This window comes from Homalodisca vitripennis, unplaced genomic scaffold (assembly GCF_021130785.1).
Source record: "Homalodisca vitripennis isolate AUS2020 unplaced genomic scaffold, UT_GWSS_2.1 ScUCBcl_3305;HRSCAF=8761, whole genome shotgun sequence".
Lineage (NCBI taxonomy): Eukaryota > Metazoa > Arthropoda > Insecta > Hemiptera > Cicadellidae > Homalodisca > Homalodisca vitripennis.
Genome location: NW_025779464.1, coordinates 30,707 through 90,857, shown reverse-complemented (window position 1 = coordinate 90,857; position 60,151 = coordinate 30,707). Strand labels below are relative to the sequence as shown.

Here is a 60,151-nt window from a genome sequence, read left to right as displayed (position 1 = left end):
AACTAACAGTTTTCTAGTATCTGGTGATATCCTGTCTTGCATGGATTACTTCCTGGAGCCTTCCCCTCATACCCCTTACTAGATAGATATTGGGGTATTATTCTAACTACATTATTCTAACTGATATGGGAAAATAGGGAAGAAGAGTTAGAACGAGAGTTAAACAAATGGGCAAAAGTGGCGAAGAAATATGGTTTAGAGATGAACATACAAAAATGTAAAGTAATGAAAGTAGAGAGAAGGGATGGAAATAACAAAGACGTGTTAGTTGAAGGAAAAAGACTTGAAAAGGTGAAGGAATTCTGTTATTTAGGAAAGTATCATAACAGATAGGGGCACAATAAGAGAAGAGATAGGAAACAGAATATGGAAGAGTGGAAAGTTTTTCAATATGGTGAAGAAGATTGTGTGGAGTTGGAACATTGGGAAAGAATCAAAAGTATTGATGTATAAATCTTATTTCCAACCAATTTTATTATATGGAGCAGAGACGTGGACATGGACTAAAAATGATTTAAGCAGATTGCAAGCTGCAGAAATGAGATTTTTAAGAGGGATAGAGAAGACTACAAGAAGAGATAGAATAAGGAACGAAATAACCAGAGAAAGATTGAAGGTAGTTTCACTGCAAGAGACAATGGAAGGAAGAAGAATACAGTGGATGGGGCATGTGAAGAGGATGGGAGATAATAGAATGCCTAGAATAGCACTGGAGAAGGAGGAAGAAGACCAAGAGGAAGATGGGAGGACCAAGTGTGGAAAGACATAGAGAGAAGGGGACTACCGAAAATACAGGTGGATGAAGAGGAGACCTGGAAGGATAGACTAAAGTGGAGGAGGCTGTGTACGACGACCCGTGAGAACGGAAACGTCTGACGATGATGATGATGATTCTAACTACAAATTATTTTATCACTCAAAAACTCGTCAGAATAGTCAGAAATTGTTTTGTTAAAGACTGGTGGAAGAACAAGATTGGGCGGTTAGACAACACATGAGAAAATATAAAGAGAGCAGATTATCACATTACTTTTATCTTTGTCTATTCATCTTCCAGGAATTCATTTAGTTTTTCAAGAGCTCTTATTTTTCACTGCACAGATCTTGAATTTTATGGCAAATAGAATAATTATTAATCAACAAAATAAAAAAAAATAAAAAATAGTTGAAGGGTCCCCAATAACTGCTGTAAGCCTTGAATGCAAAGTTTCCGTAGCTGTATATTAAAAGGGTGAAATTTTCAGTAAATGTCGCTAAGATTTTTACAGTTTACATACTTGTTACATAATTGTACAAAAATGACAAATTTCCATTTCCTATTAAAATATTTGTTCACATTAAAACTACTTAGCTTATTATAGTACAAAATATATTATTCGATTATGAGTAATCCTGCAAAAAATAAAAAATTTGAATGTGTCATAAATTCCAAGCAAAGCCAAAGGTCGTCATAGGCTCTCAACATTTTTAATGCTATCAGCCTTAAAAGAGTGATATTTAAGTGAAATTTTCAGCAAATGTTCACTAAGATTTTTACAGTGTACATACTTCAAATTTTGCAACAATGATCAATTTCCATTTCCTATTAAAATATTTGCTCATATTAAAAACTATTTATCTCATTACAGTAAAAAATATATTATTTGATTATGACTAATCCCATGTAAAAATTTGATGTCATAATTTCCAAGGAAGGCCAAAGGTCTTCAAGGTTCTCATAAGTTTTTGTAAAATATACAATCATATACTGACAATTTGAAAATAGTGACATCTATTGACTCTGTACAAGACGTGAGTGTGTGGAATGCACTTCTATGTACTTTACACGTGTTAGCCGCCAACAAGAGATGGCGTAAGAGGTACTCTGCACATTCACATCTTGTGCCAACGTCTGTCACTGTTTCGAAATTGTCAATAAATGATGTATAGTTTACGAAAACAACTCTAACTCATCTAGCTATCCTTAGAATTTTTATTACATCATCGGTAAGATGCATTCATAGACTCTTAATGAATTTAATAAAATCCCTGTTTTGTGTTTTATTTTGGACAGTAAAATACATACTATTAATTAATAAGATTATTAAGTTGTATGGCACAAAATCTTAATATTAACCACACTTCATATTAAAAGATAACCCATCTTAGTTTTAGTAGTCATCATTTTGTGATTCAATGTTGGATTGCAATGAACTTTTTTGACCCTAGTATTTATTTAATTAATTTTATTTAAATGACTGTTGTGATCAATGTTAGATATTCGCCATAGCAATCTGTGGTGCTATAACCAAGTTATATTCCTGCTTGTAATCTTAAAGAAATACTAAGCAATTTTCAGCCTTTTGATTTATAAATAGAACTCAGGAATAACATTCCTATATTGCCAGGTAAAAATGCAAATAATCACAAGGACAAGTAGGACAGGTGGAAGTTTGATCTGTTTTCAAATCTATATAACGTCAATGCACTCGGAATGTATTCAATTATGTGACCATGGTACAAGTATTGGGGCAGCAGGGAACTCCAGAAAGGTGTGAAGTTGTCAAATCTGTGGATGTAGATTATTAATATTTTTAACTGTTACACCCAAAGTAATTCTTGACCTGACTTTAATCAAGTAACTTTGAATTTGTGGAATAGATTTTATGGTAAGGAAAGTGTTTTGAACCTTATTATATAAGGGGTTCATTTGTAATTTTGATTTTATCATTAACATTTTTGAGAAAACAATTTAGTTAAAAAATTGAAGTTAGCTACAATTTAAAATTAAAAACATTTTTATTGCAGACCTACATAATATAATCTGGAAAGATTCAATTTATAAAACATATTTTTCTAGTAACTTAACAATATTTATTATTTAAACTTATTTGCTGGGTTTCAGCGAAGCCTGTCACTCGTGGGGCTGGAAAAATTAATTTCTGTCTTTCCGCACGATATATAAAAAACTAACTGATCTATATACTTGAAATTGTATATGAAGCTTCATTTCAAAACTGAGAAAACTGAGTTTGATGATTGTGTATGTCAGTTCATGGGGTTTGGCTGATAGTCAATAATTTTGCATTGGTTTTATGAGTGGACCATGATGGCAAGAATAATAAATAGTTGAATAAATCAATTTATAAACAAACTCAATACAAAAGGAAGAACATAATATGACATATTAACACATATAGCCTAACTATCCATACAACACCATTTTATAGTGACTTGGTGGGTAGACTTTTAATATTTTAAAACATTGATATAAAACATAATGTAATGAACAAAAATATGAATGTATCACGGGGCAAGATACGTTGAGACAGATTGTATATGTAGACTTTAAATTTTGCATGAAACTTAATTTCTACAAGAAATAGTTCTATGAGCATAATTTTTTTTCAACTTCTCTTTTGTGTTACTTTTATCTGTCCACAGGACATCTCAAGAATGAGCTATAGATTTGAAAATTTGCGTGCAACCTTAGCAAAAACTTTCACAAAACATGATACAGCGTACTTCTACCTTGTATACTTATGTTCACATATTTCACACGTAGCATTATATTAATTATTTTAGCACAAGCTTATACATTTCGTTTAGACTGTAGCAGTTTAATTTAGTATTGGAACTGTATCTGGACTGTAAATAATGTTATATTCCAAAATATGGTGGACTTATCTTTGATTATTATCTAGTATCAAACGTATTTCTAAAATGATTTGTTTTTAATCAAAACATTTGTTTTAAATCCAGCAGAAACCAAAACAATAGAACAAATATTCAATTATCAATTAACCTGTTTCCAAGGAAATTCTTGTTCCACAATAGGATTATTATTTAAATTTTAGTCCTACAGTATCTAGCAAGTAACATGCCGAGCACTCCGGTAGAAATATCGAACTCTGGAGAAGACCCAAGAAAGACAGAGTTAGACAAGTGGAACGAGAGTGCTACAAATCTGGCCGTGACTTATTCTTGGGCGGTTTAGCACTGGGCAGCTGTGCTTCAATCATTACCCTCACTCCCTTCCCCTTCCTCGTACTGAGTGGAATCGGCCTCTACAGTGCTGTGGAGAACTGTGACTACATCTTCAAGAAACAAATCAAATCTGGTTTACAAACCAATGAATGAAAGCAGTTTCCAACATTAACATCACGTAAAGCTTCAGATTTTAGTATCTTTTTGCTGCAGTTGACTACCTACTGTGTAGTAAAAAAGTTGTTTCTATCCAAAAATGTCAGTTTTTTAGTGCTTTAGTTAAGTTGGAAATTGTAATGCAAGATTCCTTTCAGTAGTAGTTTACCAGGTAACAAATAAAGTGTTTAAAACAAACAGTGATAGATATTTCTCTGTATTATAGTAAATTATGTGTATATTTATTTCTATCTATCTCTCCTGAGGTTACATGATGGATCCTCAAACCATATTATTTCTACTGGGCTTTCAACATACGTTATAGACCATAAGGAGCACTTCTTTAGTCCACACATTAAATAGTGCAATAGTTGTTAGGTTATTCTTTTAATAGAAAGATTCGCTTAATAATTTATTTATCTTTTAGTACACAAGTTACAATCAGCATAACATTCTTTATGATACCTTTATTCAAGACAAAAATTTAAGTCAGATAAAGTAGTACAACTTATTTGAGGGTATCTTGTAATTAGGTCTAGAGAAAAATTACTGAATATATAAGGAAATTTAATTTAAGTTCCCGGTATTTATTTACAATACCGTGACCATGAAAAATGGACTTTTTTTCATGGGTTGGGCATTTATAGCCAAGTGTTATTATCACAGGTGCATATAAACTGGGGGGAAAGTATATCATTGTATTATATTGATGCCTTTCGGGCATTATTGCATTAAAGATGGAAAATAACCGACAAAATTTTGTCGAAACAACACTTGGAGGGTTAAGGACCAGGGGCATCACGTGATCTGGGATTCGACTTTTGCAAGCTCGAGTTAATTTTTTTTCTTAAAAGAGCAAGCAGTGCGCAGCGGGCAGGCATCGTTGACAGGATTAACGTCATCATTTCAGTAAAATTGCCAGAGTTTTCAGAGGATTTAAAAAAATCGTAACTCCTTTGATTTTCGTTGCCGACGAATTTTTTCTTCACTATTGTTTTCAGGAAAAATTGTAGTTTTCAGGAAAAAAAATTGAACATACCTTTCCATGGTCACGATTTTGTAAATTGATACCAAGTTCCCTACTATATGTATTGAAAAATTGATGAAGAAAATAACTTGTTTTTTATTTATAGAAATTGTTATTTTCCTGTTTAACATGTTATTAAAACAATAGTAATGTTCTTTAATTCCTCAATGTAGGCTAATGTAAATGTAATTTTCTGAAGTACAATAATACACTAAAAATCACATCCCTATCTCCATCCAAATTTTCTTGGGTCTGATTAAAAATAGTTCAACATTTCTAATTTAAATGCATGAAACTCAGGCAGATACTTTTGTATGTACATTTTTCCTGTCTTCAGAAAATGTTACTTAATGACTGAAACTTTAATAATATTAACCCAACAAAAATAATTGCACATCCCTAAGTTGTATTGTATTCTCTATGCCTTTCTTTACCCTGTACTAGTGATTCTTTGAAGTCCTGTACTTATTAGTTGAGCTTATTTAATTTTGATTAACCTTACATTTTCAATACAATATTAGACTGAGTCTTAATTACACCCCATCTTCAGTCATATGAAATCTAAAATTAATTGTTGTCAAAAACACATATATACAACAATAAATAAAACACTCACTATATTTATAAGTTTACATTATAATTAATTTTTTAATGTTATTATAAATGTGGTACCATAAGACCCCATTAAATTGGATTGGATTGATAGTAGGATATAAAACCTATTATTTTAGCCATCATATTAAATAGCAGAATTAACACTGCAAATCTATGGATCAACACAACACAGATGTTTATCTACTCATCCCTTAATCTATTCCTCTCTATTATGTTAATGAACATGAGTTGTGATTAGTCTAAAACATATTTCAGTGAAGAATGCAAGATGCCTTCAAGACTAATACTGTTAATGGCACACAGCACACGCACGCACGCACGCACACACACTTATTATTATTGTCAACCTCACATAAGACAGCTTACCCCCTTGCCACATATTTTGGGCCTGAAAGTTTCTGTAACTCACCTTTATGTCTGTTAGATAGGTACGAATATTTCTATTATATTCTAACTTGGCGAAAAGTCAATGCCAAAGTTGAGCTTGGCTCCAGTTCACCTTCCTCTTATGTGCAACATCTGAAATCTTATGCTGTTGCAGACTTGATTTGGAGTCATATTCATATGAAGGGATCCAAAAGCAGTCAGTTTCAAAAAATGCACCATTTCAACATTAGAGATTCTGAAACTACAAAAAGTAGTTTAATCTTTCAAGAGCACAATTGCCAACGTCGTACTGTACTCAATATGAATACGAATAAATAATATATATATATATTATTTATATATTACGCGTGTGTGTGTGTGTATTATATATATATATATATATATATATATATATATATATATATATATATATATATATTTGGTATATTCAAAAATACACACAATATATGTTTAAATCTTCCATGAACACAGAAAAATTAAACATTAGAATTTTCTATATTTCGTCTAAAATACATTTTCAAGAGATATAAACCTTGAGAAACTTGTAAAATTATTTGATTACCCAGAAACTGTACAGTAATGAAGCGCATTTTCTACAATTAAGTCCTAATCACCTACTTAATAAACCAACACAAACCTGAGTATCGTAAAGGAGCCAAAATATCGTAGCGCAGAGACGGACATACCTAGACTATAGATGGAGTGCCTTTTGACCCAAAAATTTATAGGATTCTTCATTGGATCAAGAATAACCTATATGTACCACGTTTCAAGTCTTAGCATCTTTATTTAGGATACATCAAGAGTTATCGTACAGAAAGACGGAGAGTGCATGGAGCTTTGTCTATGTAATATATACTATCTTTGGTGTGCTGAGGTCCATTGGATTATTTCAGTTACTTCTGGGAGGTCCGATGGACCGATCGTTTTCCTTCGGTCTTTGGCCGAGGAATGGTTGAAAGATTTTAAAAGTCACACAACGTATGTATACACAAATATTAAAACTTAATGATTGTATTATGACCGAGTGAGACTTAGCAATCAGATATATAATATAACCTAAAGCACTATATTATTACATTTTTAAGAGAATTTGGTAAGTGACCTGCTTAGTAAGGTAAGAAATAGATTTATGACTGGTAGATAAATACAATATGTACAATCATAGCTATGGTTTCACATATTTAGTGATCTGGTAGTCTGAAACTACAAAAAAACTTAAGTTTACCGATGCTGCTCTTTATCAGGTAACTATGCGTACCGGTAACTACAGAATTCATAACATCGTGGATTAATTTATAGATTAAACCGTACTGATATTTAGAGATTTTTTGTGAAATAAGGAAGTCTATGAGCCTACTATGGATAATACATTCAACAATTTTAACAAATTTAATGTCGGAACTATTGAAATTGGCCGAACTTAAACAAAGACAGTTTGTCTTTTTCCTCATATGTCGACGAAACTTTTTGTGAATTTCGACACTACAGGCAATACTCCTTGAGAAATTGAACTATTGAAATTTATTGCCAAAGATGTGATTACAGAGCACCATTTGAATAAAACTGGAAGAAATGTTGTATAAATCACCTGTTAAGCTTGTTCTCATCTTCGTGATGGCATAAACCACTGCCACCTTACTAAAGTGCAGTATGATTAATTGTGGTAGCTTTTCGTTAGTCTGTATTTTAAACTTGTATTTATGAGTATATTGTATAATATTATCGTGTTTCCCTATGTGTCAACTGTGTTTTTGTGTTATCGTAAACGAGATTGTCTCATATTTGGATTTGCTGCTACTGAGATATAAAAAGGAGATTAATAACCCAGTGCTTAACTAATTTGTTCTTTTCTTTCAGTAATGAAGTCTTAAAATTGTGTTTGGAATGTAGTTGATCTTATAAATTTACAATCAGTTGTTGAGAATTTAGTTACCGTTGGTAAAAGACAATTTAGCGTTAAATAATAAAATTGACGAGATAACTGAGAGTAATTTGAGGTTAGGTCAATTGTTTTCGTCGTCGTTGACGTTGACAAGTTAAGTTCTGCCAACGCTTCAAACCGGAATTGCCCAAAGACTGGATGTTTTGGATAAACGAGCACCAGGAAAGTGCAATTGTCAATCGATATCCCTAATTCGAGCTCGAACATCGATAATCGTTTACCGGAAATCGAATGTTCACATTCGGCGTCTTCTGTTTGGAATCATGACACAGCAAAAAATAACCAAGAACGTGAAACTCACCAGAAACGGCCACAAAACGAAGATTTCCGAGCCCTCAAGACTCCGTTGGCATTAGTGTAAACCAAAATCCGTCGAAAACAGTTGTAAATAAACGAAACCAAGTTCCAAATGGACATAACCTAAATAAGCCAAACCTATGTCAACGAACCGGTCTACCCAAGGCAGAACTCTGTTGACGCAGGTGGTGACAAATCAAATTGTTCCAAGGTCATTTTGGGGTGCCTCAAGGGTCTGTGCTGAGACCTCGCCTTTTTTATGGTTGTTATTAATAACTTGGAAACTAATATCATTGCCTCATGTTTGCAGATGACACTACTTTTTTAAGTGTACATTCAGATGAAAGTCTCTTAAAATTATAATTTTACGACACTCTTAAAAGAGCCTGCTCCTGGTGTAGTGCAAACAGCCTTCTTTTGAATAACGATTAAACCCAGAACCTACATTGTAGTCTTAAAAACACTAATCATAGATTAATAGAAAATAGTAATGTAAAATTCCTTGGTGTAGTATTTGATAATTCATTGTCTTGAGTATCATATGTAGAATCTGTTTGTATTAGATTGTCTAGAGTTATATTCTTGTTAAGATCCCTTATGAGCATTGTTCCAAAGAATTTTGTAAGAACGGCTTACTTTGGCTTCTTTCAGTCTGTGATAAACTATGGTCTAATTCTATTGGGAAATAGCTGTCATGTTAATAGAATATTAGTGTTACAGAAAAAAGCTTTAAGAATAAGTCAACTTTCGAAGAATATTGTAAACCATTATTTATTAAATGTAAGATTTTGAGTGTGATAAACTTGTATATTTATGTATGTTTATTGAATATAAACAAGAATTTTAATTTAGGCTTAGTTGTACCTAGATCTGATGTACATAATCACTATACCAAAAATCAACTCGGGTAAGATGTGCCATACAGTAAGGTAAGTAAATGTCAAAAAAGCTTTTATAGTGTAAGTTTGAAAATATTTGACAAGTTGCACAATGAAATTAAACTTTTAGATATTAAACTATTTAAGTTAAAATGTTACAATTGGTTAAGTTTAAATCCTTTTTATGATTTAAATGAATGTTTTAGCCTTAGATCTGTACATTTGTAAATGTTATGCTTGTTAACTTTGTGAGTGTTAAAATCTTTATAACTTTTGTAAATGTTTCAATTTTTAATCAAACTACTGTACTGTTTTTTATCTCATCGATCTATATGTTGATGACCATTGACGTTTTATATTGCATGTATGTGTTTTTCTTACGGACAAAGGTTTATAATTATGATTTTGAATGATGTCTTTGTTTGAGTCGCTGACAGTACCCAAAAGTTGTATGTCGTAAGAAAGTTATGTTACCAAACACTTTAATTCCCATATCCCAGAAAAATATACATACAGCATATAGTACTGAATACTATTTCAATGCTACTCTTCAATCTATATAAGACGTGCTGAAGATAATTTATTTCTCTTTGAGAATAATTCTCACGTGTATACTCACCATGGTCTTTTTTTCTGTTCCTTTTTTCCTTAATTGTAAGTGATAATGGCGTCTAAATCTGTGTAGTCTTCGTGTGGTGGGATTATTGAGTTTTCTACTTTGGTTAGAGAGTGTTTGAATAGTGTTAATGGTTTTTTCGCTTAGTGTGGCCTGGAAACTTATATAACTAGATCAGTCTGTTGTTATATAATTAAATTTGTCTAAAATGACAATGATGCAAAAAGTGGCAATTGGCCTTGGCGTAGGAGCGGTTTTCTTTTTAGGATACTGCATACATTTTGATCGAAAGAGACGATCAGACCCTAACTATAAGAAGAAGATTAGACAGAGTAAGTACAAATTAATATATTATTTCAAAACTGCTTACACTTTTATTTGACATAACACCATTCTATTTAAACGAAATAGGTAACTCAGTATTTGCCTCAAGTGATCTAGGTAAACTAGAACATCAATGTACTACCTTTACCCTAAATAAATTGTGTTGGTCCAGCAACATGTGTTTTAATCTAACTCATTATCATTAGATAGTAGAATTACTCTTTACTCATTAGTGTTTTTTTTGGTAGCTGATGATGTGCATAGCTTATTTTTTTTTTGGAAACTGTGTGCATATGCCTTGCTGAACCAGTCCATCTTTACTTACCTGGACAGTATGTAGGGAAGTAATCTAGGAAATTATAAGATTAAAGGCCGACCTGGCAAATCACGAATTTGACGTTATTAAAGTATTCTGCTCATCCTCCAGAACAAAAAATATATATGGTTTTAGGGGGTGCAAATGACAAATAACATGTTTTTAGAGGGTATAGGCTATACATAAATAGTTAAGTTCCTAATGTTTTAATGTTCTGTTTGTGTGCTGTGTCTGGATATTTGTAAATATTATCTGTGGCTGGGGCTGATAGCGTATATCTGTTATTTGAATGCTCCGGGGCAGAAGTCGATGTTTCACTACGTGTCGTGTGTCCACTGTAGTTTGGATCGAGTGAGTGCGTGACGATCATGGATCAACCATCCACTAGTTCGACCAATCGTATGTTAACCCTGGAACTGGCCATCATTTTTCTCCAAAATGGCAGGCACTTTTTGGTGATTTTGTAAGGGTTTTGTATTTTTATCACTGCTCATCATCTATTTTTTAAGATAAAAAACATTTTAAAAAACATCAATGTCTTTAGAAATAAATGCAGTTTCCCCAAAAAATATTAAAGATTGAATAATTTAATATACTTTTACTTTTTTACAGATTAACGTAAAAATATTAGTATAGAATAAATTTTTTTCAAAATGTATATTGCACCCTCTCAGGTAATATGAAAGTTTTTAGAATAATTCTAAAATATACAAAAGTTTGTTTATATACCTCAATTACAAATTACAAAAAAAATATTTAGGTAAAAGAAGTTTATTGGTACTTTTGGATAATATATCTATAAAAACTACAAAATCTGAAAAAAGTTTGTATAGCACTATTATGTATACCATTGTGACATTTTGGAATTTATTGGATGATCAAATATTTTTTTTCTAAGAGATAATTATATGTAGAAGAGAAAAAATATGATATTTATAGAAGTTTACATTGTATAAGATATTTTTATAATGGCAAGAAACTTTTTTTAATTCTTACAAAAGTCAAAAATTGTGAAATAAATGCCTAACTTTTTTAGCTAACAATTTTATTTTTCATCCAAATATTATTTACAAAGATAGTACGTTTATTGAAGTTTAAAAAAATGTACAACAATGTATTTTTATCTCTAGGGGAGGACCGGGGCACTATTGGACTGGGGCACTATTGGACAATGCCTTTTATAGCTAGAGGGAAATTTTTGTCTCCCTTCAATTTCCCATTTTGGTATGCCTGAGACGGTCACATTTCACTGTGGAAAGTTTGGTTATTGTGGCACATCTTCTTAGAAATTGAGTTCATATTTTATGTTTTTTTACCCAAAATGAAGTGATTTTGCATATTCACAAACTTATCTCTTTCACAGTAAGTATTATCCTGAAACAATTGTGTCTATTATTTTGAAATTGTTAGTTTAACTGACTATGCAATGAATTCATTCATTTTGAGGTTATGTCACTTCCTTTCTGTAATCTTCAATTTTTATATCTTAACCTACCTCGGGGCAGTTTTGGACAAAAGTATGGGGCACAATTGGACAAAACATTTATTTTATGTTTTGTCATTGCTACATACTGTTTTTTTGTTTTTCCAGGTTAAAGATGGTTAGGAAGTATATAAAGAAAACAGGACAGGGCTAATATTTCTGAAGAATCTATAGTAGCGGCATTAAATGACTATAGAAATGGTAACTACCGATCCATTAGAGAAGCTGCCGAAGCCCATGGGCTTAAAAAGTCGACCCTACATTTCAGACTCAACAAAGTAAAGCAAAAGGAAGTCAACAATGAGAATAGTCTTATAGCTAATGAGCCTAACAATGGTAATGGAGTTGATGAGCTTAACAATGAGGATCATGTCAATGAGCCTGTGGGCAATGAAAATGTAACTTTATTTCAAGAGGTTGAAGATGAGCACCAGCCAGTAAAAGAGGTTACTATAGAAGATATGGCCCCTGTTTATAACACTAAATACTCTCAAAGACAAGTATTTACACCTGAACAAGAACAAAAAAATTGCAGACTATTGCATTGAAAGGTCCAGAATGAACTATGGCCTAACTTACATGATGGCCAGGGAATTAGCCTTCAAATATGCCTTGGCTTTGAATCTCGATCAACGCATACCTGCTAAATGGCGTACTACAGGCTTATCAGGAGAAAGAATGGCTAAACCATTTTATGAAGAGACATCAAGGACTTTCACTTCGCCAAGCCAGAAAAGACTAGTCTGTCCAGGAACACTAGCTTTAATAAACACAACGTGGGAACGTATTTTGACAACCTAGAAGCTTTGTTCGCAAAAAGTAGAAGTTCCTCCGTCAAGAATTTTAAATTTAGACGAGAGTGGAATAAGTACTGTGCTGGAGGCGCCAAAAGTGATTGCAGCAAGGGGAACAAAACAGGTGGGCCAAGTCGTATCAGGAGAGAGGGGGGAGCAATAACTTTCTGTGCCGTTCATATGCGCCGATGGGACTTACTTGCCACCAATTTACCTTTTCCCCAGAAAACGCCCAAACTTTGCCTACATGATTGGGGCACCTGAAGGAAGCAAAGCTCTTTATTCTGATTCTGGTTGGATGACATCAGCTCTCTTTTTAGAGACGCTTAAACATATCCAAAAGGCCACAAAATGTTCTAAAGAAAACCCCGTGGTTTTAACCCTGGATAATCATGAGTCCCACATATGCTTGGATGTGGTGATGTACAGCAGAGATCATGGCATACATATGATCACTAGCCATCCACACACAACGCACAAAAGTCAGCCGCTGGATGTAGCAGTTTTTAGTCCGTTTAAAAGGCGGCTCTACGTTCTGAATTCAATCTCTGGCTATCTCAACATCCTGGTCATACGATTACAATTCGAGAAATTGCTCAGCTTACTGCTAAACCATTTGTTGAATCTTTCACTGCATCTAACATCAAAAGTGGATTTCGTAAAGCTGGAATCTATCCACTCAGCCGCAGTGTGTTCACTGACAATGATTTCAAGGGTGCCAGTGTGACTGACCGTGTTATGTCATCGCAAGTAGAAGAAACCAACAACCATAATCCAGTGCCTGGTACGTCATGTGACTTTCCGTTGATGGAAAAAATAGCCAAAGCTCTGATGACCCACAAGGCTCACAATCATCAAACAAGCCAACTATTGACCCGAATGTACCTGGCCCATCAACGCCACAACCAGTAAATGTTAAAAGACCTACTACATTGACGCTTACTCCAGAGGATGTCATGCCTTACCCCAAATACGTTCCTAAGGGAAAGGAAAGGCGAGGCCGAAAAAAAAGGTCGTTCGCGAATTCTGACTGATACTCCAGAGAAAGATGCTCTTGTAGCAGAGTTAAAAGAAAAAGAACATAAGAAAATGTTGGTGGAAAAAAGAAAACAAGAGAGGGCAGTAAAAAAGGAAAGTAAGAAGAAAAAAAACTGAGGGGGCCTGTAGAAAGCTGTATCAAGATGACTCATTCTAGCAACGAAGATGAGATACAAATAAAACTAGACGATTGGAGGGCCTTAGTCCTGAAGACTTTTCTGAGGATGAAGAAGAACTGTTTGATTACCTTCTGATAAAAACTATGCCACAAATGACTTCATACTGACAAAGTTTGCTTCTAAGAAGGCCATCTACCACTTTATTGGCCAAATAGAGGAGCATGTGACTGATGGTTTCAGTGTGAAATTTCTCAAAAAAGAACCAAAACTCTTACAAGTTTTACTTCCCAGAAAATGTTGAAGTCAGCTTTGTCGAAACCAAAGACATCGAGTTCAAGCTGCGACAACCAGATATAATTGGTGGGACATCCAGAGCAGCAAACTGCTTTGTTTTCAAGGAAAATTTGACTACTTTTAATTTCAAATAGTTTTTTACGTGTGTCTTCTGTTTTTTTTCAGTTATAAAGTTTGTATATATGTTTACTTAAATATAGATGATGTTTGAAACCTATAAATGAGTTATTTTTATGTCCAATTAAACCAATTTTTAGCACTGTCCAATTTGTGCCCCAATAAAAAATCATTTTGTCCAAATACTGCCCAGACGGGGCAAATTTGGACAAAATGTAGAGGTTTATAAAAAAAAAAATAATCCACATAAAAGGGTGCTCAATTTATCTAGAAAATTTGTTGTGGGGTTCTAGAAGACCAAACTAAACACAAGGCAAAAAACTAAAATTTTTTAACTAACAGTTTTCATAATTAGAAAAATGCATAAAGTGAAACATGAAATTACGTCCAATAGTGCCCCGGTCTCCCCTATTATTTTTTTTTTGTTAAAAAATAAAACAAGCTATGGTCATAGAAATAAAACGCTAATACCCTCAGAAAAAGTAAAAAAAACTTTTTTACTTTTATAATAAATACCTTTGCATAAATTTAAAATCAAAATTTTAATTTTAATTAAATTTAAATTGTCTACAAAATAATAAAACACTGAACCTACGTGAACATAGGCTTATTTTCAGTTTCACAAAAATCCAAACCTATTTGCTAAAACTTAACCTAACCTCTACATTTTTCACTTCACTAATTAAAAAAAAAAAAACAATAAACAAACTTTTATTTATACACACTAAATAACGAAAAGTCTAAAATATCCAAATAAATAGCAAGCGATACACTAATACCGGCAATGGCGTAAATAACAACAAAGAAATCAACACGGCAACCATGCGTTGCGTGTTCTTCTCTACTGGCTGAGTCGGTGATTGCGCAACAGAACAAAAATAAAATACTAGTTAATAGTATTCGTTGTCTATTATACTGTTGCTTAGAGCAATTCTTCTTCTTTGTTTTGATATGATTTTCACTATTTCCAGACAACAATAAAGTAACAAAAATAACAAAAATTTAATGAAGCTATTTTCAACGCATTAGGCATTTTGGGATTTTACAAAAGACGAGCTTTTCAAACGCTTATTTTAAAAACATTTATTTTCCTACTGGCTATTGAAAAGATGTTCCTGAAAGCCAAGAATACACTGTTTTCAATGACGACACTTACGATCATCGTGTAGAACGTAAACTCACGATAGGGAATTTTTTACAAAACATACGGTAATTTTAGCGTGTTCGGAAATTACGCAAACAAATGGCAATCGGAAATGTGAACATCCAAGTTTAGAATTTTATAATGAAAGATTTAACTTAACTATAGAGCGTTTTATGATATAATATGAAACCTTGAATCTTTATCTTTAGACTTACGTATGTTTTTACTTCAAACAAAGTAAAAATAGACTTGCTGTGAGAGATCATATTACGACATAGTTAATGCGTCGAAAATAGCTTAGTGCCATTTTGAAACTGCAGTTAATGCGTCGATAATCGCTTAAAGCCAGTTGCAGGGTTAAGAGTTTATGTTTCGACCGAAACGAGATTATTTAGTTTCTATACATTCTGTGGAACACACTAATGGTAAGTGCTGATCAGCCCCTCTAGAATTTGATATTTTACTGATAGGTACTATCTCGAGGGATGTTTTTCTTTCGTTGAAATCAGTGCGAGGCAGCTGAAGCCTGCGCTGATGGCCGAAGGCACTTGTCTCAACTCTATAACAACTAATTAATTTGTAGCTCAAAATTTAAGAAAAACATTTTTCATTTGGATCAAAATTCTGCTCATTTCAGTATTATTTTTCATTTACGTTTGGAAAGATGGCGCCACATCCGATGACGTCATCACAAGGTTGAATCATGGTCTCTAAAGGTCACGTGATGCCCGATGTGGATGTAGGACATGGAAATATTGCTCCGCGCTTGAACAGTTGCTCCATTCTTGATGTTCTAGAACTCCTCATTTCCATCCCATCAAACCTTATATTGTTTTGTTCTGTAGGACGATTCCAAAAAGTTAATAATGCAAAACTCGTATTTTGCCGCTCCGGCCGTTAATGTGACAATTACTGTAATCTAGTCTTACATAGCCTATTTTCAGTTGCTCTTTACTTCAGCTATAGACTAATGATCACAAACCACTTCTGTCAATTTCTCAAAATAGTATGTTTTCATTTCCAGGAAGAACATTTACACAATCACGATCCATAATTGAACAATAACTGATAATATGTTTGAAATTCTAGGTTGGCTCTCAAATAGTTAATCTGTGGAACCCAGGGGGGTAATTGTTATGTCCAAAATATTATGTCTATGTCTAAGCGCGTTCTGTTGAAGAAAGAAACCTGCCCGGGCCGATTTTTTAAAATTACAATATTCAAAACTTTTTACTACTTTTACAAATTTTTCTGTCTCAACGAAACATCTCTCCTTGTTTTAAAAACAATACACGACCACACGACAAACAGCTACCATTATTAAAAATTCCATGTTCTATTAAGAAGGAAATAATCTCCTGTCGGTCAAAACGTAAACTCTTAACGTACCCGATAAAACACTCAGACACACAATTCACTACGATTCGTCGAACTAGTTGATGGTTGATCCATTATTGTCACGCACTCACTCGATCCAACCTACAGTACACGATATCTTGTGAAGTACTGACTCATGCCCCGGATCGCTCAGATAACAGATACGCTATCAGTCCCGCCGCAGATAATTAAGTAAACAGATTATCCAGACACAGCACACAAACAGAGCATTAAAACATTAGAAACTTAACTAGTTATGAATATACCCCCTAAAATCATGTTATTTGTCATGTGCACCCCCTAAAACTATATATATATTTTTGTTTAGGAGGGTGAGCAGAATACGTTGATAACGTCAAATTCATGATTTGCCAGGTCGGCCTTCAACATTATAATTTCCCCCAGGGGAATTGGGATTCCTGGTTGGAGAAGATAACAAACTCTAAGGAGGGGATAACTGGGATACTACCATTCAGGCGATAAAATACAAGGAATTTTAGAGGCCAGAGTAGGAACTACCAACTGTATATGAGAATAATTAAAGATTTATTTGGTTTTTCTCTACCTTCATTTTTCTCGGTCTTGTTTGTCTATAGGTGTTGTATTTGCACATAAGGCCATTAAATTGTCGTTTCTTGTTTAGTCATTGGTCAGATTTGCTGCATATTAGATTTCATAATAATTCTTTGTGTTTTTGTATTTCTTGGAGTTTCCTTGATTTTGTTACAACAATGGAGTTAGACTTATTTTCTACAAGTATATTAGTTTTACCTATGAACAAAATGTGTGTTGGTTGCTGATTCAGTGTTCCTCCAGGTATGCTACTTTTCTAAAGTCAGATCACATTGGACTAACTGAGGTCTGACACAATCTGAGCTTGAATTTAGGTACTATCTCAAGGATGTTTTTCTTTTCTTGCCAAAAGTGTGGAATGGCGTCACTGAAGCCCGCACTGATGGCCAGGTGCATTTCTGATTAGTACTACTCCCTTTAATATCCTATTACACTTACCTAATCCTAACTCCCCGCCACCCTATACCTTTATTTTTTTTATTTTAAGTTGAAATTTTGACAAATAATGTGAATAATAATAAATAAATAAATATAGAACTATTCAACATACTTCATCAACGTTACCTACCTTAAATTATCTAAAAGAATTTGTAATAAGTTTGAAATAGTGAAGGTAAATCATTAAGTTAAATGATGTAAGTTAAATCATTTTCAGAAACAATTTTTATATTTATGGAACACTAAATTTGTATGCTAAAAATGTTTCGCCTCCTATAGTGTGTACTAAATAGAGACTTTAACTAGTTCACAATACATATTGTATTTTCAAAAGTAAAATTTTCAAAAATTTGATAAAAAATAACCAGATAAGTTAACAGTTAATTTTGGAAACATTTTTAATCTTGTAAAAGGCACTAGTGCAGATAGGCCAAGGGATGTATGTGTACTAGGGTGGAACAAAAAAATAAAGTTTTTTTATATCAATATAATTATAATAGTGATAAAAAGTTGCCTTTTGCTATTATTTAATACAATTTAAAGTTTAAACATAATTGGAGTAGGGTAAGAGGTGCCTCAAAGGGTTAGAAATTTTGATTTTTTAGTAACATTTTTCGAATTTCAATACATTTGTATCTGTAAACAATATTGTTGTATTTTTCCATTTATGCTTAAAAAGGCAGTTATAGGTGACTAAGATGCAGTAGAATCAGATAATGTGATTGGAATTTATGTACTTCAACCTGAATATTATATGATATAGAAGATGAGTTTTTAACAGTATCAACTGACGATGAAAAGCCTTCCACCTCTTCTCGGGCCCTAACAAAAAATATGGTACAACTATCCGACAGTAGCTTCTATCTGTGACAGAACTGGGGTTTCAGACAGGGTTGCAGCAGCTATAGCAAGTGCGGTTCTTAAAGATGTGGGAATGATTTCTGAGGAGAAATGTTTCTGTCAATAACGTTTCAAAAGGAACGTTATTGACAGGATGAAAATTCAAGGAGCTATAGCCAGTAATCGAAAAAGGCAGTGGCAACCAGAGTCAACAATAAAGTTGGAGAGAAAAAAGGGTTGTTTTTTTGATGGCAGAAAGAATAAGACAATTGTTAAAGAGAAAAAGGGGAACAAATTTACAGAAAACTGTCGTTGATGAACACATTTCGTTAGTTGAAGAACCTGGTTCTTTATTTCTGGCGCGCGTTGCTCCTGCCTCCGGTACAGGTGAAGGTATCAAATAAAGAATTAATGAGTATTATTATAGTAACTTTGATTTGAACTTCAACAGTGTAACTGCAATTGGATTTGACGGCACTGCTACAAACACTGGAGCAATGGTGGAATGGTGTTATCGCTCTATTAGAAAAGAACATTCCTTAAGTCTTTGTTGTGGCTAATACGTTTGTTTCATTGCAACGAGTTGCCATTGCATCACCTGTTTTGTGCATTAGATGGAAAAAAAGGACCTAATGAGTTTGGAGGAGTATTAAACAAACTTCTTGAAAAATGTCATGAGCTTCCAGTAGTTACGTACTCACCAATAGAGGACAACCTTCCGGACCTAGAAGTGAAACAAGATCTAAATACCAATAAAAGTTTTGTACTTGAAATGTGTAAATCAATCTCAAGTGGAATCTGCCTCCCTGATCTCGCTAAGAAGAAACCAAGAAAGTTAGTACATTCACGATGGCTGACGTTGGCTAGTCGCATTCTCCGGTTACATTTTGGAACAGAGAACCCTTCAGAAAACCTGAAAACTTTATCAGATTACGTAGTTAAGGTGTACGCTTCCATCTGGTTTCACATTAATCTGAAGCCCTGTTGTGTAAATGGAACCACACTTATGGGGACTGATTTCGTTTTCACGTTACCTTTCCGACGAGCACCTCAAAATAATCGACCCAGTTATTCAAAGAAACGGCTACTACGCTCACCCTGAAAACAAATCGCTCTGCATGTTAAGTGATAAGAGAAAACACATTAGGCCTCTGACGACTTTTAAAGGCAAGGTCAGAACAGAAGAATGAGGTACGGGAGTTTTTGATATCTAAACCAAATTTCAAAGCTGAATATTACATCGACATTGTCAACTGGGCTGACGTAACAATCACAGAACCACCAATAACAAAGCACGTGACCGATGAGGACTTAGCCAAGTGCATAATTGAATCAAGAAAAGATGGCCTGATGCATTCTATTGATTTTTCATGTTTTTAAAACTGTCATACACAAACAGTGGCAAGAATAATCAAGCTTGTTTGAGAATAATCACTCTGTGTTTGCAGTTTCGAAGAAATAAATAGATTTATCAAAGTCAGAATTGCTTCACACAAGATGATGCCAAAATTTGAAACAAAGAGACACTTTACCAAAATGTATAATTGAAAACATTGAATATGGATTTAGCTTCGATACAATGTTTCATTTGTCTATTATTTGTATTTTATGAATATAAGTGTGTTTAATGAATAGAATGTGACTTTATTGCATAATACCTTTTACTTTAATACCTTTTCTACTCTTTCATTTGGATCAATACTATCTCTGTACTATAAAAACAAAAGGAGAAATTCTTTAATAAATGTTAGGCAAAGATAAATCACCACAATATTATATTTACCAATATCTTACTACAGCAAAGCAAAAAGAAATTTATTTAAAAATCTTTATTTTTTCAAGTTTTAATTCCCTCTAAGTGGGCCTATAAAATGATGATGGCAGCAAATTAAATTTGTTTTCATGATTTTAGGCTTAGTTTTAATTAAATTGAAATAATAAAAATAGATACAATCCCAACAAAATAATCAATAAAATTCTAGAAAATGTGAAAATTTATGGACAAAAACCTATTTTCAATGCTTTTGTGGCACCTCAAGATATGTTTCTAGAAAAATAAAACTTTGTAGAATTACTTCTCACATAAAAAGACAAATTTTTTCACTATTAGAATGTGTAAATCAGAAAACTATTTTTTTGCCGTATACCAACGTTCCACCCTAATGTGTACAGGCTGGCTGGCTGACTGATGGGTGGGCGGGAAAGAGGATCGTCTTTTCCAAGAACATTGGGCTTTTGCTCAAGAGTCTTTTCTTTGGTATTCTCGTCATCTAAGAGGCAAGAGCTGAAATATTTACTGGTTTATCAGTTATGGTTGAATGCAAATAAAAGGTGTTTCGATAGTTCAGTTCTTTTAAATCAGTAGCAGAATAACAGTGTATATATGAGGTCAATGTTTAGTGGATGGTTAGTAGGGCTTCGGCTGTGCGCTCAGATCCCTTGGCTCTCCTCTGTAGTTGAGTGGGCTAACAGTAATGCTTCTGGCCATCAGCACAGACTTCAGCAGCACCCCTGGTGCCCAAGCGTGCTACTGTGGTCCTTGCTGATAGCAAACAAAAACCATCCCTCGAGATAATAGCAGTAGCCTAAAATATAAATCCAAAAGGTTGATTAATAATATTCACTAAATATTACAAACTAACCTAACCATATTAAACCCAATTAAAATAATTAAACAACAGTGTATCCTCAGCTGTTGTGGGAAATACAGCTTACTATAACACAAACACAACACAACTTGAATATAAAATTACTATTGGTGACGACAAAACACAAAGAACGTCTTTATTTGAAGTGTAAAATGCAGCGAAATCTAACCAATCGAAAAACTGAAAGAAATAATGTAATAATGAGATTTGCAAGGACGATTCGTATTGGCAAATAAGCCCGGGAGCATGGAAGGAAAAATGATAGTTAAACTTCACCAGGTAATAACTGTTGCAAAATTTGCGAAAAAGGGAGAAACTTAAATTATCCTGTTCTGCAATTGGTAGCTGTACTCTAATCTCTAACATTCCTTGTACTTAAACATTGGTATCCAGATTATTCCCTCCTCCAATAACTACCCCTCCCTAGCTTGTTATTCCTTCCACCCATAAACCCTGAATTAGATATAACGATTTTTATATTACAATTTAAACTATAGACCTGTGAATGTCACTAAACTATTGTAAAATAAACAAATCACAAATAAACCATTGTAGTTCACATTATAGTTTATATACATGCAAGTTTAGAATTCACAAATAACAGTTTAGAATATACAATGAGTACTGCCAGTGCATTAATATGGCGGCTATAGTTCTCTCGAAATTATAAAAATTTATCATAAAATAAACATTTATAATTTACACCTATTGATGGCAAATTTCATAAGGAAAAGTTTGATGTTGTTTGATACTCTATACAACTCTAATAATATTACGAGAAACAACAAAATACTACCAACTAGTGAAACTAGTCGTCTAACATAAGAGAAATGTTGCAAACAATGGTTGTGTCAAAGGTCTTTCTTCGCAACATATATCAACGAACAGAATCTTGTTGAGAAAAAAATTCTGAACACAGTGAGGTAGCCAAACTCATTCCTAAACAAAGTTTCCCCACGGCAAAAGAATATAAAAAAAGTCCGGTTTTTTTTGTGTTCTCTCAAAGTGCGCGACTAGACAAGGCAACCAACATTTGTATTGCAAATTTATAATTTCGGTGCATACTTAAATGCATTATTATTCAATAAACTTATCAAATTAATCTGTGAAACATCTCGATTAATTTGGTATAATATTTGTCGTACTTAAGGTTTATTTTTAACAGTAAAAGTTTGATTAAATAAATGACTGCAAAATAAACTAGTGACTAGTTGTTCAACATCGGAGAAACATTTTTCTAGTCACTAGTCTTCTAACGGATGGAAGGTTAAAAATGTATGGAAATTAATTGAAATTGTACTTTGATTTCTTGGTAAATAATAAGTTTACATGTAATTGTATTATCTGGTAATTTATTAATTAATTTTGTCAAATTGTAGCCTTCAGAATTACACAATTCACAGAATACATAGAGGTGTGATTACTCTCTACAATGGTAATCAGGTTACCTTTGAAATTTAGATCGTAATACACTATAATTTTAAAACTAGATAGGTCAGGTGTGTGATGTGTTTCTTATGATAGGTTATATGAAGCAGTCTTTACAAAAATGTTTGTTTTTTTTTTTAGGGAGAAAGGCCAACAATGAAGCGGCTTCTAGTGCTAGATCTGGGAAGACAAACATGCCAGATTTGAAAGATCATGAAGCTGTACAAATGTTCTTCCTTCAAGAGGTAAGGGGTTTTTCTTTTTCCAGATGTGTCACTTAATGATTTTATTCTTTAAAAAGTAACAATTTATGTAGGCCTATATACTTCCGATACATCACTATGTACAAATCAAATCCACTAAATCGTATATTTTTTATATTTCAATCCAACAGAATATTTTATTCTAGTTTTAGAAATGAAAATGAGGTACTTTGGTACTATATGGAGGCCACTATTTTGTAACAGTTTTTATACCAGGAACCTAAAAAACTACACTAATAGAAAGAACAGACGTTATATGACTTAATGTGAAAATTAAATTGGTTCTTGTTTTCTGCCTTCCGAAAGGATGCTTTTTGTGTGAGAAGGGGGTCACTCTGTCCCCCCTGTTACCTAGGCAACACAGAGGCAAGTAACATTGCACCACAGCTTACAGTCACTAAATATAGATTTTTATTATCGTCAATGCCAAAAGCGCATTTTAGTGGTTAATCGTTTCTAAGACAAACTTTTTTTTTTTTTTTTGAAAAAATTGAATAGTTACTAAACTTTTAGTTTTATCAATTAATAATAGCAACATCTCGGAATCACAATTTTTTTTAAATTAACTTGTACACATCTCACATTGGCATTGTTTGCAAAAAATTAAGTATTGAATTTAGGTTGTCAGAAGAATCGAGATCATTAGTGACTTAAGCACTGCCAAAATAGCTTATTACTCTTTTTTTTAGAGGTATGCCTAAGATACATGTAGGTACTCAACAGGAGAAAATTGTAAGGATCATTGAAGGGCTAAACTAGAAAGTCTTAAGAGAGAATTTAAATCATTTGTTTTGACAGTTGGGTTCTTTCATATTTGAAGTTATTTTTGGTGGAGCGTAAACAAATCCTACCACTCGAGGGGCCAAAAATTTCATTTCTGTCTGTCCGCACAATGTCTCGAAGAAGACAGCCTAAAGACTTGAAACTGTGCATGAAGCAACACTCACTTTGAAGATGATGCATGTTACTCCTTGGGATTTTGCTGAGCATTAGCAAGCATTTTTACATTGGCCTTATGTGTAACCATGATGGTAATGAGAAAATAACAGACTAAATCATTTGTGAACAAACTCAATACAACCATTAGAGATTTTAACATGTGACTATCATTGACACATGTTGTACCAGTAACACTATCCCAACACATATATCATTTTATGGTTACTTGGTGTGTAAACTTTTATTATTTAAACACAGCTGATATGAAACCCAGTTTGAAAAATATGGACAATGAACAAAAATATAAAGTTAATGTGTGATGATATAATTTTCTTGGTAGAGACAAAAAAAATTTCATTTGTAGACTTGAAATTTTGCATGAAACTTCATTTCTACATAGACAAGGTTGAATTCTATGGTTGTGCATATCTAGTAATGGGATTTGACAGCGACATCATTCAGTAGGCTTACACAATTTCTCTTTTGTTTTCTCTAGGATGTAAAAAAATTTTTCCGTATGATTGTCATTTTATCTGTCAGTGATGAAATAAGCTATAGACTTCAAATTTTGCACTGAAGCTCGATATATATGGTGTGGCGTACTCCAACCCTGTATATGTTTACGCTTAACCTGTTGATGAGTGCAGCAAAACATACCCAAATGAGTGCGCACGGCATTTGCCGTTTGGTCCCGTATGAGGAGGCACGGCATTTTCCGTTGCAGACTAATGACTGTCAATTCGTTCTCACTGACTTACTGTGATGTGTAGCGGAGATTTTTGGAACTTTTCAGTTGTTCCTAATAGTGTCTCTGTACAGTGTTGCTAGTCCTGTATCGTGGTGGCACCTGGTGATAACTTTAAAAACTATTTTGCGGAGGCGGGACACTAGACCCGCTACGCCTCCAAGGTCGCCATTTTATAAGGCCACTCCCCCAGAATAACCCAAAGAAGCGAAAACTACTCAGGCAGTGCTGTGTGCATGCAAACACACTACTCGAACTGGACAAAGAAGAAAAGAAACCAGCTATGAATGTTCAACATGTGGTCGCCCTTTGTATATATCCTTGTTTTGAGCAGTATCACATATTAGCAAAGTTTTAAAACGAGGATATTGCTTTTAACAATGTACAATGTATTTTTATATACATTTAAACTATAATAAACAAGTTTATTAACATTTAAAAGTTTTTTTTTGTTTTACTCCCTAACAGTCTGTCACTGGTCAATGAGTCACTCAGTATGGACCGTCATAGGGGCACGGCAAATGCCGTGCGCACTCGTCAACAGGTTAAACCATGTATTCATTAAAAACAGCACTTGCTGCCATGTAACACCCAATATACAGCACATTACTGTCTTTCTCATACCATCTGACTAAGTATAAGCAATGTGGAGGCTAGCTGAGGAACGTCCTTCTTGAAGCAGTACAGGGAGCAGACAACCGACATAGCTGCAAAAATGACTGAGCAGCTTGATGACAGAAAATACTTCCTAATTTCTTACTGAATTCTACTTTTCTTTATGGTTTATATTTATGTATTGTTATAATCTGTTGTCCAATTTTACAATTTTATTGCCTTTAATGTTTGTAACAAAGTATTACTTATCTTAAAGATATTAGAAGTAAAGGATTATACTCGTAACAATCGAAAGTTAGAAATATACTTGTATTGTATCAATCTTGGTGTGCCAAAGAAGGTTTGAGTAACCTGTTTGTTGGTTACAGGTTCAGTTGGGAGAGGAGTTACTGGGCAGTGGAGACGAGGAGGGGGGTGTGGAACACCTGAGCAATGCTGTAGCAGTCTGCGGCCAGCCCAACCAGCTGCTGCAAGTGCTACAGCAGACACTGCCTCCCCACGTGTTCCAGCTGCTGCTTATGCGACTCCCTGCAGCCGGCCAGGTATGTCCCACATACACACCTCTGTTATGGAGGTAATTATTTAATTTTATTGGGTTCAAATAAAAGTACAACTAAAATTGAAGACCCAAAAATTCAAGCCATCAGTGAATCTTTAACATTCTAATAATTTAAAGGTAAAACCTTGTTATTAACAAGGTTACTTTTTATTCTCTTTTATATTAATATTCTAATTTTTTGAATTAAGCTAATACATATTTTTTGCTGTTATTCACACCGGTGATGGGGTTTCAAGTCTCGACTTGAAAAAAACCGGTACTGTACTTCGGTTTGTTGCACTGATAAACTAAACTTCAGTATATAGAAGTTAACAGTAGGCAAAATTAAGGGCAAAAATTCTATACATTGAAGTTATTTACAATAAACATTCAGTATTTAGAGGTTAAATTAGCATTGAAGTAAACAGCACTTTCAAGATGAATGAAAAACTTCAATTTATTAAGGAATCCAATATATTGAGATTCGATATATCAAGGTCCCACAGTATTACATTGTGATAATATATAAAATCCTTTTCCATTGAATTATTTTCAGGTTGTGTTTTCTAATTAATTTTGTGTTTTTTCAGAGATTCATGGCTCACTCTGCAGCCAGCACTGCTTCTGTTGTTGACGATGGTGTTGATTAAATTCTGGTCATACGTTAGTCAAAGTATTAAATTCTTTAGATTTTTTTTTATGAGTATGTTTCATATCAAAATATTAAGCAATACAATGTACAAATTATACAGTTCTACTGTTCCAAAGACATGTTTATTTCAGTGCCTCCTCAAATACTACTCGGAGTTGTTGCTTGCTATGTGTTCATTGACTATCAGTGTATGTTATTGGTGGAAGTTAATAGTAGTCTTTCTACATTTCAAAGAGGAACTTCTATTAATTCATGGCAAAAGAACAATATGTCTTGATAGCTTGACAATAGACCTGTGTTACATTTGCATGTTCTCTTTATATTAAATATAAATCATTCTATGCATTTGTGTTTCTGTGAAGTAAATGTTTGTTTGTTTTTTTCTTGACTATAATAAAATAACCTATGCATTCTTAATTACAATATAATTGCACCATATATGAGAAATTTAGAATCTATGATATTAGAATCCTAACAGTGTTACACTACTAAACATATACACTAATGTAGAGTAATAAATTATTGAATGTAAGTGGTTAAAACTGAATCAAGCAGAATTTTGTTTAGAATAATTGTCTACTTTAATTATAACAGTTCATTAGACTTTATTGTGAAAACAAATTAACTAGACATTTTTCATTGCACTTACTTTTTAATCTACTCTCTGTAAAATTTTGGCTTTTAGAGTTTGCCTGCATTAATTGGTATTTTATATTCTATTATTGTATTTGTTTTTTATTTTATTTCAAAACAAGGAATTAAGACATTTTTTAACAATTTACATTGTTTGCTTTTTCTTTTAGGTATGTGCAATTTATTTTAAATGTCAAAGTTTTTTACTAATTTGATCCATTATACTCCGTAGTAGTCTTAAAGTCAATCAGTTGGTTTTTATCTATCCAACTGTAACAATTTAGAAATTTTGTAATGTCATTTTGATTTTGATTAAGAGAACGTTTTTCATTGAGTAGATATAATAAATAGGTGAAGTTGAGTTGTCTTGACAGTTATTATTTTGTACTAATTTTAATATTTTTGGCCTTTATCACATTTTCTGGATCTCTCCAAACTGTTTAAACATGTTCCTTAACTTAGATGTAAGATTTACAGATTACTTTGTTGGTTTGATTCTATATGTATATTGTGTTGGAGCACCAAGTTTCGGTTACAGTCATAGGGACACAGTTTTAATAATCGTAAGGCCTTGTTTTGGTGTCATATGTTTGTTAATATTCCAGTGATGTAATGAAGTATATAGCAAGCTTTCTATATTTTTAACTTCAAAGCTTGTCTGGTGGATATTGTTATGTGACTGTGTCTGTAGCTCAATATAGACTGATTTATTTTGATTTATGTGTTGTTTAATACCCTGTGTTGTTCAAACATATTTTAACATGTTCTCCCTCACCCTATCATTGTTGATCACCTTTGATACCAAACGTGTAATAAATTAATCTGAATTATAAATGATTAAAAATGTAGCTGTTACTGTATCAATGTAGTAGCACTCAATGTTGTAGACATTTTGGCTAATTTAACCTTCTTAATTTTTATATTAAAAACATTGTGATGCACTAATTTGCTTCACCTAACCCCATACGCCAAGTAAATATGATAAATAGTGATTACCAGTATATAACTCAAGTCATTTATATGATTATCAGGTATCTAATGTTTCATCCATTGTACAGAAATAAGTCTTCTTTAACTCAATTGTATTTTTTGTGTGAGATGAAAGCTGTGTGTAAATTCAATCAAGGATCGGTTTGATATTTTGTATTACACTATAAATAATAATAAAAGTATTATTTATGAAGCATTTTATCAGAATGTACTTGTTTTTCTCAAAATGACGACACAAATGAAAATGAAGTTTACCTAGTGTTTACATTTATACTGCTAACTAAATTAATGAGAACAAGCACATTCACTAAAGTACTGACTAGCAGTTACCCGTGGTTTTTAACACAATTTTCAAAATTGATGGACATAGCTTTCTTAGTGAAAACATGATGAGGTACGATGGAGACCTACTAATTTTGTTAGCAAAAATAGATATCAGTTGTATATTATTTCAGTATCCTTTAGAGATTCAAAATGTAAATAAAATTTAGACTGTTTCTATTTTAGGCTTTACTGTGTAAATAAATATATACGTATAAGTCTCGAAAACCTAATTTAGTTCAAACGTGTGAACTATGTCTGTTTAGATTAATTTTCTATCCAAGATATTTCATGTGCCACACAGTTGAGTTTGACTTGTGCCCCAATCAAGAAAATACATACCAACTTTGATTAAAAAGCGTCCACTTTCAGCTCTTTTAATTTACTTTCTGTCTAAGATTTTTCATGTACCATAATAGTTTGCTTTTTTGTCCTGATGAAGAAAATATATAACACGTATGACCAAAAAGTTACTATGACTACACCAATAGGGTCAGATACAGCGATTAAATTAATCACTTCCAATCTTAATTTATTTACAGTTCCACAATTGAGTTTGTTGTTTCACTGACCAAGGAAATAAACACATATATGGGTTTTGGAATTCGACTTATATTTAAAAGCGTTTAAGGTCTAGGTCTGCAATGTTTCTTGTACTATTAGTAATATTGAGTAACCCTGATTAAGAAAATAGCTTTTGAAATGCTAATAAAAATATAAATAAAAAAGATTGTTATTGTGGGTTATTTTTTTTAAGATAAATATATGCCATCGGGGACTTTTTTGTAGGCGTTTTTGATTCAATACAATTCCATGTAAATATTTTTATTGTTATAAGTTGTAAAGTTTAGTCGGTATAAACAATGAAAGCACTAAAAACTAAACATTTTTGCATTACACAAACCTTTCTCTACTTTATGTGATTAAAATATTGATGTATAATACCTAGGAACTTGCCTAGTTCAAAATGAAGCTGACAATGAAAACGTATCAAAATCTGTTGAGTAGTTTAGAAAATGTTGATGCACAAACATACCAACAAAAAAAGCAACTAATTTATACTATGCATTAATTTGTAGATAAACCCTCACAAAGAAACCTTTATTGAGTGCATTAAAGAAAAGAAAGAGCTCTGCTGTTAATTAGTGAATATCCAATTGCAAAATGGTGGAAGTGTTGCGAGCATGTCTATAAGACAGAAGATACATATAGCCAGAGTTAAGGTGTCAGACGAAGCAGTGGATACATTTATCATAGCTGTCAGCACACACACATATAATATATATATATTTGTTCTACTGTTAGTACTTTTTCATTGTAACTAAGACTAGTCCAGTTTGTGCATTTTAGTTAAGATATATACATGTCTGTGTGTGTTAAGGGTATATTTAATTATTATAGTATTTATGGGTGCAGGGCAGATGCATGTAACAAGGGAGCTTGTTTTGTGGTAGTAGCCAGTTCAGAGGATAAAGTGAGTAGGCGAGTGACGAGCAGTGGTGGGGAGAGGCATCACAGCGGCAGAGGGGTATTTCACCCAACGTCTTTATAAACGGTTTGTTTTGCCTATAATTTTGGCAACAGCCTACTAGTGGTGACAATTTCTTTCAGTACAGTGTGATGAAAAAGGTTTTAGTGTATCTGTAATTTTATATCTGATGCGGTAAGTATTAGAAATGTTATTTGTGTATATCCAACAAGAAATGTCCACCCACGCAAGAGGGTATATAAAAATTTTAAAAAGATAAGAGTAGTGGATTATAGGTTAGGATTATAAATGAGTTTTGTTCGTATTTTGAAGAAAATGTGTTTTAGATTTGTTGCTCCATACCCTCGGGAAAGTATCTATATTGTAGGAGTTTAGACGTAATTTTGTTTCAACAAATTTGAAACATTATGAAGTTGGTCTGTTACATTTTATCAAAGCAGTTCTTTAGAACATCTTGTGTTTGTAGTATTTGTTTAAATAAATATTAAAAAAACTGGTTAAAAATATTGTGTTACTACAGGTAAGTTACATGCTACTTTTAGTGAATGCTAAACTTCATTATCTTATAGACAAGCTCAGTTAAATTACTTGTATTGTTAACATATCCTCAAACTATCTATACAGTAGTCTTTATAGTGTTTATGAAACAATTTAAAATTGCTTATTGTCATTTAATGAACAATATTGCATAACTTTTTGGAGTAAATATTGAAAATAGGAATTATGACAGAGCTAATCATTCCTACTCAGAACTAATAATGTGCCAAGCTTGCTTATTTTTTTAAGAGGGGACACTAGGTGGTGTGTGCACATCTGAGGCTGTGCTTTTAAAGCTTACAACTTGTTTATAAATAAGGATTCGTCTCAAACCCATTAATTATGTTTTATTTCTGATAGATTTTTTGAGGGAGAGGCAGAAGAATGCTTTATGGATACATGTGACCAGCGTCTAAGCAGTGGGATAACCCACCAGCTCTGGTTTTTTAGTGGGTAACCAATGGTTACCCACCTAGGGATTTAATCAGGGATTGTTTTTCACATTACTTTATACTACGTCTAAATTTATTTGGCTTATGCCTAAAAGGTTCTCTCCATTTGAAGCCATGTGACCATTTGGTCTAGTCCGCTTCTCAGTCTAGATCAGTCTTCTTCAATCAGAGGACACCCTGGACAAATTGTGAAACCCAATCCCAGTTGCCCTCAACCTTCATCAATTTTCTGCACACAGTATCCACCGAAAAATATGTAATTGTTTTTGACTAAAAATATTAAAGATGACTATATGGTTTACACTACACTACATTAAAGGTAGTACAAAAAACAAAATCTTGCATTTAAACTGTGGTTTTACCTCAAGCAGTTTGGTTCTGTAGCCAAAAATAACAATTTCAATTGATTTAAAGCATTTTATTCATGCAATAAACTGTAAGGACTGTTGAACATTACTAATACTTTGAAGTATACTACTAATACTAAGCCCAACCAACACCTTACAGGTGCTCAAACTGGTTCCTATCTTTGCCAGTGCAAAGCTACACCTACTCACCCTCTTAAGCTGTTTACTGGATGCTGGATTTCTTCTGGAAATATGGAAGCTAATGCTTTTATTATTCTTTCCACCATATCCTCTCTAGTAGTTGGTTTTGTAGCATAAACTTCAACCTTGGTAGTTCACAAGTCTCGCCATCGGCTCACAGTGTAAACATTGTACCAGTAATATTTTTGTGGTATCACCGTGCTTATTCATTATTAAGGACTCTGATGCAGTAATTCATGACGTGACAGTGGCAAAATGAAGCTGCAGTTTTCTCTCATTCATCATCCTACATATTTATAGGTTTCCACACATCTAATATAAGTCGTCTGAGAGGAGTACTACTCAGGATTCAAACTCTGCAATGAGTAATATGTCCCAGGAAACACAAACTATTCATGATTGGACACAAACCAATCCAGACTGATGTACAAGTTGGCTGAAAGTGCTGATTTTTTACAACATCAAATGTTGGAGCAACGGGGATGTACACAAATTCAAAAGTTATACACTAAGGATGTGAACAGAGCTGCAAGAGAGGTACAGTATTTGATTGGGCAGCAAAAGATAAAAAAATGTTCTTGTGACTGTAACTATTGGGACTCATTTAATGGCCAAGTAATTTTACGTGTTTCTCTGGAATCCAGTTACTTATGAGGACATTCTAATCGTGAAGACCCTCTATCATGTGTGCCCAGGCTTGACGTCTATTCCAACACAAAGCATTGTCCAACTCTTGATAGTTCAGCTGATTTTATTGTTTCCTGCTCGACATCACCACTAAAAGACACATTGGCACTTTTAGTGTTTTTATTTTATACTTTCATTTGGATAGCCATGCATTGTTTTTGTCTGAATTCAATATGAAAAAGTTTATGAGCAGAATTATTAGGCAAAATTATTCAGTTTTTAATTATATTCAGTATTAAGTACGCCTTGGTTTCTTTGATTAGCTACTTATGAGAGTTGTGTCATTCACGAATATAAAGAGGTCACTCTCTGACAACATGTCAGAGATGTTTACGTATATCGGAAAGAGCAAAGGCGCTATAATTGAATCTTATTTACCGCACTGCAGTGGCGCACCCAGGGGGGGGCTTTGGGGGCTTAAGCCCCCCAAGGACCTGATATATCCGACTAATAAATACTGTATGTGACTAATCATTCGTTATGTATCATCATATATGTTTTATCGTACTTTTATAAACTATAATGAATGGTAACGTTAAACCTATTTATTAAAGTAACACAGATTAAATCATAGAAATCAAGAGTTGTGAAACAAATATTTAGACGTATGTATTCACAGTATAACTGCCTGCGCTGCTGTGTTAGCTCCCTCCATTCCATCCTGCTCTATGGCGATGACTACGTGCCGTTGCCATGGGCGACCAGCTCTAGTTTCCACAACTCTCACCAGACGCGCCCGTGCCCGCCCCGGCAGTGAATTTGTCTTTTGTCCAGTTGACAGTCGTAGTTTTATCGAATTGCAGTATAGTGTGTGTTATGGGTTGTCTGGCTGTCAAGTTCAAGCTGTGTTTGTGGTCTAGGTCTGACAAATTGGTTGGACAGTAGTCTAGTAAGTTATGGGTGATAAAGAAAAGCTAGTATACAAAACTATTTTTAAACCGTTGAAATGCCACAAAAATATTTCGGCAAGTAAGGAGCTGCCTACATGTGCTGAACAGCCTGAGTTTGTGTTGGAGGATGTCTCGGGAGCTAACGTAAGAACTCTGCAGTCCGATGTAAGTCAAAATAACTTAGACATTGCTTTGTTTTAAAACAAAAAAAATTGACAGACAGTGAAAAGTTAAAAGTGTTGAATGACAGATGGGTCCCTCAAAGTAGTTTTAACTTTCCTTACAGAACGTACGGGACTCAACAACGAAAAATTTTTTGTTTTTCATGGCTAAATAAATATACTTGGCTGTCTTATTCTGGAATTGAAGACTCTGCATACTGTGTTCATTGTATGCTTTTTTCCAAAAAAGAAGTAGGCAAGAGTAACGCTCAACATACTGGCCAACTTGTTGAGGAAGGTTTTTCTAACTGGAAAAAAGCATTAGAAAAATTTGAAAAGCATGCAGCCTCACAGTACCACAAGGACTCTTGTGTAAGCGCAGCTAACTTTAAAAGAGTAATGGATAGTGAAATCAAATCAATCGACAAATCCCTTGATAAAGGGAAAGACCTTCAAGCCCAAAACAACGTGAAAAGAATCCTTCCGATAATAGACACTATTATTTTGTGTGGAAGGCAAAATATTGCTCTTAGGGGCCATAGAGATTATGGCGAGTTTGATATAAATCGTAGACCTGCCGAGAATGAGGGTAACTTTAGAGCACTGGCTTAGAGCCAGAATTGAAGCGGGGGATCAAGATTTAAAAAAACACTTTGAATCATGTGGAAAAAATGCTACGTACATAAGTTGGAACTTCCAAAACCAAATAATTGATGCTTGTAACCAGATCATAACTGAAAAAAATAGCAACTAAAGTTAAAGAGGCTAAGTTTTTTAGTATTCTCGCAGATGAAACGTCCGATGTTTCAACAATTGAACAGTTTTCGTTGTGTCTACGATACGTAGATTCTGATGCATCAAATAATTACCAAATATTGTGAGCAATTTCTCAAGTTCATGCCACTAACCTCCACAACCGGTAGGGAGTTGGCAAAAAACTGTAATAAAAGGACTTGAAGATAGTAACATTGACGTCAATAACCTACGTGGCCAGGGGTACGATGGAGCGGCTGCCATGAGTGGGAAGTTTAATGGGACCCAAGCCTGTATCCAAGAAGCTCACCCCACAGCAATATTTGTGCATTGCGCTTCTCATAGCCTTAATCTGGCATTATCAAAGCTTCTGAAGTTGCACCTATCAGAAAACTGTTTCGGAATAGTAGAGAGGGTGTATAATTTTTTCAACACTCCTAAAAGACAAGCCGTTTTACAACAGTGTATTGCATCGGAGATAAATGTTGAAACCAACAGGAAAAAAACTGCTACAAACTTTGTCCAACAAGATGGGTGCAAAGGCATGATGCCGTCTTTGTCATGAAGGAGCTTCTTTCAACCAGTTGAAGTAGCGTTGGAGGAAATAAAAAACTGGAGTGATAGAGACTCTTCTTCTGGAACTCTTATTTTACTCAGCTCTTTACGTCAAGGCGAATTCATCATTTCTCTCTTGGCATCAGACAAGCTCCTTGGTTACACTGTAAACCTAAGCAAAAAAGCTGCAAGGAAGTGATTTGGAACTATCTTCTGCAATCACACATGCTGAAAAACTGTACTTGAAAGCCTAAAATCCATAAGAACAACATGCGGATTGAAGAGTTTCACTCCTTGTTTGAAGAGGCTACCCATATGGCCAACAACTTTGGATGTAAAATCTCCATGCCCCGAACAGTTGGCAGACAACAAAATAGAAACAACACACCAGCAGATACGCTGAAGTGTACTACCGGCGATCTATTTTCATCCCTTGGATTGAATCTTTGATAAGTTCTTTGGAATCCCGATTCATGAAAACATAAAGACATATTGAAGGGGTTTGAGTGTCTGATGCCTACAGCCGATGGATCACGTGGAAAGGAAGAAACCTCAAAACTTAATTATCTGCAGCTGTGTTGTTTTTATAAAAATGACATAATTGAAAGTGGTGGGAACAACGAAAGCCTGCTCAAAGCCGAGTTTGAGTTGTGGCACAACAGCTTTAAGACCCACACCAACACACCAAGAAATGTAATTGATTTGTTGAAACTTGTGTGATAAGGACATGTTTCCTAAACATCCACATATTGTTGAAAATATTGTGCACTATCCCTGTAACTACGAGTACAGCAGAAAGGTCGTTCTCAACATTACGTAGACTCAAGACCTATCTAAGGAATACCATGGGTGCTAACAGACTGAGTGGACTGGCGGCTTTGAATATTCACCGTGAAATAGAAGTGACCAATACAGAGGTAGTTTCTGTTCTCAAAAAATCGACCAGACGTCTAGATTTTGTCTTGTAAATATTTTAACTTTAACTTACATCTCATTTTGTAATCATTAAATTTACATTTGTAATTTAAATGTATTATTTCTTTCCTTGAAAAACTTAAAACTAATTAATGACAGTCCAACTTATTCCAGGATGACATTTCATAATAAAAATCAATATAAAGCTTTAACTTGTAATTTTAATAAGGTTTTAATTGAGCTAAAAGCTGGTTTAATGTAATAGTAGCCTATTAACTTAAATTTTTCTCTAATAAGATTAACTTGTAGTTGATTATGAAACAGGCCACAGACAGTTGGTTTTAGCTTACTCAATTATCTAATGATCAATGTAATACAGTGATGTACCAAATGTTACATTATTGTAGTTCGATATGTTATAGGCCAACTAATTATATATTACTGGTCATTGAAGGTCATGTAATGGAAAAACTATAGGCGTACATTTTATACTTGGGAAGCCGAAGGCCCCCCCCAAACCAAAATTCTGGGTGCGCCCCTGCCGCACTGAATAAATTATAGCTTTCTAAGTACGTAGCAAGGACGCTGTCTTGAAAGTGACGAGGAGTGCCGGCTCCAGCGTGAACTCTATGATCGAGCTTACCGTGAGGGGCTTTGACGCCTCGATGCCGAGTGAGAGAGCCCCGAGACACGGTCGAGTTCTAGTGTACTGGTAGAAAGAGAAATAGCACTCCTCCATAGATGGTGTTTCAATCTGAGGTGAAGAATTGCCCGTAGTCGGTAGAAGGGATGAATAGTTCCGTACAGCGAGGCGTGCTTTAAAGCGAGCAATCAAAGCTTGGTAAGCGTGGTATTGCAAGTCCGACAAGTGGAACGACAACTGGAGACTGGGTTACCGGTTCGGAATGCGCAGAGCCCGTGCCCAGTCAGCCGGCCCGATTATGAGCACTTCTTTTATGGACAACAAAGTGAATGTCTTGTTTCTAACCCACCTGGTCAGTAAATACGAGGACATTCAAGTCGACTCTGTAGATTCCCTTCTTTACTGATGCGGATAGATGCGATGCCGTAAGACGTCTAGCCTGTCCTGATGGTGTCCCGGTGGAAGTGCTGAAGGTATAGTAGCTCAGACCTGTGCACGGTTGCTGTTGAATATGTACAACACAACCACTGCTTGCAAGAAGGCACCTTTGGTAATCGATAGAAGTTCCAATACCTGGCTCTCATAAGTAAAGGCAAAGGGAGTATTGCACAATATTGTTCCTCTCAAATACTAGAGCTGGTGAAAAGAGAGTTTACTTCAGGTAATTACTGCCACGCTCACAACCAAATCCTTCACCAAATAACCAATATCACCATCGTAATTAATCACAATCAACTCTATTTAGATAGAAATATTACAGGTTTATCTTCCTTTTATATTTTAATAGTCAAGTAGCTAATGTAAACTTTTGCCTGGTATTGTACCTCCGGATTGTGTAAAGTGTACGTACTGACGAAGTTTGTTTCCATAGTTTGTAAAGGAGAAGAACGATAATGTAAAAGACATTTCTTTGAACGAAACGAAATCATAAATACATCTTTGCTTACGATTACACCAAGCATAGATACGACTCAGCAGGTATATGAAAGAACTTGATCAACGGGAATGAGGTGGCCTCCAGATCTGTAAGAGATCATATAATTTGGTCAGCACATATCACATGTGTAAATGAATAATTAATTAAGGTAAAAATGCTATTGAGACAGATTTATATGAAGATTCACTAATGCACGAAGTCAAAGTTTATTTCTGAAATTTATCGACTTAAATTTACCAAGTAAAATATTGAAAGAGTATTTAGTTGAGACTTAAAAGAGCACGTTACTTACTATTACAGGAATTTCAAATACAAACACATTTAAGGAATATAATGGTTGGGAAATGTATTATGCATCAATTTATTTGCAGCTTCTTGCAAGTCCAACTGTTACGTTGTGTTTCTATTGTCTGAAATTGATGCAAAGCCGCACTTTTGGCATATAACATTAGTTAGTAACAAAATTCCTATCTTTTTATATAGCACAACATCAATTTATGTTCCTTCATAAGAAAGAGTGTGTTGTGATTGTTATGGTGTAATTTAGATCATCATCAGAATTTTATTATAATCATTTTTATATAGGTTTGTTTTACATTTCCTTATAATTTAAACTGGTATAAACCTTATAATTGATTAAAAAATATATTATACACTACATAACGCAGTAAAGTTCGTTTTAATGTTTATTCATATATATTTTGAATTTTCGTAAGAGTCATCCATTGTGTAGTTAGTTGTATATAGACATATTTACTGTCAGAATACATATTATAGCTTCGTGCCTAGACATTTTTTTATCACTGGCCAAGCGTGGTTCGAAACTACGTTTTTCTACAATTTCATATTTCCAATACTTATTATAAGTATTAAAAATTCATACTCGTATATTTTTCACAAGTAAATGACATACATTTTTTTAGTTCATTTTATATTATATAATAAAAAATAGGTAAAGCATATAATTTGTAGTTCCGAAAATATACCCATTTCCCCAAAACCCTGCTAATACTATAAAGAAAAAACCTGGTGTTACTGGTTATATATATGACTGGTAATATAGACTGGTCTCCAGAGGGTTATTTTAATATATTTTTTTCATGGAAGTTATCACAAAGTACAATAAATTAAAATAAACTGTATTTTCCTTACTAAAAATTGTTTGCACGACTTTAAATAATTTAATGTCAAAATAAAAGAGATGTATTTGTTACTGGTTAGAGATAACTATATAATTACTGCATTGACCATGAAACTTACATGTCTTTGAATCCCGCAGACTGAGACTATGGAAGAGCAACGTTTAATAAAAACATATGATTATGTCAAAAAAAGATAAGAATAAGAGTGTACAGACGACCTTTACTTAAACTAAGTAATGTATTGATTGAGTTGTGGGCACTAAATATATTTTAGGATATGGCTCTAAATTTATTTAGTAGATCTTTAAAAATAAATAGTGCTGCTCTGAAGCCTTTGTGTGTTATAAGGAACAAATCTACGGATCAGTCTTGGATTCCAGATGACCCTGTAACTCATACTGGACAGGTAGACAACATATAACCTATTTCTTACTATTGGAATTTTTCAACAAGCCTATAATAAAATAATTATTAAAATGTTGATGCAAAAAATATGATTCAAACAATAATTAAATAAAGCATGGTTTAGGCTGCCCAATTATTGTTTAAAGCCTATGCCTAAGCATGTTACAGTATTAAGTTTACATTTCTAGGGTAATTTAACCCTATGATACTCTAGATATTCATAATGGCTGCAGTACAATAAGCAGCCACTGCCACCATTGAATCATGTTTATCGGTTTTAACTTTCAATACTATTGAATAAAAAGTGGGTAGGGTACAATAAGCGGTCTCGGTTTTTTGTATCGATATTGGCAAACATATTACTTAATCATAACCATCGATATAACCAATCAGTATTCATTATTGTTGATTCGTTATTTTGAACAATTAACTCTATATCAATAGCTGTAAACACTTTCAAATAATACACATAATCGTATTATTAATATTATATATACATGTATATATAACAATAATAATTATTATACATACCGGTACACTTAATTATGTATAATAATATATAATTACGTGTGTATAATTATAAACAATTCAATAATGACATAGACCATATGAATTGTGGCTCATAATTTATTTATGAGTTTTCCTGTTTGATCGATCTTGTTCTGGTTTGTTTATTATTTATGCAATTTCTTAATTATTTGACTTTTCCTATATTCCTATATACTCATATTTTAATTTAAATCAGAAAACTAAATTGTTCTTTGAAATATCTATTATGTTATTTGGTCTGACATTTTGCTTTCAGTATTTTTAAATGGCGGGAGGGTCATGAATATCGATGATTGGATATCATTCGATAATCATGATCTGATTATGGCGGTGGCCGCTTATTATACTGCAGCATTCACAATTATTAATTGCCAGATGTTTATATTTCACACAATAAAAATATTGTTTTTAGTCATTCAAACAAAGGAAAATCATTTGAGTAATAAGTAATGACATTGGCAAGAATAATGGCAATAAACATGCGCTTTTGTGTCAAAATGTATTTTTAAACATTGAATAATGTTTCAAATGGCTACAAGATAATGAATGATCTTGCTCCTATAATCTAAAGTGAGTAGTGAGGACTGAGGAGATGAAAACTAGAATTAAGTTAAACAATGTTTAACTGGTACTTTGGGATTATACCGACCACACCCAGACATGAATCGTTATTTCACATTTCGTTTCTACTGATTACTAGATTAGCGTAGAACAATATTTCGTCAATATAAAACAGGAATTGTCTTATCGCAAACACCTCCCCATCCTCAGACAGAGGTCAAAGTCGAGCGTCTAGTAGATAACGTGATTGCAGAGTCTCGCCGCCCGTTCAGCTGGTGCATCGCTTTGTTGTACTTCCGTGTTTTACCTCTACATTTCTCCAAACACAAAAATTCAACAAAAACAAACATTTACCAAACTAAACTTTTTATTAAAAAAACACTCAAAACTTGTTTTTTATTCTTGATCACATTCCGCCACCCAAAATGCGAGTGCCTCCGGCCATCAGCGCGGGCTTCGGCAGCACCTTCGGTGCTGCCCCTCGCTGATGTCGACGAAAGAAAAACATCCCTCGAGATAGTACCTATCAGTAAAATATCAAATTCTAGAGGGGCTAATCAGAAATATAAATTGAATTGTAATGGAAAGGCAATGATGTACCGTGCAAATCACGTGATGCCGCGCGGCCTGCCGTAATCAGGATTCTCGAGAAAGATAAGATAACAGCGACAACAATACCGATCACAATACCTGGAAATGCTTGTAAGTTTGTAATTTTGTAATTGAAGAGTTGTTTTTTCGTTCTATCATGTTTGTTTCTATAAATTTCTATTTTTGTGTTCTTCATACTGGTGTGGTCGGTATAATCCCAAAGTACCGTTTAACTTAATAAAATAATGTTTTATTTCAAGAAAAGTGAAAACAAACACAGCATTACAAAGAACACACTTTTTAACATTTTAAATTACAAAGAACACACTTTTTAACACTTCAAATTTGATTTAATGAATATAGTTACAATCATGTACTGTACTATTTATGTTTGGAACCAAACTAACTATGGTAATTGTCGGACTCCCCCTGACTCGTCGGTCACACTCCGAGTGACGGGTGTGTGTGTCGACAACTGGGACATGAAGTTAACAGCCTGGAGAGGCAAAATACGAGTTTCATGTTTTTAGCCTATTGCTATAATCCTCCTGAACAAAACAATATAAGGTTTCAATGAGTGGAAATGAAGAATAATAATAAAGTTATAGAACATTAAAAGTGGAATTACTTTTCTCGCAGAGAATAATATTTTATTGTTCTAATGGCGTCACATGGTCTTGTTATGATCGTAAGTCAACCTGCTATTGGTTGTCTCTGACGTCAGCCATCACGCCATCTTCGATATGTAAAATAACAAAAATGCTGAAATTAGGGGAATTTTACCCAAATAAGACGTTTTTGTTAATTTAGACATTCTAACAATTAATGTTCATATCAGCCTGACAGAAGTGCCTCCAGCTAACAGCGCAGGCTACGGTGTTGCCTCACACTTATTAAAATAAAAGAAAAAAAAATCCCTCATAAGAGAAACCAATCGGTACTTTGGGATTATACCGACCACACCCAGACATGAATCGTTATTTCATATTTCGTTTCTACTGATTACTAGATTAGCGTAGAACAATATTTCGTCCATATAAAACAGGAATTGTCTTATCGCAAACCCCTCCCCATCCTCAGACAGAGGTCAAAGTCGAGCGTCTAGTAGATAACGTGATTGCAGAGTCTCGCCGCCCGTTCAGCTGGTGCATCGCTTTGTTGTACTTCCGTGTTTTACCTCTACATTTCTCCAAACACAAAATTTCAACAAAAACAAACATTTACCAAACTAAACTCTTTATTAAAAAAACACTAAAAACTTGTTTTTATTCTTGATCACATTCCGCCACCCAAAATGCGAGTGCCTCCGGCCATCAGCGCGGGCATTGACAGCACCTTCGGTGATGCCCCGCGCTGATGTCGACGAAAGAAAAACATCCCTCGAGATAGTACCTATCAGTAAAATATCAAATTCTAGAGGGGCTAATCAGAAATATAAATTGAATTGTAATGGAAAGGCAATTATGTACCGTGCAAATCACGTGATGCCGCGCGGCCTGCCGTAATCAGGATTCTCGAGAAAGATAAGATAACAGCGATCACAATACCTGGAAATGCTTGTAAGTTTGTAATTTTGTAATTGAAGAGTTGTTTTTTTCGTTCTATCATGTTTGTTTCTATAAATTTATATTTTTGTGTTCTTCATACTAGTGTGGTCGGTATAATCCCAAAGTACCAAACAATCTCTCGAGGTAGTGTTTAATCAGTAAAAAATCAAATTCTAAATGGTATGATCACGAATGCCTCCAACTATGACTGCTTTATAGGAAATAACTTGAAAAAACACAAATAGTGTAAATTCACCTAAACATAACTACGAACTATCTTGCAAGAAAAGTAGTTCCTTAAATGTTCTTTAATTCATTATGTAATTTTCATACCATAAAATGCTCTCATGTTTAGAAAGACAGTAACAATAGGTTAACAACGCAAATCTCTTTTCCAGTGTGGATAAAAATAATGCATACAAGTTAAATCAAACCGATAAATAGCGTAAAAAACAAACATAAGTTAAATAAATAAGCAAAACTAACATAACTATCACTTTGTATGTAATTCTGTCAAATCATGCCAATGGGTTATAAAACTGTTCATCAATTTACTAATTACAATCTTTTTAGTGATCTCTGAGGTACTTTATGTTGTACATTAATAATTAAAAAAATCCTTAGTGATAAGTAAATAAAAGCAGCAGATGATTTTCTTTTAATTTGTTGTTATTCATGTCTTCTTCTATTTATTAACATTATTATAATAATAGTTGATCTGATATTTTAATTTGTAATTGTAATACCAGTTCTTTTATCATCCAAGAATTAATCTGTAAAACGTTTAATATATCCAGAAAAATATTATTAAGACAGCTATATTTAACAACCATGAAAAGCATAAATTAATTTATAGAATTCATATGAAGAACACGTTATAATCAATGTCTTGGATGGTATGTACTCATGTGTAAAAACCACTGAGTACCAAGTTGTTTCTATTTGTTGGATTAGGTAGAGATTTTATTAAAAAACTAGCTTTCTGCCTCATCGTGTATGAGACTGTTTTGTAATTAATACTGTCAGAATGGATAGTAGGATATCAGACATTTGGCATTATTGTTCCTGAGGAAGAGGTTTCAATCTTCAACATGCAATGTTCTATTTTTCCAACATCTAACGATGGCAAATGTCTGAAATATTATTATTCTTTCAAATTATGCATCGTCAATAACAAACTAATGTTAAAATTTTAAAAACAAAGAACTTTCAGAATCCTATTCTGTACAATCATAAATTAATTAATTGGTGCCACCTATCTTCCCAAAGGTCTGCCTCCGTTTGCTAAGGTCGCTCCCAGCCTGTTCCACATGGTGAAGTCATTGGGGCGAACTTGTAAGGCGGACTTGAAGCAATCAACAGCTTTATCCTGTTCATTTGTCAGGTTAAATAGCACCCCTAGGCCACACTGCACATCAGGGTCTATGTCCTGAGGATTGCGTCGGGCAGCTGATATGAACTTATCACACACTTCTTTATGAAGATCCATTGTCGTTAACATAGACTGTCCTCCGAGTTTTAATGTATCATCTTGTGGGACCAGATCTGAGTATTTTGGATTTACTCGCAGCCAGTCCTTCAGTGCTCGACAAGCATGATGATCAAAGTTTTCATTTGTGTAACTAACAGCCAATCCCATCAGGGCAGTCAAATTGTTTGGATCCAGCTCCAGACACTGTTTGAAAGCAGCAATTGCTTGAGGGTCCTGTTCGTTTTCTGCCTGGGTAACACCTAACAGCTGCCACGCTAATTGGTTGCTTGGGTCGGTTTTCACTACCGCCTCAAAACACAAGACAGCGCTAGGGATATCACCAGCTGCCAGTCGCTTCTGCCCCTCGGCCACAGCATCTGGCAGATCGGTCATCGGGTTTTCTTCCGAAAACTTATACTTATTCAAATTGGAGGCAAAATCTATATATTCCGTATAATCTTGAGTCCAAGGATGTAAACTAAAAGAACTGTCTTCATTTTCTTTTGTTAATGAATTTGACTCTCAAAGTCACAAAAATGTAAGCATATTATGTCTTGAATTATACTAACACTCCTAGGTCTCTTGAACAAAAACATTTTGCAACACTCATCACCTGTCTAATTTCATTGTTTATCATATTATATTGTGTATAGCCATATTTTTTAACCCAACGAATGGCTTATGTTTGTAATGATGTCAGAAACTCTTTGTGTCTGGTTTAGTTTTTGTAATCAGTGTGTAAGCATTCAACATCTCACCTGGTTATAAGAATATTATTGGTGGGTTTATTATTTATTGTGTTCATCTTCTAAGCATTTTTTTTATAACAGGTTTGTTTCTTGATATGGTGGGACTTTTAAGTCCCTCTTCAAGCTGTTCAGGAAATTTATTTTTATCTTTAAGTTAACTGACTTGGTGGGACTTCTTGTTTCAGAAATATGAGAAAGATGACTACCGTCTAGCCAGATATGTGGAGAGAAAGAAGCACGTGAATACAAACTTTGCCATTGACCTGATTGCTGCAGTGCCACCCAAACCAGAAAAGGCACGAATTGTCTGGTGCGATGGAGGTGGCGGTCCTCTGGGACATCCCAAAGTTTACATCAATCTGGTGAGTTGGTCAATGCTGTAGAAGTGGTAATATTAGCAGTAGGTTTGCCTATAAAATTACAGACAAAGTAAGTTTCAAGTGATAGTCTGGGCCAAAAAATTTAGAATAATGAAGCATCAACAATAATTGGCTGAGCTCTAGTGAATCTTATTACTCGAGGCTGGACAAAATTTCATTTTTGTCTTTTGTATCTTGAAAATGAAATGACCTATAGACTTGGAAATTTTGCATGAAACACTGCAATCTCCGAGAAATTAACTATAATTGAAGATGATACCATCGAACAGATAAGTGAAACTGTAAAAGGGCAAGGTCAGATAACATCTAACTTCCAAGGTGTAAGGGTTAAAATTACGAAATAATAAATAATTAATAGATTAAAAATTGTAAAAACTTTACATATTATTTATTGCTACAAATTATACAGCTAAATAATAACTATATCTTTGTCAGTCAATGAGAGTCAAAATCATTTGTCGTTTTCCACTAAGTAGTCAGCCTTTTAAGCTGCATTTACTTTGGCAAGAAATTGCACAAGTTTTGTGTCCGAAAGTAAAAATTGCTAATCTAAATGGGTGCAAGAGTTCTCTTGTGCGCTTCCGCAACCAATGTCGGACAGTTGCAGAAGAGAATTGGGGAGCAGTGTCAGACAGTAAAACTGTCTGGTGTAAACGGATCCGTACAGTGAGTGGTGTCGTGACTCCACATTGCCGAGACTGTCATGTGTGAACAGAGTTTGTATTGACTGTTGCAAGTAGTTGTGCAAGTTTGTACACAACTTTTTGCCACTGTAAACACAGTCTAACTTTATTGGTTAGTTTAACTTTAGTCTACTATATGTGTTTAATAGCTAATTTTAAATACGTCACGCTAAAGAAATATGAGCTGTAAAAAGTTTTATCATGTAATTTTAACTTTTTTGATAACATTCCATTTTAATTCTCAACCAAAACTATTCGGATGATCAATTGGTTGATGTGTGTTGGAGATATTTTGTTTAAGGGAACTTTTATATAAATTCTACAAAAACCAAGGTTACATGTTTATACAATCTGAACAGGCTCTTGATTCTTGAACTATTAATTTTGTCCCTATGCTTGACTCTACACATCCCTCTTGTAGAATAATGTATTTCTTTTATTGATTATTTCAATACACAATATGTGTAGCTTCATAAAGTGTCCATTTCACATGTATTTTTTTTTGTAAACCAATTTACTTAAACGAAAGAATGGATGCCACAACCATTCTTTGTTTTTCAAATGTCTTTTGATTAGAAAAACATGTTCGATTATTGAATTAGAATCAAGAATCAAGAATCAAGAATCAAGAAATCTTTATTGTCTTTAAGCACTTGACAATGCAATGGACAACGTCACTTTTTATTATATCTAAAAGGCTACCTACTCCTATCACACCTTTAAAACCCCATAATACAAGTGTAATGATTAGACTGTAAGTCAAAGTAAATTTTATATGAACATGTGAATAACGCCACAATTTAGTCATTAAAAAGAAAATAAAAGTAAAAAATGGTATTAGCAGCATCTCGTTAAATATATATAACATATCTAAAACATTATATACAGAATAAATTAAATAGTAAATAAAACAATAAATATATAACAATAAACAATAAAAAGTAACAATAAATAGATAAAAATGCAACAAATTAAAATTAACAATGAAATAGATTTAACAACAATAAATAAATAACAAGAGATAACTATCAACAAAATCATAACTATAAAAAAAATTAACGTACTAATATCACAGGTTAAGTAGTCATTTAAAGAATAAAAATGTGTTATCAACAAGCCAATTACTCACAACATTTTTAAATCTACTAATAGACACATGCCATGCTTTTCAGGAAGTTTATTAAAAAGTTTAATCTTCATATAAATAAAAGTGCCTTTGGTTTTCTCCAATCGAACATTCATCTGTTCAAGCATATATTTTTTTCTTGTACAGTAGGAGTGTATTTCTTGTCTACTAATAAAACTATCTAATTGTTCCTTGATACTAAGTAAAGTACAATAAATATACAGGGATGGAAGGGTCATTAATTCTAAATTTTTTAAAAAGTGGGACACAAGAAACTCTATTGCCAACATTTGCAATAATTCTAATTACTTTCTTTTGCCAAATGAAAGCAGTTTTTAGCACTAGTACTGTTTCCCCAAAGTGTTACACCATACCTGAGCTGGGAATGGAAAAAGGCATAATATGCTGTGACCAACATTTCAGTACTGATATTATACTTTAGTTTCCTGATAAGGTATGTAACCCTAGCTAATTTTTTACAAAGAAAACTTACATGTGCATCCCAATTTAATCGATTATCCATGTATATTCCTAATAGCTTAATAGGTTCTGTATATTTACTATCAAGGACACAATTTCCATCAAGAGTAAAAATTAAATTTTCTGTTTTGCTATTATTTACTATCAAAAGGTTGGCTTTAAACACTTAATAGCTTCAGTCATTGCCTGCTCCTGTTCTAAAATTAAAGTTTCCAGATGTTTATTGCTATTTAAAATAGTTGTATCATCTGCATATAGAACAGACCTACAAGGCATATTAAATGAAAAATCATTTATTGCTACTACAAAAAGAAAAGGACCGAGTACTGAGCCTTGTGGTACTCCTAGTAAAACATTTTGGAAACCAGATACATCTTTATTTTGTGAAACCATCTGGCTTCTATTTTGTAAATATGATGAAAATAAACGTAATTCATTATTTTTTATGCCATAAAAATGTAGCTTTTTTTAAAAGCAGGTCATGAGGAATGCAATCAAAAGCCTTACTTAACCCTTCCCGCGCTACGGCAATTTGGGACGCACCATACCTAAAACGCTACATATACCTCAAAAAATTTTTTTCCATAAAGTCAACGCTAATGTTGTATTTGAGTTTGTTACCATATAAAAAGACTTTTGGGAATGAAAAAAGTATAATTTTATTAAATACGTTTATTTTAAATTATAAAACAATATAAATACGCCAAATTTAATGAAATGTTGAACGAAATTTTTACTATCGTTGTATAATATTATATTATATAGTATATTTATGTAATAGTATGTATATTATACAATTAAAATAAAAACATTAATGGTTATAAAAAGATTTAAAATTAGCCATCACGGTGTTCAAAGATAACGTCAACGTGTGGTACGTCTTGAAACACGTATCCGGGTGCAGGTTTCGGCCGGGCGGTGCATGTCTCGCACACGTAAATGGTCTCCTTGCGTAAACCGTTGCGTGTACACACAACACATCTTCCCAATATGTCAAAAACCAATTTGAAAACGTAAACACAACAGTTTCACTCGCAGTCCGCGAACGAAGTAAACCGGCGAGTTAGATCGTCAGTAGCGCTTGTGTCTGGCAAAACAGGCAGTGGCATGGGTAGTGCGCCGCCATTTTGCAGCTTGGAGAAAAACCGGGAGGCGGGGACAACACTATTACTGTGTTATTTCTATTGAGGGATATATGCTCCAGCAGTTGCTGCACTCCACCGGCAAAACTGGGAACTGTGCTCTCCCAATAATAACCTCAATGTTTAAAAGCGAATATATTTGTCAAACAGCGTTTTGAGCAAAGTAAATATTGGCGGTTATATTTGTCAACAGCGCGCGAAGGGTTAAAGTCAATTAAAGGTAGTAGATGTCATTATTTTGTTTTCAAAATTCAGAATAACCTGTTCTGTTACAGTTTCAACCGCTTTTACTGTGTTTAAACGTGGGAGAAAACCAAATTGGTCCGAACAAAAAAGATTATTTACAACAAAAAAGTTATACAATTGTTCTTTGATACAAAACTCAAATATTTTACTAAGAATAGGAACTAATGAGATTGGTCGATAGCTAGAGGGGTTAGTCCTATCTCCTTTTTTAAAAATTGGCACTACTTTTGTTATTTTTAAAGCTTGAGGAAATGTTCCTTGGTCTAGCATCTTATTAAATAAATAAGTAACTGGCTCTAATATTATGTCAATGATGTCTTTCATAATTGTATTGGAAAAACCATAATAATCCTCACTTTTTGAGGTACTCAACCTAGATGTACAATATAAAACATCATTTCTTTCAATATTTTTTCCATTTAAAAATCATTTTTTAATACACCCTTATTTCTTATGTAATTTTCTAAATATTCAAGAGCAAGGTTATTATGTCATTCTGCTGGTCAGAAGTAATTAATTATATTAGAAGGTGAAAGTGTAAAGAAGTTATTAAAAGTCCTAGAATCAATAAAAAGTTTCATGATTTTTTTTCTTCAACCTTTTTTTTTCTGTATTAATTATTTTCCAAGCAGCTTTACATTTATTTTTTTGAATTGGTAATATATTTCTCATTAAATAATTTTTTCTGTCTTTTAATTTCAGATCTATACAGATTTTTTTTGCTCTGGTGTACACATTTTTACATTGTAGTTCATGAACTGTACCCTTACTGTTTTTAAGCTTATCATACAATGCAACTACTATTTTCCTAATATTTTCCAATTCTTTTGTATACCATTTACTACTTAACCTATTAGTATTTGTCACTATTGCCTAATTTAATCTCTTTAAAAGGACAGCACACATTAAAAGTGCTTGTCAAGACAAAGTTAAAATAATCAAATGCTGCATCTACATTAGTAAAACGTTGTAGCTGTGACCAGTCTACATGAGTCAAGTTTTCCCTAAAATTTTGAATAGCGTATGGCGTTAATGTTCTAATGGTTTTAATTGAAATACTTTTTTTTTATACCTGAGTTTGGAGCACCAATAGTGTGAAAATTTGCATAAACTGCTGCGTGATCTGATAAATGAGGTTCAATAACATTACAGGTTACAGTACCTTTTTTAAATTAGTAACTATATTATCAAGGCATGCCTCACCCCTGGTGCTTTCTAGATTTAAGCAATGCAATGTTATGGGAACGCAATAAATTGAAAAAAAGAATCTACCTCAACATTACTTTTTTTTTATATTGATATTAAAATCACCTGATACGATCAACTTCACATTAGAATATTTTTTATTAATATAACCAAGTAAATCATCAAAAAAACTTATGAAATCATTTTATGGGAGAATTTGGTGTTCGATAAATTGTTATAATGATAGCATTCAAACTAACTAAAAATATACCTGAAAACCTCAAAAACAAAATCTACACATAAATGTTCTAATTCAATAGTTTTATATATTATATCTCTTTTAACATATATACTACAACCCCCCTCTTCTAAGGGGAGGCTTCCGGCAATAAACACTACCTACACAAAAACCTGCTGGCACATATAACAAAGACTCTTCTGGACAAAGCCAGTGTTCATTTATAGTTAAAACATGTATATTTAACTTATTTGACCATAGATTTAATTCTTCTAATTTATTTCTTATGCATTGAATATTTAAGTGATAAACAATGAGGCATGAGTCCTTAGATTCTGGTGAGCTTCTACTTGTGCACTGTAGTTTTTTCCAGTTGGTAGGCAGTTCCCTGTCACATCACATGTACCTGGAGGAGGAGGTTGCACATCTCGTAGGCCCAGCCTGTGGTCAGGGTCCTTCTTGGCAGTAATGGCTTTTGCTTACTGCTCCAGCTAACCACTTCTTTCCCCAAAAATTTAAGTGGAGACCTTGACGGGTGTGTAAAGCTCTCTCTGCTTTACTAGATTTCACTAGTGTGACGTTGGAGTACCTGCCACTGAGCTCTTCGAGGCACTTATTTGTCTTTGCAACTTCTTTGTTGACACAGGACCAACTAGCCAGGTCATAACGGTGTGGGAGGTCTACTAAAATGATGTTTGTATTTTGTAGCTCTGTCCAAGGTTTCAGTTATTAAAGTCAATGCTTCATTTGCTTCATTTTTTGCCACATCATTTGTGCCGCATACCATCACCAAATAATCGTTTTTATTTAAAATTTACATTTTCTATATTTTTATAATTTAAAATTTGTCTTGTACGCCCTCCAGGCCTCACAAAACCTACTGCTTCATGATCTTTATGTATTTTATTAAGGTGCCAGGCTAAATCTCGTCCATGACTATCAGCACAAATGAACACCTTATTCATGTGTGTCTCATTGTGGCTTCCATCAATACTGAGATCACTAACATTTGAAGTCTCATCTTCATCAACTTGTAAAACCTCAAACTGGTTCCTTAATTCAATGGGATTTAGGGTTCCCATTATACGTCTTAGGTATAGGTTTGGGTATATTTTTTTTACTTTTTATAACCATTGAAAAACTCTCCAGCTTTGTTTTTTCAGGGCTCCATAAACTTTTTTCCAGTCCAGTGTTATTATGCAAAGGTGTGGAAATTCAAAGGAGATAGACTATGATGTACACCTGAATTTACTTTCTTGATTGTAGAGATATTCAAATTTTCTTTTTGGTTCAATTTAGTACGTAATCTATGTACCTTCTTCTTCCAGCTGTATAATCGTTTCTTCTTTTTTTTATTACTAAAGTTTCCAATTGTATATTATGATTCTTAAGGACTTATAATTTCTTTTCTTGCTTGGTTAATGTCATCATTAAGTGAATTATAAATTTCATGTTGATTTATTAGTTCTTGTGTTACATCTTGATTGATACCTATAGTTTCTTTTTCATGTTCCAATTGGAAATCAACAGATGTACATTTGTCACAGAGCCATTTTTCTTGGTAACTGTGCTACATGCTTTTTATATTCCTCAAGAGTTAGAGAAGTACATTTTCTGTGGAACCATTTAGAACTGCTCCTGTACAAAGTATAGCATGACAGCCTTTGGTTATATTTTTAGAACATTTACCACATGGGTACTGTAATTTTTTCTTATTCATTTTATATAAAATTGTTAGAAATTATTAGTATGAATTCAGGAAAAAAAAAACTGAAAATGTATTTGTATATATAAATACTGGTTACTTAATAACAACAATAATTAACTTTTTAAGCAAAAAAAGTAATGACAACAGTTGGATTTGAACCCAGAACTTTCAGTATAGAAGTCCTCAACTATATCATTGAGCTATCAGATCTGATACACTGGTCAGTTACAGGTGCATAACAAAAATCATTACAATGACATGTGAGATAAGAAGTTTGTCAACAAACAATACAAAGGTCAGTTCTGGTCACTGCACTTATCAGTTCTTCAGGCCTTATCTCTAGACCCTTCTTATCTGCTTTTAAGAGTACAGACCAAATAGAAATATGAAAATAATTGTATAAAAAACTTAAATTTGGCACCTTCTTGTGAATTGTTAAAAAATACACTATACAAAAATGTTGAGAATTACTTACTGATCACTTTAATGCAAAATTTATATCATAATACAACGAAAAAAAACCAATTATATTCACTGAAAATGATAGAGCAGATCCTGCATACAACTTGCACACTCATTCATTCACTACTACAGATATATGAGATAAGGGATAATACAATGGGGTTATTATAACATATTCAGTAGGAACTACAAAGTGGCTTTTCTGTGTATACAGATTTTGGAAAAAATTTTAATTTAACTATCTACAAAGCTTTAAAGTTAATTAATTCATCTCTCATCTGTTCACAGGATAAACCTGGAGATCACACATGCGGGTACTGCGGTCTGCGATTCTTCAAAGAAGATGGCCATGGCCATGGCCACTAAACAAAACATTAAAACAATTGTAGTGTGAATTACTGCTGTAAGAAAAGTTAACTTTTTGTAAATATTGAGTTAATAAACGTTAAATGGTTTATTTAATCACTGTAGTAAAATGTGTTCCCAAGAAAATGCTATAGTTGATGAATAGTTAACTACCAACCTAAACAGTCTAGGTTTATATAGGTACTTTCTATTTCCAATTAAAACTGATCCAACAACGTCTTTTAACAGTAACTACATGATGTTGGTAGTAGTAATCTAGCTTTCAAAACCTTAGATTCCAAGTTTACTTAAATATGAATCAAGTTTTAAAGACATTTTCATGAAATAAAATACTCCACAAGCATGCTAGGGAAAAGCATATCTAAAAAAGTAATCAAACGTTAATTAATTAATATTTCCAGATTTGTTGAACATTTGTGATATAAGCAACCAAATAGATACTATTAATAAAGGTTCACAAGAAACACAAAGAAAGAATGTTTTCTCCAGATAATGTGTGAGCAACACATTTAGCAGCACTAGTTCATTGTTCAGTGCGAGCAACACACATAGCAGCATTAGTTCAGTAGTTGCCTTTGAAGAATACCTTCTAACAGATCTTTGTCCTAAACTGACTTCTCTTTGTAACAAAAATGAACCCTTATTAATATAATATACATGAATCAACACAATCAGTTCATTTGTGTTAACAACTGATAATATATGGAGGGGCAGATTTACTTGGACACTTGATATTCACGTTTCCTGTCGGTACCAACACCAAAACAATTTTCAAAATTCCATCTTTCATAGAATTTTGTACTCTAATTTGCTTTTTAGAAATGTTTGATAAAAACAGTGGTACCTACTTGAGTTCTCTTCAATACAGCCATAGTTATACTCACAATATGCTTAGTTCACCAATGGCACTGCAGTTCAGAAGTAGCTCTGCTGTAGGTTTGGTTGTTCAAGCTGGGAGCATGTTCCTCCATGTAAATTGAACTATCTACTTAACACCTTAGCTGCTGCGTCAGGCTAACTTACACGACACCCATGATCGTTAAGACATAGCTCGTTGGGTGAAGTTACCCAACAGCGTCACTATGCAGCTGGTAGCCATTTTCCTTAGTTTCCACTAGGGCTGCACTCTGACATTACTCAATTTATTTAAACTAGAAAGAATAGAAAATTTCATAGAACGTTGTTTTATGTGGTAAAGTGTTTTTCCAGCTGAGTAATTGAGATTGAAAGATTGGACAATATGGACACAATTTGTCAGGCCACTTTACCTGACAGATTTTATATATTAACATATAAACTGGGTTATGTTATTTAGTAATACAAAAAGTAACACTGTCTTATTTACTCACTCAATTTATTGTACTTTTTATTTTACTTAATTTTATAAAATTAACAAATACTACTTGTGAATGTCTATAAAACATTTCTGACACAAAAATGGTTTTTTAGAACATTCATTACAAAATGTGGCTACCTGTGTCATATTTCTTGCCGCATTACGTCCTTTTTCTTCAGACACTCTTTTGCAGCACATTTTGCACACTCCTTGCTCTGTGTTTTCTAGCTCCTTCTCCAACAAAAGGAGATGATGTCAGATAGTGGTGACCAATTGCTGTTACTCTTGGAATAAGCGCTTCTTTTTGCACGCCCATCAATAAACAGGCCAATTCTTCTTTGAACTGAGTAATTGAGACCAAGTATTTCTTTTTCTGGGGATTAGGATTTGTCTTAGAGTTCAGGATACTAATGTAGGCCAAACAACTGTTAATTACTGAAGTCCCAACTAGAAGTTCCTCTCCTACTTTGTGAAACCATCACATTGTCTTTCGCACTGCTATAACGACTTGGATTGTAAATATTAATATTGCAGAGTGTTAATAATTAAATTATCAATAATACATCCAAGACGATATAAAATATTTTTTGATTAGTAAGCTCCTAGTGAATATTAAGTACAATTTATTACTAAATTTGTTAACTATTAAATATTATTTGGTTTGTCTAAAATAAAAATCACAGTTCTAAATAAAAATAATGAATTTATTTTAAACTGGCAAATTAATAAGTTCAACGTTTCAGAATTGTTATCACTATTTTCCACAAAGAATTGACAAACCTTTTAGTAAATTTAAAAATTCCTTTGGCAAGAAATAAAAATATTAATCAAATATATCAAACTAAAAAAATCAGAGCTCTCTTCTAAAATAAGTTTTAAAATAAAAATGAAATACCACTTGGAAATAACTAAAATAAAAATGTTCACTTCTAAGTTCACTCAAAATTCAAAATAAAATTTCACTATTTGAACCTTAACTTTCAAGTCTCTGCAATTCAGATTACAACTCTCTCTAACAATTATTAAAGTTCAATATTAATTTCCAATTAATAATTCACAATAAAACAGTTCCAGTTAAATATTAATAAATTACTACTTTTCCAAATATCAATTAAAGTTATTAACAATGTTCAATTTTAATTCACTTCTCTTGCAAGCATGAACCAAATGTAACTTGTATGATTCTATTATGCTCTATTGTTCTTCGAGGATAAGTTATTCAGATTGCTCTGTAGTTTGTATGAATTTAATTTTTTCCTATAAAAAGACAACAAAATTAATTTAATATCAGATCAAGAAGACTATTTAAAATAAAACGTACAATAAATTTGGTGATTACCTCAAAATCCCTCGCGGAAATAAATTGAAGAAACACGGCGCACTGTAATCAACTTAATACACGAAAATAACCAAAAGAAGGGCGAAAATTATGAGCGGGCGCTTAAATACTTCCCTTTCCAATCAACTTTGCAAGGACATCCGCGGTGTTCTCTCATTGGTCCAGCTGTATCAAACCAGGAGAACAATACTCGCAATAAGACAAGTTCTAATCAATTCAAGGCAGTCAACCTGCCTTCCTAACAATTTAAAACTACCAGTACTAACTTGCCAAAGGATTAAATGTTCGTTTTTACCCTGACTTTTCACAATCTAATCTAAAATTAAGTCCCAATATTTCGATCCCAAAATTTTCATTTAATTTAAGTTTTAATTAAAAAAAATAAATCAATGTAGCTTTAAAAACGCTACAACTGCATTGCTGTGGACATTTGATCTGAAAGATCAATCCCAACTTTTGCCTTATTGTAATCAACTACAACTAAGTTTCAAGATTTGTGGTCTTTCGGGTTTTGTAGGTTCACGTCATATTTAGGCCTATGGAATGTGGAGAACCTGAACAGGTGTACTTCTCTCTTATCTGTCAACTTAGTAAAAAGTATGGCTTCATTGTTTTCTGAGCATACCATTTCAATCTCACAAACTTTTTGTTTCAAGAGGTTTTAGGTAAATCTTTGCGATTCTTTCTCAAAGTACCAGTGAGATGTGTTTGATTTGACATCAGATTGGCAAGTTCGACAGAGTTGTAATAGTTGTCAACATATAGATTATGACCTTTACTCAAACTGTCATAAGCTCCTTTAACACTTTGGTAGCAACAGAGCTGTCTTTGGTGTTTTGAACAGTACCTTTCCCCATGTATAGTTTTTACAGAATGTGTGTACCCAGATTTATAACACAATTTGAATATTTGGTTGCCGTACTTGTGAGCTTTTCCAGGAATGTATTGCCGGAAACCAAGCATACCACGAAATGATATCATTGTTTCGTCTTATCACTAAATTTTTCTCTGCTACTTTCAAGTTGTGTAATAAATCAATCAATGTAATCAACAGAGGGGTTAAACTGCCAATTCACCTGTCTTTTTCTAGGTTCTTGCTATCATTAAAATGCCAGAAACGTAAAAGTAACTGGAATCTGTTTTTGCTCATTACTTTTTGGGTGACAGAGGAACTTTTGGGCAACAGAGGAACTGTACTAAGTTTTTTGACCAGTAATCACTGATATGTGGAAGTGATACCATATATACAAGCAAACCAATGAAATCAGAAACTCTTTATTACAATATCTTTGAGAAATGTGTGTAGCGTCAATGAATTTGTTTATTTCCTCTGGATTAGTATTTTTCCAGTCTTTTGGCCTACTCTTATGGCTGAGTCACAACTTAGAAATTAAACCATTTGCATTGCGATTGGTTTCCACAACCATCATTTCAATGACTTCATCAGTCAAGCAATGCTCAAAAAAGTTAATAAACTTTGCATCATCAGGTGAATTGAAATTGAATTTTGATGTCTGAATGAAGTGAAATATGTCCCAGTCCACATCAGTACCCAGGGCATTTGTAGCATTTCTACTACCAGATGTGTGGTTTGTAGTGTTATTAGCATCACTACAGTTCAGATCACTGTCTGATTCTTCGATGACATTGTTAACATCAGTGTAGTCTTCAGAGTCCGTACCAGGAATAAAGTCTGGATCACTGTCACTCTTGTCAGGTATATCACTATCATTAACTCGACACTACCATCGTCATTTATATCCACATATAAATCACCTGGTGATGAAGGATTATCAATTTCAGATCAACGCAGTTGATCACTCATTTTACTAAATAACTGAGCAGTATGTACAGTCAACGTAACATCACTTAGCAGAAAGAATCACAATGTGATGTACCCATAAAATGGCAGAAAAACAGTTTGGAGGATAGTCTTTCTTTCTTTGGAGGATAGGCAGGAAAACTTTCTTGTTGTGGAATAGTCACGTAACATGACAGATGATGTGTCTGTAGCAGCCAATGAGCAAAAAATGTATGAGATGTTCGTGCTGCCAACAAAGAAAACTAAATTTCCCTACTATAAGGCATTGTGTATAGTGGCCAGACAGATGCATATTTTACTAAAATTATTATATGTAAATAGTAGTGTCGGGCTAAAGTACACGATGCTTTATAAACATGATATTGGTAAATAAATCATCAAATCGCAGTTATCAGTCCTCAATAAAGAGGAAAAACCCCCAAAGTTGCAAGAATAAAATAAATTTGGCACTATACCACTAAAACGTAATTTATGGAGTTGGCAGTTAACGTGTTAATGATGCTTAATATATGGTAATAATATGATTTTATTCATAACTTCAGAGCGAGCTCCTCTTTCCCTGTGATTGGACAGTAGTTTTGTTCTAGATGGTTTCGAAAAGTCCTACTGTATTAAACTTGCCACAAAGTGACGTGAGCCCTTCTAACTGTTCTGCACTTCTAAAGAACTTTGAAAACAGTGTTACTTATGAACATTCTTAAGTAGCCTTCTCTGTCTTTTTGAGATTATGTTTTATTTGTAACAACTTTTAGTGCAATAAACTGTTCATTGTATATTTTTTTTCCCAAAATCTCATATTAATTCTGAATGTATTTACTGTGTTTTCAAGCAAACACTAGGATTTAGACTCTTTGTGAAAAATTATAAGGAATCAACTCTGTATTAAGAGATGTTGTATTTTTTACAGCTCAATTTGTCAGCTTTGTACTCTCTACTGTGCATTAGTACTTATATTTTGACGTGTATTAAAAATTGTCATCAGATCCTTGTATAACTGGTGAAATATGTTCCACATGCTAGACGTCTTCACAATGGGAGTATCATTTGCAAAATGCAAAAGCTTACTTTGAATTTTTAATTTAGATAACTCATTAATGTTAAATGAGATCCATGTAGGAATAACAAAGGACCAAGTTTACTGCCTAGCACAACTCCATATTCAACTTCTAATTAATTATTTATTTATTATTTATACCATCAATTACATCCATTTGTCCAAGTACCTCACAACCAATTGTTGTTTAAACAATGTTAAGCTTAAAAAAAAGCAGTTTCTGCTTATTTACGTTAGTTGACTTTTGATGAATTTTTGTAATATCTAAGAAATAATATCAACAATGAAATCTGCCTAAAATTATTCGGTAATATTTTTGAACTTGTCTTGAAGATAGGTATGGCAATTAAAAGACACTGAGGAATTTTCCTGTAAATATCAAGACTTATGTGATGAATGGGATCTATAATAAGCACAACACAGACTTTACCAACCTGCTATAGAGTTTTAATTTCTATATTACTCAGTGATTAATCCAAAAAAGGGGTAATTCCCTGTTGGATTCTTTTTTAACTAATATGGATAGTTGGAACTACGAGGTTACAGTTAGTTTGGATCACATTGCAACCCACAAGCACATCTTTTTTTAAACAGGTTACTGAACAGTCTATGAGTGCAACTGTAATTTTCAAAAAGGTATATGTCAGGTCAATTAATAAGGATAAGTCCCAGAGTTTTAATGGCCATTTACAACACTGCATGTTGCATGCTGGTTTAATATTGCATGCCAACTGCCTTCTGGTGCAGCTTATACATTTTTCTTTCATTGTTATAAGCAAGCCTTCGGTAAATATTTTCCAAGAAAGCTAAGAACTGTTGGAAGTGGACCTAATAAAGCTTTACCTGTCAGTTCTAGGATTATGGTGAAAGACTGGTTTACACATGAGTTGGTTAACATGAGATCCGTCATCTTGTTTTTATCGGACCCATAATCATTATTCTGCTTCGCAATATGCATAGAGGATATAAGTCTAAAATTAAAGAAGCCAAACAGTTAGCCTATGCTGGTTTTGTGGTTTGTCCCTGTAAGGCTGCCTGGGATTTAATAAATCACAAAAGAACTAAAGCAGACACACCAAGTAATGACTTATTTTATTAGTTCTGTCGATAACATTGACCCTGGTATACCTGATAGTAATGTCTCCACAGAAGTATATTTTAGGCTAGCTCCCACAACAAACTTCTTTTGAGTGGTGCTTTGTAAATAGTTCTGATACTATAAATATAGTAAGTTTAAGCCATCAGCAAGAAAGAACATTTTTGATGTCCATCAATTTATTAAAAGTTGTGATCGGTACTATATCCCCCTTTTGGTTCATCTCTAATCAACTCTTGTCTGATATGGGGAGATTTTCCAGACATATTAAAGACTATAAGGACTCCTGTGTACAAAAGGATCTTGAGAGGAATAATCCAGCTATAGGCCTATTAGCTTAATTAGATTTGTCAAAATTTTGGAATCTATTATGCTGGAGCAGTTGTACAATTACTTTGAGAAGAATCATCTTCTGGACCTGCCCAGTACGGTTTCCTAAGAGAAAATTGATTGTCAATGTGCTCTGTAACTTTTCAATTGTGTCTCTCACAAAATTTTAATCATGAAACTTCAGGGCTATGGTCTTGAAGACGGTTTTCTCAGGTTGATTGAATCCTACTTAGAGAATAGGAGTCAAATTGTAAGTTGGGGAGGTATTACTTCTAGTCCTTCTAATGTAAGACATGGCGCCCCCCATCGCTCTGTCCTGGGCCCATTCTTATTTCTGGTGGCAATAAATGATTTGTTTTATTGTGTTGATGATAAACTAGTAGTACTCTTTGCTGATGCTACGTTGTTCTCAACTAAAAGGGATCCTGCTGAAAAACTAAAGGGGGGCTGAGGCCTCTGTTAGAACTTTATTTTTAAGAGCCTCTGACTGGTTCGCTAGTAACAAACTCTCTTGTAACCCGTTTAAAAACCAGTCAAAATCATTCAGTCTTTGTCTGGATAGTATCAATGTGCCAACTAATGTTATTACGCCTACTGCCAGGTTGTTAGATTTTACTTTTGATTCTGAGCTGAACTGGAGTGCTCATGTTCAAGTGGTGTTGATATGTCTATTAGCTTTGTAAGACAGGCTTTTTTTGCGTTCTTCCAATCACATGCAGCATATGGTATTGTACTCAGGGTCATTCATCCCTTATACATAAGATATTATTGTTGCAAAAGAAGACTGCTGACTGTGCATCTGAGGTTCTGCTTTTGACACAAGGTTAAAGTTTAAAACTGCATTATAAATACAAACTCGTCTCAAGTCAATAAACCACCTCAGATCCTAGATTTAAGTGTCAATGGTAATAAACTGTAAAAAATATGATTATCTGTTAATATTAATAATTGTGTTTATAACATTTTATTACAATTAAATCTAAGTTTCTTTACATGTAAAATCTATGAATTTTAATACAAGTTCCTATCAAAATTATACAGCAGTTTTTAACTTTAGCCC

The 60,151-nt window shown here is 33.5% G+C and overlaps 2 protein-coding genes across 2 annotated transcripts; both read left to right on the top strand.

Annotated features, from left to right (window-relative positions):
• Positions 1–9,913: 9,913 nt before the first annotated feature.
• Positions 9,914–27,921, top strand: LOC124372481 (mitochondrial import receptor subunit TOM20 homolog B-like). Its single transcript, XM_046830885.1, has 4 exons — positions 9,914–10,219; positions 22,962–23,065; positions 25,751–25,924; positions 26,511–27,921. The coding sequence occupies exons 1-4, from the start codon at positions 10,096–10,098 to the stop codon at positions 26,568–26,570; spliced, it is 462 nt and encodes a 153-aa protein (XP_046686841.1). The 5' UTR covers positions 9,914–10,095; the 3' UTR covers positions 26,571–27,921.
• A 10,490-nt stretch (positions 27,922–38,411) lies between these two features.
• Positions 38,412–52,210, top strand: LOC124372479 (NADH dehydrogenase [ubiquinone] iron-sulfur protein 6, mitochondrial-like). Its single transcript, XM_046830882.1, has 3 exons — positions 38,412–38,631; positions 44,284–44,460; positions 52,037–52,210. Exons 1-3 carry the CDS (start codon positions 38,503–38,505, stop codon positions 52,112–52,114), a joined length of 384 nt encoding a protein of 127 aa, XP_046686838.1. The 5' UTR covers positions 38,412–38,502; the 3' UTR covers positions 52,115–52,210.
• Positions 52,211–60,151: the final 7,941 nt, after the last annotated feature.

Bases quoted from the DNA above. Each gene is read 5' to 3' on its own strand.
- LOC124372481 (XM_046830885.1), top strand. From the start codon at position 10,096: ATGACAATGATGCAAAAAGTGGCAATTGGCCTTGGCGTAGGAGCGGTT. The intron at 23,066-25,750 runs GTAAGGGGTTTT...TGTTGGTTACAG, and splicing joins AAATGTTCTTCCTTCAAGAG to GTTCAGTTGGGAGAGGAGTT. The intron at 25,925-26,510 runs GTATGTCCCACA...GTGTTTTTTCAG, and splicing joins GACTCCCTGCAGCCGGCCAG to AGATTCATGGCTCACTCTGC.
- LOC124372479 (XM_046830882.1), top strand. From the start codon at position 38,503: ATGGCTCTAAATTTATTTAGTAGATCTTTAAAAATAAATAGTGCTGCT. The intron at 38,632-44,283 runs GTAGACAACATA...TTCTTGTTTCAG, and splicing joins CTGTAACTCATACTGGACAG to AAATATGAGAAAGATGACTA. The intron at 44,461-52,036 runs GTGAGTTGGTCA...ATCTGTTCACAG, and splicing joins CCAAAGTTTACATCAATCTG to GATAAACCTGGAGATCACAC.